The sequence below is a fragment of the Hypanus sabinus genome, chromosome 4 (genome assembly GCF_030144855.1).
Source record: "Hypanus sabinus isolate sHypSab1 chromosome 4, sHypSab1.hap1, whole genome shotgun sequence".
Taxonomy (NCBI): Eukaryota; Metazoa; Chordata; class Chondrichthyes; order Myliobatiformes; family Dasyatidae; genus Hypanus; species Hypanus sabinus.
The window spans coordinates 182,906,102-182,978,190 of record NC_082709.1 but is presented as its reverse complement, the minus strand read 5'-3'; the positions used below and the strand labels follow the sequence as shown (position 1 = coordinate 182,978,190).

Genomic DNA, 72,089 nt, shown 5'->3' with positions numbered 1-72,089 from the left:
TACATATGTTATGAATACAATAGATTTGAAATTGAGTTGATAACAAGATAACAATATCTTATTAAACTATCAGCGAGAAAGGATCATACAATATTAATAACACCATCCCGACTGTAAAGCCAGGTAACACCATCCTGACTGTAACGCCAGATAACACCATCCTGACTGTAATGCCAGATAACACCATCCTGACTGTAACGCCACGTAACACCATCCCGACTGTAATGCCAGATAACACAATCCCGATTGTAACGCCAACTAACACAATCCTGACTGTAACACCAGGTAACACCATCCCGACTGTAAAACCAGGTAACACCATCCTGACTGTAACGCCAGATAACACCATCACGACTGTAAAGCCAGGTAACACCATCCCGACTGTAACGCCAGATAACACCATCCTGACTGTAACGCCAGATAACACCATACTGACTGTAATGCCAAGTAACACCATCCCGACTGTAACGACAAGTAACACCATCCCGATTGTAACACTAGATAACACCATCCCTACTGTAACACCAAGTAACAACATCCCGACTGTAACGACAAGTAACCCCATCCCAACTGTAACACCAATAAACACCATCCCGACTGAAATGACAAGTAACACCATCCCAACTATAACGCCAAGTAACACCATCCCGACTGTAAAACCAAGTAACACCATCCCGACTGTAACGCCAGAAAACGCCATCCCGACTGTAAAGCCAGATAACACCATCCCGACTGTAAAGCCAGATAACACCATACCCACTGTAACGCCAAGTAACACCATCCCGACTGTAAAGCCAGATAACACCATCCCGACTGTAACGATAAGTAACACCATCCCGACTGTAATGCCAGAAAACACCATCCCGACTGTAAAGCCAGATAACACCATCCTGACTGTAAAGCCAGATAACACAACCCGACTGTAATGCCAGATAACACCACCCTACTGTAACGCCAGATAACACGAGCATGACTGTAAAGCCAGGTAACACCAGCCCGACTGTAACACCAATTAACACCATACCGACTGTAATGCCAGTTAACACCATCTCAACTGTAACGCTTGATAACACCATCCCGACTGTAACGCCAGGTAACACCATCCCAACTGTAACACCAAGTAACACCATCCCGACTGTAACTCCAAGTAACACCATCCCGACTGTAAAGCCAGGTAACACCATCCTGACTGTAAAGCCAGATAACACCATCCTAACTGTAAAGCCAGATAACACCATCCCGACTGTAAAACCAGATAACACCGTCCCGACTGTAACGCCAAGTAACACCGTCCTGACTGTAAAGCCAGATAACACAATCCCGACTGTAACGCCAGATAACACCATCCCGACTGTAAAACCATTTAACACCATCCCGACTATAACACCAAATAACACCATCCAGACTGTAAAGCCAGATAACACCATCCCTACAGTAACGCCAAGTAACACCATCCCGACTGTAAAGCCAGGTAACACCATCCCGACTGTAAAGCCAAGTAACACCATCCTGACTGTAAAGCCAGATAACACAACCCGACTGTAATGCCAGATAACACCACCCTACTGTAACGCCAGATAACACGATCATGACTGTAAAGCCAGGTAACACCATCCCGACTGTAACACCAATTAACACCATACCGACTGTAATGCCAGTTAACACCATCTCAACTGTAACGCTTGATAACACCATCCCGACTGTAACGCCAGGTAACACCATCCAGACTGTAACACCAAGTAACACCATCCCGACTGTAAAACCAGGTAACACCATCCCGACTGTAACACCAAGTAACACCATCCCGACTGTAATGCCAGATAACACCATCCCGACTGTAAAGCCAGATAACACCATCCCGACTGTAACACCAAGTAACACCATCCCGACTGTAACTCCAAGTAACACCATCCTGACTGTAAAGCCAGATAACACCAACCCGACTGTAACGCCAAGTAACACCATCCTGACTGTAACGCAAAGTAACACGATCCCGACTGTAACGCCAGATAACACCATCCCGACTGTCAAGCCAGATAGCACCATCCTGACTGTAACGCCAAGTAACACCATCCCGACTGTAATGACATGTAACACCATCCCGACTGTAACGCCAGATAACACCATCCCGACTGTAACACCAAGTAACACCATCCCGACCTTAAAGCCAGGTAACACCATCCTTTCTTTCTTTTTCAATCTTTTTATTAATTTTTTGAAAAAAACATAACATAATATTATATTACATATGTTATGAATACAATAGATTTGAAATTGAGTTGATAACAAGATAACAATATCTTATTAAACTATCAGCGAGAAAGGATCATACAATATTAATAACACCATCCCGACTGTATCGCCAAGTAACACCATCCCGACTGTAAAGCCAGGTAACACCATCCTGACTGTAACGCCAGATAACACCATCCTGACTGTAATGCCAGATAACACCATCCTGACTGTAACGCCACGTAACACCATCCCGACTGTAATGCCAGATAACACCATCCCGATTGTAACGCCAACTAACACCATCCTGACTGTAACACCAGGTAACACCATCCCGACTGTAAAACCAGGTAACACCATCCTGACTGTAACGCCAGATAACACCATCACGACTGTAAAGCCAGGTAACACCATCCCGACTGTAACGCCAGATAACACCATCCTGACTGTAACGCCAGATAACACCATACTGACTGTAATGCCAAGTAACACCATCCCGACTGTAACGACAAGTAACACCATCCCGATTGTAACACTAGATAACACCATCCCTACTGTAACACCAAGTAACAACATCCCGACTGTAACGACAAGTAACCCCATCCCAACTGTAACACCAATAAACACCATCCCGACTGAAATGACAAGTAACACCATCCCAACTATAACGCCAAGTAACACCATCCCGACTGTAAAACCAAGTAACACCATCCCGACTGTAACGCCAGAAAACGCCATCCCGACTGTAAAGCCAGATAACACCATCCCGACTGTAAAGCCAGATAACACCATACCCACTGTAACGCCAAGTAACACCATCCCGACTGTAAAGCCAGATAACACCATCCCGACTGTAACGATAAGTAACACCATCCCGACTGTAATGCCAGAAAACACCATCCCGACTGTAAAGCCAGGTAACACCATCCTGACTGTAAAGCCAGATAACACCATCCTGACTGTAAAGCCAGATAACACAACCCGACTGTAATGCCAGATAACACCACCCTACTGTAACGCCAGATAACACGAGCATGACTGTAAAGCCAGGTAACACCAGCCCGACTGTAACACCAATTAACACCATACCGACTGTAATGCCAGTTAACACCATCTCAACTGTAACGCTTGATAACACCATCCCGACTGTAACGCCAGGTAACACCATCCCAACTGTAACACCAAGTAACACCATCCCGACTGTAACTCCAAGTAACACCATCCCGACTGTAAAGCCAGGTAACACCATCCTGACTGTAAAGCCAGATAACACCATCCTAACTGTAAAGCCAGATAACACCATCCCGACTGTAAAACCAGATAACACCGTCCCGACTGTAACGCCAAGTAACACCCTCCTGACTGTAAAGCCAGATAACACAATCCCGACTGTAACGCCAGATAACACCATCCCGACTGTAAAACCATTTAACACCATCCCGACTATAACACCAAATAACACCATCCAGACTGTAAAGCCAGATAACACCATCCCTACAGTAACGCCAAGTAACACCATCCCGACTGTAAAGCCAGGTAACACCATCCCGACTGTAAAGCCAAGTAACACCATCCTGACTGTAAAGCCAGATAACACAACCCGACTGTAATGCCAGATAACACCACCCTACTGTAACGCCAGATAACACGATCATGACTGTAAAGCCAGGTAACACCATCCCGACTGTAACACCAATTAACACCATACCGACTGTAATGCCAGTTAACACCATCTCAACTGTAACGCTTGATAACACCATCCCGACTGTAACGCCAGGTAACACCATCCAGACTGTAACACCAAGTAACACCATCCCGACTGTAAAACCAGGTAACACCATCCCGACTGTAACACCAAGTAACACCATCCCGACTGTAATGCCAGATAACACCATCCCGACTGTAAAGCCAGATAACACCATCCCGACTGTAACACCAAGTAACACCATCCCGACTGTAACTCCAAGTAACACCATCCTGACTGTAAAGCCAGATAACACCAACCCGACTGTAACGCCAAGTAACACCATCCTGACTGTAACGCAAAGTAACACGATCCCGACTGTAACGCCAGATAACACCATCCCGACTGTCAAGCCAGATAGCACCATCCTGACTGTAACGCCAAGTAACACCATCCCGACTGTAATGACATGTAACACCATCCCGACTGTAACGCCAGATAACACCATCCCGACTGTAACACCAAGTAACACCATCCCGACCTTAAAGCCAGGTAACACCATCCTTTCTTTCTTTTTCAATCTTTTTATTAATTTTTTGAAAAAAACATAACATAATATTATATTACATATGTTATGAATACAATAGATTTGAAATTGAGTTGATAACAAGATAACAATATCTTATTAAACTATCAGCGAGAAAGGATCATACAATATTAATAACACCATCCCGACTGTATCGCCAAGTAACACCATCCCGACTGTAAAGCCAGGTAACACCATCCCGACTGTAACGATAAGTAACACCATCCCGACTGTAATGCCAGAAAACACCATCCCGACTGTAAAGCCAGGTAACACCATCCTGACTGTAAAGCCAGATAACACCATCCTGACTGTAAAGCCAGATAACACATCCCGACTGTAATGCCAGATAACACCACCCTACTGTAACGCCAGATAACACGAGCATGACTGTAAAGCCAGGTAACACCAGCCCGACTGTAACACCAATTAACACCATACCGACTGTAATGCCAGTTAACACCATCTCAACTGTAACGCTTGATAACACCATCCCGACTGTAACGCCAGGTAACACCATCCCAACTGTAACACCAAGTAACACCATCCCGACTGTAACTCCAAGTAACACCATCCCGACTGTAAAGCCAGGTAACACCATCCTGACTGTAAAGCCAGATAACACCATCCTAACTGTAAAGCCAGATAACACCATCCCGACTGTAAAACCAGATAACACCGTCCCGACTGTAACGCCAAGTAACACCCTCCTGACTGTAAAGCCAGATAACACAATCCCGACTGTAACGCCAGATAACACCATCCCGACTGTAAAACCATTTAACACCATCCCGACTATAACACCAAATAACACCATCCAGACTGTAAAGCCAGATAACACCATCCCTACAGTAACGCCAAGTAACACCATCCCGACTGTAAAGCCAGGTAACACCATCCCGACTGTAAAGCCAAGTAACACCATCCTGACTGTAAAGCCAGATAACACAACCCGACTGTAATGCCAGATAACACCACCCTACTGTAACGCCAGATAACACGATCATGACTGTAAAGCCAGGTAACACCATCCCGACTGTAACACCAATTAACACCATACCGACTGTAATGCCAGTTAACACCATCTCAACTGTAACGCTTGATAACACCATCCCGACTGTAACGCCAGGTAACACCATCCAGACTGTAACACCAAGTAACACCATCCCGACTGTAAAACCAGGTAACACCATCCCGACTGTAACACCAAGTAACACCATCCCGACTGTAATGCCAGATAACACCATCCCGACTGTAAAGCCAGATAACACCATCCCGACTGTAACACCAAGTAACACCATCCCGACTGTAACTCCAAGTAACACCATCCTGACTGTAAAGCCAGATAACACCAACCCGACTGTAACGCCAAGTAACACCATCCTGACTGTAACGCAAAGTAACACGATCCCGACTGTAACGCCAGATAACACCATCCCGACTGTCAAGCCAGATAGCACCATCCTGACTGTAACGCCAAGTAACACCATCCCGACTGTAATGACATGTAACACCATCCCGACTGTAACGCCAGATAACACCATCCCGACTGTAACACCAAGTAACACCATCCCGACCTTAAAGCCAGGTAACACCATCCTTTCTTTCTTTTTCAATCTTTTTATTAATTTTTTGAAAAAAACATAACATAATATTATATTACATATGTTATGAATACAATAGATTTGAAATTGAGTTGATAACAAGATAACAATATCTTATTAAACTATCAGCGAGAAAGGATCATACAATATTAATAACACCATCCCGACTGTATCGCCAAGTAACACCATCCCGACTGTAAAGCCAGGTAACACCATCCTGACTGTAACGCCAGATAACACCATCCTGACTGTAATGCCAGATAACACCATCCCGATTGTAACGCCAACTAACACCATCCTGACTGTAACACCAGGTAACACCATCCCGACTGTAAAACCAGGTAACTCCATCCTGACTGTAACGCCAGATAACACCATCACGACTGTAAAGCCAGGTAACACCATCCCGACTGTAACGCCAGATAACACCATCCTGACTGTAACGCCAGATAACACCATACTGACTGTAATGCCAAGTAACACCATCCCGACTGTAACGACAAGTAACACCATCCCGATTGTAACACTAGATAACACCATCCCTACTGTAACACCAAGTAACAACATCCCGACTGTAACGACAAGTAACCCCATCCCAACTGTAACACCAATAAACACCATCCCGACTGTAATGACAAGTAACACCATCCCAACTATAACGCCAAGTAACACCATCCCGACTGTAAAACCAAGTAACACCATCCCGACTGTAACGCCAGAAAACGCCATCCCGACTGTAAAGCCAGATAACACCATCCCGACTGTAAAGCCAGATAACACCATACCCACTGTAACGCCAAGTAACACCATCCCGACTGTAAAGCCAGATAACACCATCCCGACTGTAACGACAAGTAACACCATCCCGACTGTAATGCCAGAAAACACCATCCCGACTGTAAAGCCAGGTAACACCATCCTGACTGTAAAGCCAGATAACACCATCCTGACTGTAACACCAAGTAACGCCATCCCGGCTGTAAAACCAGGTAACACCATCCTAACTGTAAAGCCAGATAACACAATCCCGACTGTAACGCCAGATAACACCATCCCGACTGTAACGCCAAGTAACACCATCCCGACTGTAAAACTAGGTAACACCATCCCAGCCGTAATGCCAGATAACAACATCACGACTGTAATGCCAAGTAACACCATCCCGACTGTAATGACAAGTAACACCATCCCGACTGTAACGCTAGATAATACCATCCCTACTGTAACACCAAGTAACACCATCCTGACTGTAAAGCCAGATAACACAACCCGACTGTAATGGCAGATAACACCACCCTACTGTAATGCCAGATAACACGATCATGACTGTAAGGCCAGGTAACACCATCTCAACTGTAACGCTTGATAACACCATCCCGACTGTAACGCCAGGTAATACCATCCCGACTGTAACTCCAAGTAACACCATCCCGACTGTAAAACCAGATAACACCATCCCGACTGTAACGCCAAGTAACACCATCCCGACTGTAAAACCAGATAACACCATCCCGACTGTAACGCCAAGTAACACCATCCTGACTGTAAAACCAAGTAACACCATCCCGACTGTAAAGCCAGGTAACACCATCCCGACTGTAAAGCCAGATAACACCATCCCTACAGTAACGCCAAGTAACACCATCCTGACTGTAAAGCCAGATAACACAACCCGACTGTAATGCCAGATAACACCACCCTACTGTAACGCCAGATAACACGATCATGACTGTAAAACCAGGTAACACCATCCCGACTGTAACACCAATTAGCACCATCCCGACTGTAATGCCAGTTAACACCATCTCAACTGTAACGCTTGATAACACCATCCCGACTGTAACGCCAGGTAACACCATCCCAACTGTAACACCAAGTAACACCATCCCGACTGTAACTCCAAGTAACACCATCCCGACTGTAACTCCAAGTAACACCATCCCGACTGTAACGCCAGGTAACACCATCCCGACTGTAACTCCAAATAACACCATCCCGACTGTAACGCCAGATAACACCATCCCGACTGTAACACCAAGTAACACCATCCCGACTGTAAAGCCAGATAACACCATCCCGACTGTAACGCCAGATAACACCATCCCGACTGTAACACCGTAACACCATCCCGACTGTAAAGCCAGATAACACCATCCCGACTGTAACTCCATGTAACACCATCCTGACTGTAAAGCCAGATAACACCATCCCGACTGTAAAGCCAGATAACACCATCCTGACTGTAACTCCATGTAACACCATCCTGACTGTAAAGCCAGATAACACCATCCCGACTGTAAAGCCAGATAACACCATCCCGACTGTAACACCAAGTAACACCATCCCGACCTTAAAGCCAGGTAACACCATCCTTTCTTTCTTTTTCAATCTTTTTATTAATTTTTTGAAAAAAACATAACATAATATTATATTACATATGTTATGAATACAATAGATTTGAAATTGAGTTGATAACAAGATAACAATATCTTATTAAACTATCAGCGAAAAAGGATCATACAATATTAATAACACCATCCCGACTGTAACACCAACTAACACCATCCCGACTGTAAAGCCAGATAACACCATCCCGACTGTAACGCCAGATAACACCATCCCGACTGTAACACCAAGTAACACCATCCCGACTGTAAAGCCAGATAACACCATCCCGACTGTAACTCCATGTAACACCATCCTGACTGTAAAGCCAGATAACACCATCCCGACTGTAAAGCCAGATAACACCATCCCGACTGTAACACCAGGTAACACCATCCCGACTATAACGCAAAGTAACACGTTCCCGACTGTAACGCCAGATAACACCATCCCGACTGTCAAGCCAGATAGCACCATCCCGACTGTAACACCAAGTAACACCATCCCGACCTTAAAGCCAGGTAACACCATCCTTTCTTTCTTTTTCAATCTTTTTATTAATTTTTTGAAAAAAACATAACATAATAGTATATTACATATGTTATGAATACAATAGATGTGAAATTGAGTTGATAACAAGATAACAATATCTTATTAAACTAACAGCGAAAAAGGATCATACAATATTAATAACACCATCCCGACTGTATCGCCAAGTAACACCATCCCGACTGTAAAGCCAGGTAACACCATCCTGACTGTAACGCCAGATAACACCATCCTGACTGTAACGCCACGTAACACCATCCCGACTGTAACACCAGGTAACACCATCCCGACTGTAATGCCAGGTAACACCATCCTGACTGTAACGCCAGATAACACCATCACGACTGTATAGCCAGGTAACACCATCCCGACTGTAACGCCAGATAACATCATCCTGACTGTAACGCCAGATAACACCATACTGACTGTAATGCCAAGTAACACCATCCCGATTGTAACACTAGATAACACCATCCCTACTGTAACACCAAGTAACAACATCCCGACTGTAACGACAAGTAACCCCATCCCAACTGTAACACCAATAAACACCATCCCGACTGTAATGACAAGTAACACCATCCCGACTGTAACGCCAGATAGCACCATCCCGCCTGTAAAGCCAGGTAACAATATCCTGACTGTATCGCCAGATAACACCATCCTGATTGTAAAGCCAGATAACACCATCCCGACTGTAAAGTCAGGTAACACCATCCTGACTGTAAAGCCAGATAACACCATCCCGACTGTAACGCCAGATAACACCATCCCGACTGTAAAACCAAGTAACACCATCCCGACTGTAAAGCCTGGTAACACCATCCTGACTGTAACGCCAGATAACACCATCCCGACTGTAAAACCAGGTAACACCATCCCGACTGTAACGCCAAGTAACACCATCCCAACTGTAAAACCAGGTAACACCATCCCAACTGTAATGCCAGATAACACCATCCCGACTGTAACGCCAGATATCACCATCCTGACTGTAACGCCAGGTAACACCATCCCGACTGTAACGCCAAGTAACACCATCCTGACTGTAACGCCAAGTAACGCCATCCCGACTGCAAAGCCAGATCACACCATCCCGACTGTAACGCCAAGTAACACCATCTTGACTGTAAAGCCAGGTAACACCATCCCGACTGTAAAGCCAGGTAACACCATCCCGACTGTAATGCCAGGTAACACCATCCCGACTGTAAAGCCAGGTAACACCATCCCGACTGTAACGCCAAGTAACACCATCCTGACTGTAACGCCAAGTAACGCCATCCCGACTGCAAAGCCAGATCACACCATCCCGACTGTAACGCCAAGTAACACCATCCTGACTGTAACGCCAGGTAACACCATCCCGACTGTAATGCCAGGTAACACCATCCCAACTGTAAAACCAGGTAACACCATCCCAACTGTAATGCCAGATAACACCATCCCGACTGTAACGCCAGATAACACCATCCTGACTGTAACGCCAGGTAACACCATCCCGACTGTAACGCCAAGTAACACCATCCTGACTGTAACGCCAAGTAACACCATCCCGACTGTAAAGCCAGATAACACCATCCCGACTGTAACGACAAGTAACACCATCCCGACTGTAATGCCAGAAAACACCATCCCGACTGTAAAGCCAGGTAACACCATCCTGACTGTAAAGCCAGATAACACCATCCTGACTGTAACACCAAGTAACGCCATCCCGGCTGTAAAACCAGGTAACACCATCCTAACTGTAAAGCCAGATAATACAATCCCGACTGTAACGCCAGATAACACCATCCCGACTGTAACGCCAAGTAACACCATCCCGACTGTAAAACTAGGTAACACCATCCCAGCCGTAATGCCAGATAACAACATCACGACTGTAATGCCAAGTAACACCATCCCGACTGTAATGACAAGTAACACCATCCCGACTGTAACGCTAGATAATACCATCCCTACTGTAACACCAAGTAACACCATCCTGACTGTAAAGCCAGATAACACAACCCGACTGTAATGCCAGATAACACCACCCTACTGTAATGCCAGATAACACGATCATGACTGTAAGGCCAGGTAACACCATCTCAACTGTAACGCTTGATAACACCATCCCGACTGTAACGCCAGGTAACACCATCCCGACTGTAACGCCAAGTAACACCATCCCGACTGTAAAACCAGATAACACCATCCCGACTGTAACGCCAAGTAACACCATCCCGACTGTAAAACCAGATAACACCATCCCGACTGTAACGCCAAGTAACACCATCCTGACTGTAAAACCAAGTAACACCATCCCGACTGTAAAGCCAGGTAACACCATCCCGACTGTAAAGCCAAGTAACACCATCCTGACTGTAAAGCCAGATAACACAACCCGACTGTAATGCCAGATAACACCACCCTACTGTAACGCCAGATAACACGATCATGACTGTAAAACCAGGTAACACCATCCCGACTGTAACACCAATTAGCACCATCCCGACTGTAATGCCAGTTAACACCATCTCAACTGTAACGCTTGATAACACCATCCCGACTGTAACGCCAGGTAACACCATCCCAACTGTAACACCAAGTAACACCATCCCGACTGTAACTCCAAGTAACACCATCCCGACTGTAACTCCAAGTAACACCATTCCGACTGTAACGCCAGGTAACACCATCCCGACTGTAACTCCAAGTAACACCATCCCGACTGTAACGCCAGATAACACCATCCCGACTGTAACACCAAGTAACACCATCCCGACTGTAAAGCCAGATAACACCATCCCGACTGTAACGCCAGATAACACCATCCCGACTGTAACACCGTAACACCATCCCGACTGTAAAGCCAGATAACACCATCCCGACTGTAACTCCATGTAACACCATCCTGACTGTAAAGCCAGATAACACCATCCCGACTGTAAAGCCAGATAACACCATCCCGACTGTAACACCAAGTAACACCATCCCGACCTTAAAGCCAGGTAACACCATCCTTTCTTTCTTTTTCAATCTTTTTATTAATTTTTTGAAAAAAACATAACATAATATTATATTACATATGTTATGAATACAATAGATTTGAAATTGAGTTGATAACAAGATAACAATATCTTATTAAACTATCAGCGAAAAAGGATCATACAATATTAATAACACCATCCCGACTGTAACACCAACTAACACCATCCCGACTGTAAAGCCAGATAACACCATCCCGACTGTAACGCCAGATAACACCATCCCGACTGTAACACCAAGTAACACCATCCCGACTGTAAAGCCAGATAACACCATCCCGACTGTAACTCCATGTAACACCATCCTGACTGTAAAGCCAGATAACACCATCCCGACTGTAAAGCCAGATAACACCATCCCGACTGTAACACCAGGTAACACCATCCCGACTGTAACTCCAAGTAACACCATCCCGACTATAACGCAAAGTAACACGTTCCCGACTGTAACGCCAGATAACACCATCCCGACTGTCAAGCCAGATAGCACCATCCCGACTGTAACACCAAGTAACACCATCCCGACCTTAAAGCCAGGTAACACCATCCTTTCTTTCTTTTTCAATCTTTTTATTAATTTTTTGAAAAAAACATAACATAATAGTATATTACATATGTTATGAATACAATAGATTTGAAATTGAGTTGATAACAAGATAACAATATCTTATTAAACTATCAGCGAAAAAGGATCATACAATATTAATAACACCATCCCGACTGTATCGCCAAGTAACACCATCCCGACTGTAAAGCCAGGTAACACCATCCTGACTGTAACGCCAGATAAAACCATCCTGACTGTAACGCCACGTAACACCATCCCGACTGTAACACCAGGTAACACCATCCCGACTGTAATGCCAGGTAACTCCATCCTGACTGTAACGCCAGATAACACCATCACGACTGTATAGCCAGGTAACACCATCCCGACTGTAACGCCAGATAACATCATCCTGACTGTAACGCCAGATAACACCATACTGACTGTAATGCCAAGTAACACCATCCCGATTGTAACACTAGATAACACCATCCCTACTGTAACACCAAGTAACAACATCCCGACTGTAACGACAAGTAACCCCATCCCAACTGTAACACCAATAAACACCATCCCGACTGTAATGACAAGTAACACCATCCCGACTGTAACGCCAGATAGCACCATCCCGCCTGTAAAGCCAGGTAACAATATCCTGACTGTATCGCCAGATAACACCATCCTGATTGTAAAGCCAGATAACACCATCCCGACTGTAAAGTCAGGTAACACCATCCTGACTGTAAAGCCAGATAACACCATCCCGACTGTAACGCCAGATAACACCATCCCGACTGTAAAACCAAGTAACACCATCCCGACTGTAAAGCCTGGTAACACCATCCTGACTGTAACGCCAGATAACACCATCCCGACTGTAAAACCAGGTAACACCATCCCGACTGTAACGCCAAGTAACACCATCCTGACTGTAAAACCAGGTAACACCATCCCAACTGTAAAACCAGGTAACACCATCCCAACTGTAATGCCAGATAACACCATCCCGACTGTAACGCCAGATAACACCATCCTGACTGTAACGCCAGGTAACACCATCCCGACTGTAACGCCAAGTAACACCATCCTGACTGTAACGCCAAGTAACGCCATCCCGACTGCAAAGCCAGATCACACCATCCCGACTGTAACGCCAAGTAACACCATCTTGACTGTAAAGCCAGGTAACACCATCCCGACTGTAAAGCCAGGTAACACCATCCCGACTGTAATGCCAGGTAACACCATCCCGACTGTAAAGCCAGGTAACACCATCCCGACTGTAACGCCAAGTAACACCATCCTGACTGTAACGCCAAGTAACGCCATCCCGACTGCAAAGCCAGATCACACCATCCCGACTGTAACGCCAAGTAACACCATCCTGACTGTAACGCCAGGTAACACCATCCCGACTGTAATGCCAGGTAACACCATCCCAACTGTAAAACCAGGTAACACCATCCTGACTGTAACGCCAGATAACACCATCCTGACTGTAACGCCAGGTAACACCATCCCGACTGTAATGCCAGGTAACACCATCCCAACTGTAAAACCAGGTAACACCATCCCGACTGTAAAGTATGGTGGAGGTAGCATCATGCTCTGAGGATGCTTTTCAGCAGTAGGCACTGGAAATCTGGTCAGGATTGATGGGAAGATGAATGCTGATAAATACAAAGAGATCCTGGGTAAAAAACTTGTTCGCCTCTGCCAGGAACGTGGGAGGAAATTTGTCTTTCAGTGGAACAACAACCTGAAGCACACTGCCAGGTCAACTTAGGAGCAGCTTCAGATGAAAAAAAATGTCCTTAAGTGGACTAGTCAGAGTCCTGACCATATCCCAGTTTGAACATCTCTGGCAAGGCCTGAAGATTGCTGTCGACCGCCTCTCCCCAACTAACCTGGCATTTTTTGAGCAATTTTGTAAGGAGGAATGGGCAAATCTTGATCCATCACGTTATACAAAGCTTATCCAAAAAGACTACTGACTCTAACAGTTACGAGAGATGGTTAAACTAAGTACCGAACAAAGGGGGATGAATACTTTTGAAGTGCTGACTTTCCTGTTTTTGTACTTTTTGTTTTTCATGCTTTACTGTTTTCACTGTTGTTTGGGCTCTGCCGTGAAAAACGGAGCATGTGATTCACAAATAAAAATTCTCAGTTAAGTTGATCAAAATCCCTGGTTGTGATACTCATTTATGTGAACAAAGGGTTGAAGATGAATATTTTTACAGCATAGTATACGTCCAGATTGTGAGCAGTGCTTTTCAAATAAATGGCCTCAACATCTCAACCCTACATTAATAGTACAGGTCCAGCAAGAGTCATTCCATAATGAGGAAGCATTGAAACTTCTCTGGTTTAACCTCCTATGCTTCAGATTATGAATTGAATAGCCCCCCCACCCCATAATCTCCCATCCATGTACTTATCCAAATTTCCCTTCAATGTTGAAATCGAACCCACGTCCATGACTTCTACTGGAAGCACTTTCCACACGTCTGAGTGAACAACTTCCCTCTCATGTTCCCCTTAAACATTTCATGTTTTTACCCTTAGCCCATGACCTCTAGTCCCACCCAACCCAACAGCGACAGCTCCTCAGTAGAGATCGTTAAGAGCATCAAATTTCTTGGTGTTCTCCTGGCAGAGAATCTCACCTGGTCCCTCAACACCAGCTCCATAGCAAAGAAAGCACAGCAGCATCTCTATTTTTCACGAAGGCTGAGGAAAGTCCATCTCCCACCCCACCCCCCATCCTCATCATATTCTACAGGGGTTGTACTGAGAGCATCCTGAGCAGCTGCATCACTGCCTGGTTTGGAAATTGCACCATCTCAGATCGCAAGACCATGCAGTGGATAGTGAGGTCAGCTGAGAAGATCATCAGGGGCTCTCTTCCCACTATTATGGACATCTACACTACATGCTGCATCCGCGAAGGGAACAGCATTATGAAGGACACCACACACCCCTCATACAATCTCTTCTTCCTCCTGCCGTCTGGGAAAGGCACTGAAACATTCAGGCTCTAACGACCAGACTATGTAACAGTTTCTTCCCCAAGCCATCAGACTGCTCAATACCCAGAGCCTGGACTGACACCTTAATGCCCTATTGTCCTGTTTGTTATTTATTGTAATGCTTGCACTGTTTTGTGCACTTTATGCAGTCCTGGGTAGGTCTGTAGTCTAGTGTAGCTTTCTCTGTGTTGTTTTTACATAGTTCTGTCTAGTTTTTGTACTGTGTCATGTAGCACCATGGTCCTGAAAAAACAATGTCTCATTTTTACTATGTACTGTACCAGCAGTTATGGTTGAAATGACAATATAAATGACTTGACTTGGCTTGACCTGTAAAGCCTGCTTGCATTTACCCTATCTATCCCTTTAATAATTTTGTTTACCTCTATCAAATCTCCCTTCGTGCTGCGATTCAGCCATTCCTTATAATTCAGGTCCTCAAGTCCTGGAAGCATCCTTGTAAATGATCTGTGCCCTCTTCCAATCTCATTGATATCAGTCCTGTAGGTTCATTCGTTCGTTATATGTTGTGTTGTATGACATGGCTGATCATGATCTTTCCATTACCACGAGTGATTTTGGCAAATTTTTCTGCAGAAGTCATTGAATCCTAGAGTCATAGAAATGTACAGCACAGAAACATTCGGCCCATCTAGTCCATGCTGAAGCTATTTAAACTGCCTGCTCCTATCGACCTGCTCTGGGACCATAGCCCTCTATCCATATACCTAACCAAGTGGTTTGCCATTGCCCTCTACTGGGAAGAGTCTTTACCAGACAGATGACCCCAGCCATTATCAATACTCTTCAGAGATTCATTTCATTTTGCATTTCCCCCTCCCCCCACTACTTTCAAATCTCTTACTATCTTTCCCTTGAGTTAGTCCTGACGAAGGGTCTTGGCCCGAAATGTCAACAGCACTTCTCCCTATAGATGCTGCCTGGTCTGCTGCATTCTACCAGCATTTTGTGTGTGTTGTTGTTTGAATTTCCAGCATCTGCAGATTTCCTCGTGTTTGCTCTTCAGAGATTGTCTGCCTGGCATCAGTGGTCACGTAACCAGGACTTGTGATGTGCATCAGCTGCTCATATGACCTGCTCCCTGATCGGGCTTGGGGGGGTGGTGGTGCTAAGCAAGTGCTACACTTTGCCCAAGGGTGACCTACAGGCTAGCAGAGGGGAGAAGTTCCTTACACCTCTTTCGGTTGAGAAATATCTTTACCCCACCACCTATCCTGTAGGTAAGTAACCAAAACTGCACCCAGTACTCCCAATATGACCAAACCATTGTCTTAAACTTTAATGTGTGCTTTCACCTAGATAGGCATGACAGTGGTTAGTGTGATGTTACGACGTTTGTGTTTAGAGTTCAGTTCCAGCATCCTCTGTCACTACGTTTGTACATCCTTTCCAAGTGTTTCCTCTGGGTGCTCCAGTTTCCTCCCACAGTCAAAGGCTACATCCACACTAGACCGGATAACTTTGAAAATGCCGGTTTCACGTAAAAACAATAGGCGTCCACACTATACGTTTTTTGAAAATATCTCTATCCAGGAGATTCTGGCGAATCTCCTGCTGCTGCGCAGGCGCAGGACACATCTACCGAAAACAAGCGACATGTTTGGTGTCGAATCTCGCTGTGAAAGTGCGCGTTTGTGTAGTTACAGACTAGAAGAACTTAAAACAATGGACAGCTGTTGGCCTTCGCGCAGGAGAACTTAAAACTAAAAAAAACAAATACTGGAGCGTACGGCGGCAACCAACAAGGAGTTCACGGACAGATTGACCCGGCTGATGACGAACATTGAAAAACTGACTAACTCTGTTGCATTAATAAAGTACCTTGTTAAATGTATAAAACATGTCTGCATCAGTGTTCTCTTGTATTTCCATACAATGTTACATCAGGCTGTTACACGTCTATTGTCAGAGAAGTACTTGCATAAGTAGGTAAACCACCTTCATACAAGCAAGGACCAAAAACAGGGCAAAGTGAGTACAGTGTTATTATTTATTCATTAAGTTATGGGTCAAAGTATTTGGTGAGTACATTTTTAACTCTTCTGGCTTCAGCCTCTTTGCTGTCTGTTCTGAAATTGTTAGGTTGCGTTCAAGAAAACAATGAAATAGCGCCCTGCTGTCTGATAGCGTTTTCAGAAGTCTCCAGTTACCCCATCCACACTGATCTGCCCAAGTAGCACTTTCAAAAATATCCACCTTGGAAAGTGTTTCTGAAAAGCTCCGGTTTCAGGAGACGAAAACGCCGTTTTAGTGTGGATGGAGGGTAAAAACGAAGAGAAAAAGCTTCAGTTATGGATTTATCCGGCGTAGTGTGGATGTAGCCAAAGACAGTCATTTAGTAGGTTAATTAGTCACTGTAAATTGTGCTGTGATTAGGCTGTGCGGCTTAGTTGAATGAAAGAGCCAAAAGGGCCTTTTCCGTGTTGTATCTCTAAACAAATAAATAATTTTTCCTTTGGTGTCTTCATTACCTCTAGGTCACAAAACTTCTTGCATAAACAAAACTCACTGGTTTGACCTTTGATAGCTTCTGTTATCACTAAGCAAAATCTACTCATGCAGAATTTTAAAGGTGGTTTTGGAAATATGCTCTTTTTGCGGTATAAACCATATGGTGTCTGAACTTCAGAAGGTGCCACCGTTCTTCTGACTTGCTACATCCGGCTAATGGCTTAATTTGACGACGTTACAGAAGTAAGATTTAACTGGTGGATAATAATAGATTCCAGTTTTATCCACTAAGGAAAGCTGCCTTGATTGAGTACATGTTTTGCGAAAGAACATAACATGGTGCTGGTCCTTTGCCTCATAATGTGGTGTCAACAGTTGAACTGTGGACTGTATGGGAGCATAGAGGTTAGCACAACACTGCTACAGTGCCAGCGATTGGGCTCATTTCCTGCTGTCTTGCTCCACATTCCAAAAGCACATTAATTGGGCAGTGCAGGCTCATTTGTCTGGAAGGGCCTGTTAATGTGCTGTACCCTTAAAATAAAATAAAATAACTCTAACTCTTCCTTCCCACAGGGCCTTCTATTTTTCTAACATTTGTGTGCCAATCTAAGAGTTTCTTAAATGTCCATAATGGATCTGCATCTCACCTGGCAAGATAATTCATGCACTCATCACTCACTGTGAAAAAAAAACCTTACCTCTGATATCTCCCCCACCTCCCCACCGCATACTTCCAAGATTTAAAGATACAAAGTGCATTTATTATCGAAGATTGTATAAATTATACAACCTTGAGATTTGCTTGCTTACGGGCCGTCGCAAAGCAAAGGACCCAAAAGAACGCAATTAAAGATATAAGACCAACCCCCGGTACACACAGAAAAAGAGAAAATCAAAAACAAATCGGGCAAACAGTGGAAGCAAGCAACAACAACAGCATTCCGAATCAAATTGGGTCCTCGGGTTCAAAACCCCACAGCAGCCTGGAGTAGGCCAATCTACCCGGGCTGGCAGGTAAATTGTCTGAACAGCGGATTGCACCTCACATTAGGACTTGGGCTCTGCTGTGGCAAATCACTCCGGGTCTGGATGCACCACCCAGCCAAACACTCTGGACCCAGAGTTCACTGCAATCACCAATCACTTGAAAACCTCCTAGTATTAGCTATTTCAGAAAAAAAGGGGAGGAAAGAGCTATCAGGCTTGTGAACAGAGCAGAATAAGGTGCTGCAAAACAGAATAAAGGTAACCAAGTGTCCACCTTGTCATACAAGAAGTCCTTTCATGAGTCTAATAACAGTGGAATACATTTCAGTCTATGTTTTGATGTGCATATGATATTAAATGTATCTGAAACTGAATCCATCGATCAAATTTATTCCCCTCAACAACGTGTCCCGCTCCAGGGGATCAGCCCCTGGCTTCTCCGTGTGTCCTACGCAGCTCAAGTCTAACACAATCCATCCTGCACTTTAGCCTCAACTGCCACCTGACAGCTGCGTGTTAACGTGCAACACCATCCCCCAGCCGCGATCTAATCAGTGTGGTGTTCAGCAGGGGGTACAAGCTGAAGACAAACAGCCACAAGTAGGCTGAGTTGGAACCAGTGTGGTTTAGAGTCACGTTGCAACTTCAAGTAAATGTTGACGAGGCAGGACTCTGGTCTTCTGTCCCAGAGGTGAGAGTTTCAGTGTTTGCTCAAGTGCTCCCCCTAGTGGCTACTCAGGGAGGTACACCGCTGAAATCCACAGTGGGTATGAGGAGAACAGAAGGTGGTAAGAGTGGAGCCAGAATAGCGAAAGAGGGGTGGGTATAGTTACCAGTGGGTAGAGAAAGTGATGCTTGTATTATCAGGTTGGAGGATGCACAGTCAGATGGTGAGGCAGAGTGGCGTAGTGGTTAGGAACTACTTAGGAAGTTAGGAAAAGGGGAAGTACAACGAGATCTAGGTGTCCTTGTTCATCAGTCACTGAAAGTAAGCATGCAGGTACAGCAGGCAGCGAAGAAAGCTAATGGCATGTTGGCCTTCATAACAAGGGGGATTGAGCATAGGAGCAAAGAGGTCCTTCTGCAGTTGTACAGGTCCCTGGTGAGACCACACCTGGAGGATTGTGTTCAGTTTTGGTCTCCAAATTTGAGGAAGGACATTCTTGCTATTGAGGGAGTGCAGCGTAGGTTCACAAGGTTAATTCCCGGGATGGCGGGACTGTCACATGTTGAAAGAATGGAGCGACTGGGCTTGTATACACTGGAATTTAGAAGGATGGGAGGGGATCTGATTGAAACATATAAGATTATTAAGGGATTGGACACGCTGGAGGCAGGAAACATGTTCCTGATGTTGGAGGAGTCTGGAACCAGAGGTCACAGTTTAAGAATAAGGGGTAGGCCATTTAGAACGGAGTTGAGGAAAAACTTTTTCACCCAGAGGGTTGTGGATCTGTGGAATGCTCTGCCTCAGAAGGCAGTGGAGGCCAATTCTCTGGATGCTTTCAAGAAAGAGTTAGATAGAGCTCTTAAAGATAGTGGAGTCAAGGGATATGGGGAGAAGGCAGGAACAGGGTACTGATTGTGGATGATCATCCGTGATCTCATTGAATGGTGGTGCTGGCTAGAAGGGCTGAATGGCTTACTCCTGCACCTATTGTCTATTAGCGAGTGCAGGTTCAATTCCCGCCACTGCCTGCAAGGAGCTTGTATAGTTTGTGGCCGAGTGGGTCTTCCAGGTGCTCCAGCTTCCTCCCACAGTCCAAAGACGTTCCATTTGTAGGTTAGTTGGTCATTGTAAATTGAATTGAATTGAATTGACTTTATTATTTACATCCTTCATATACATGAGTAAAAATCTTTACACGACGTCTCCGTCTAAATGCGCAAAGTGCAATTTATAGTAATTTATAAGATACATGTACAATAGGAGAGACAATATAACATAGAAATAAAGTTGTGTCAGCATGAATTAATCAGTCTGATGGCCTGGTGGAAGAAGCTGTCCCGGAGCCTGTTGGTCCTGGCTTTTATGCTGCGGTACAGTTTCCCGGATGGTCGCAGCTGGAACAGTTTGTGGTTGGGGTGACTTAGGTCCCCAGTGATCATTCAGGCCCTTTTTTTCACACCTGTCTTTGTGAATGTCCAGAATCATGGGAATTTCAAAACTACAGATGCACTGGGCTGTCCACACCACTCTCTGCAGAATCCTGTGATTGAGGAAGGTACAGTTCCCTACCAGGCAGTGATGCTCTCAGTTGTGCCCCTGTAGAAAGTTCTTAGGATTTGGGGGCCCATACCAAACTTACTCAACCGTCTGAGGTGAAAGAGGCGTTGTTGTGCCTTTTTCACCACACAGCTGGTGTGTACAGACCACATGAGATCCTCAGTGATGTTTATGCCAAGGAACTCAAAGCTGTTCACCCTCTCAACCCCAGATCTATTGATGTTAATAGGCACAAGCCTGTCTCCATTCCTCCTGTAGTCCACAACTAGCTCCTTTATATTTGTGACACTGAGGGAGAGGTTGTTTTCTTGACACCACTGTGTCAGAGAGATGACTTCTTCCCTGTAGGCCACCTCATTATTATCTGAGATAAGGCCAATCGATGTCGTGTTGTCGGTAAATTTGATTAGCAGATTAGAATTGTGGATGATGACTCAGTGATGCACCATCATTAACTCTCAGAGACGTGAGTTGAGTTAAGGTAGGCTTTTATTGACTGGAAGAAAGCACAAGCAGCAAGTGACCACCACACAGTGTCCTGGAGACTGAGGAAAGGGCTGTGCCTCCAATCGCCTTTATACCGGGGTCAGTGCGAGGAGCCACAGGAGCAGTCAGCGGGGCCCGTATCCAGACAGGTATATGTAGTTCACCACACACAGTCATGGGTATACAGAGAATAAAGGAGGGGTTTAGGACACCTGTGTTGCAGGTCAGAGGGGCAGAGGTGAGGGAGCCCTACCACCTGCAGGTGATCTGATAAGAAGTCCAGGATCCAGCTACACAAGACAGGGTGAAGGCCAAGATCTCTGAGTTTCTTCTTGAGCCTGGAGGGAATTATGATGTTGAATGCTGAACTGTAGTCCGAGACAGCATTCTCACATAAGCATCGTTCCTCTCCAGATATGCAAGGACGGTGTGTAGAGCAGTGGCTATTGTGTCGTCTGTCGATAGGTTGTGTCGGTAGGCGAATTGCAGGGGATCCAGTCTGGGTGGTAGCAAGCTGCAGATGTAATCCTTGATGGATGTTTTGAAGCAGGAGGGCACTCCACACTGAGAGAGGGAGAGATTAAAAATGCCTGCAAGCACATCTGCCGGTCCTGCTGCGCGCACTCTGAGTACCTGCTCTGGGATGCCGTCCGTCCGGAAAGTCGGATGACTCCTGGGTCTCTCTGGAATCTCATCTATATCTATGGGGTCTACCAGGACTCCACAGGGTCTTCTCTGTCTCCCTGGAGTCCCCTGTGCCTCTCTGAGGTCTCTTGTGTCACTATGAGATGTACTTCTCGTTGCTGCTGAAGTACAGGCAGAAGCTGAAACAAGAGGTGGCCATAATTAAAACTGTTGGTCCGACCAATCGGTCTCCATGCTACGGGACTGCATTGGTGATGTTGACTGGAATGCCTTCCATCACGAGGATTTCTCCGAGTTCACGGAACTAATAACTTGCATGACCCCACACCAGTCACGACCCCTTTTGTCATTGGGCACAGTCTAGAATTCATTCATTCACTTGTTACTCGCATGATCACGATTGTTCTTGGCAAACTTTTCCACAGAAGTGGTTTGACATTGCCTTCTTCTGGGCAGTGTCATTACAAGATGGGTGACCGCAGCCATTATCAATACTCCTCAGAGATCGTCTGCCTGGTGTCAGTGGTCACATAACCGGGACTTGTGATCTGCACCGGCTGCTCGTACCACTTGCTTCACAAGAACCTGATTTGGAAGCTAAGCAGGTGCTAAACAGTGCTCAAAGGCGACTTGCAGGCTAGCAGAGGGCAGGAGTGCCTTTCATCTCCATTAGTAGAGACGTTTTTCCACTTCACCAAGATAGTCTCTAATTAGTTACCTTAATTATTTAATTTAGACAAATGTGTTGCAATCTAGTAAAACTACAGCAGGATATATCGAGTAAAATGCAGTTGGACCCTCACCATTTAGGCCATGCTCACTTTTCACTAGCCAGAATCCTTCCTTAATGCTTCAGCTAAAACTCCCTTTGTTGTTTCGTACAGTCAAGAACCTGAGGGCTAAGGCAACCACGGGAAAACATATGTTCTATAATCCACACGATTCCTACTCAGCCAGTACTGTGCAAAAGTCTTAGGCACTATAGATTTTTATATGGTATCAGATGGTACGGACTCCACAGAGCCTTGATCTCAACATCACCAAGGCTGTCTGCGATTACCCAGAGAGACAGGAGCAAGCAAGACAGCCGAAGTCTGCAGAACTCTGACAAGTTCTCCAAGATGCTTGGTGGTGTGTATATAATATTTCAGTTATATTTGAGTAATCTTGTATATATATATATTGCTTGATTGAGAAACAGAATCAGATTTAATATCACCGGCATATGTTGTGATACAACAGCAGTACAACAAAATAAACGATAAATAAATATCAACATATATGTCTATTAAATAGTTAAGTTAAAATAAGTAGTGCCAAATAACAGGAATAAAAAAGTAGTGAGGTAGCTGCTCATGGGTTCAATGTCTATTTAGAAACTGGATGGCGGAAGAGAAGAGGCTGTCCCTGAATTGTTGAGTGTGTTATGTCCAGCCCAATGATAACAGTGTGAAGAGAGTATGTCCTGGGTGATGGGATCCTTAGTAATGGACACCGCCTTCCTGAGGCACTGCTCCTTGAAGATGTCTTGGATATTACAGAGGCTGGTACCCATGATAGAGCTGACTAATTTTACAAGTTTCTGCAGCTTAAAAGAAACACTTGAAAATGCAAATCATTTGAAGTTCCAAAACATAATGCTTGGAACAACCTACAAACAAATTTTCTTATTGAAAGCATCTTCACTTTACAGATTTTCCTACATGTGCCTAAGACTTTTGCACAGTACTGTATCGAGTTACAGTCAGGTACGTCTGGAGCAAGGATGTAGTCAGGATTCGACAGGAAGCATCTGCAGGAAACATTCAATGAGATAAAAGGGCAAACTTTATGGAAAATCACAAAACATGCAACTCCTCCGTAATCCAACTGGACAAATTAAAAGACGGTGTCCATCATTAAGGACCCCCCATCATCGAGGTCATGCTCTCTTCTTATTACAACCATCAGGGAACCTGAAAGCACACACTCAAAACTTTAGGAACAATTTCTTCCCCTCTGCCAACAGATTTCTGAATGGTTAATGAAGCAATTTATCAGTTAATGAACATTACTTCAGTAGTTTTGCTCTGTTTTTGCACACTTATTTGATTTTGACATATATTTCTTATTGTAATGTATTGTATTTTAATGCATTGCACTGTACCGCTGTCTCAAAACAACAATTTTCATGACATGTGTCAGTGATAATAAACCTGATTCTGATTCTGAAGGGTACACTGTAAAAGCAGCCCCCAGATAATGTAAGTGTAATGTTCCTGAGAACTGTGCCTCAGCCAATTTCTCTGTAAGTCAGAAACATCTGTGTTTCCTTTGATAAACAATACAACATTACTTCAGGTACACTTGCTATGAATTGGTAAATTGGTTTATTATTATTACCTATGGCAATGTACAGTGAAAAGCTTGTCTTGCATACTGTTCACACAGATTAATTCATTACACAGTACATTGAGGTAGAACAAGGTAAAACAATAAGAGAGGAAAACAAAATGTCCAAAGAACAAAATACCCAGAGCCTGGACTGACACCAACTTACTGCTCTCTACTGTGCCTATTGTCTTGTTTATTATTTATTGTAATACCTGCACTGTTTTGTGCACTCTATGCAGTCCTGGGTAGGTCTGTAGTCAAGTGTAGTTTTTGTGTTGCTTTACGTAGTTCAGTGTAGTTTTTGGTATTGTTTCATGTAGCACCATGGTCCTGAAAAACGTTCTCTCGTTTTTACTGTGTACTGTACCAGCAGTTATGGTCGAAATGACAATAAAAATGACGACTTGACTATGAACTGGTCCTCTCCACAGCTGCACTGTTTCAGTCCCCATCAGACGGTGGCGCTACTGCTGGTTGACAACGGCGGCCACAATTAAGTGATATCTTGCCCCGCTGGCACCCGCGATCGTCGATGAATCCTCTCTGCTCCTCCCCTGGCGCCATGCACGCCGGTAATCGTAGTCCATAATTGACGAAACCGTGTAGGAACGGGACGGGGAATCCGGAATAATAGACTACAGTTCCCATCGAGCCGTGCGGCGTGCAGCTAAGGGATTGTCATCGTTGTGAGGAGAGTTGTGGCGAGCCGACACCATGGCCGGGGCAATGGCAATCCTGGGTGAGTGGCCGATCTGCATGTCCGTCTGTGGTTCGAGGGAATGAGAGAGCGGCGTCCGGGTTCCCGGCTGCGGAGGGTTCCCGCTAGCCGGCCGGTTTGTCGGGAATGAGGACCCGGAACCGGCCTGTATCCCGGAGGTTGGCGGTGGCCCCGAACCCGTCTCCTATCCTGGGCGGGGAATCCCGAACCCTGCCCGTATGCTGGGGCTGGGGCTGGGGAGAGTGGTATTTTCTCATTTCCAGTCGAGGGGTCTTCCTGCTTCTCATTCGTGGTAACGCAGCTTCCTGCCGGAGAACCCCATCTTCCCTTCACAGTTGCCACAGTTCAGGCCATAAGCTGTCGCTAGTTAAATTATAACAACTATAATACAAGCTACACAAGCACCATGAGGTAATTAATTATGTGTTTAGCAGCCCGTACCAGACACACACATAACCTCTGAGTGTCGAGAATGGGGGATTAGGGATCGTGTGCAGGCAGAAGCAGTTTGACCTGTCGTTTGAGTGTCCAACATCTTCAGATTTCCTCGTGTTGAAATGTCGGTCCACGGTCTCCTCTTCTGCCACGATGAGGGCACAATCAAGGTTGGCGGAGCAACACCTCATGTTCGGTTTAGGCAGCCTCCAATCGATTTCCCCAACTTCCGGCATTTTTTCCTCCTTCCCCTTACCTCTTCACTTGTTATCACCTCTCCCCGGTGTCCCTCCTCCCCTTTCTCCCCATGGTCCTGTCAGGTTCCCTTTCCGGCTCTTTAACTTTTCCACCCGTCAATTCCCAGCTTACTTCACCCCCCATCCACCAGCTTCACCTATCACCTTTCAGCACGTAGTCTTTCCCCTCGCCCAACTTTTTATTCTAGCGTCTCCCCCTTCCTTTCCAGTCCTGACGAAGGGTCTCGGCCCAAAACATCGACTGTTTATTCCTTTCCATAGAAGCTGTCTGACCTGTTGAGTTCCTGACGTATTTTGTGTGTGTTACTTGAGGTTTAGTTTAATTTGGCATCATCGCCTGTGCAGACTCTGTGGGCAGAAAGGACTATTCTTTTGCTGTGCTGCTCTGTGTATAGAAACACAGGAACAGGGCAGTGTTGTGCCAAACCAGCTAAAAAGCAAATCAAAAACACCCAAACACTAATCTCTCCTACCTACAGTCATTTTCCTCACATTCATGTGCCTGTCTCAGTGTGTCTTAAATCCCTCTAATGTGTTTGTTTCTACCACCATACCAGGCAGCGCCTCCACCACTCTCTGAGTAAAATAACTTACCCCTCCCATCCCCTTTGAACCTACCCCCTCTCACCTCTGGTATTACATCCTACTGGGGGGGGTTTCGGGGGGAGGGGTGAGAGTGTGCGTATGAAAGAGAGAGAGAATGGATGAATGTCTCAGCTCCACAACACTTTGTCAGAGCTGGTCAGAGTTAGTCAGTTGATGGCATTACATGTTGGTGTTGGAAGCATGTCAACACTTGTGGGATGTCCCCAGCACATCCTCAAGTTGTGTTGGTTGTCGGCACAAATGAGACATTTCACTGTTTTGACATACATGTGATAAATAAAGCTGTTCCAAATTAACTTAATCTGGTAGAGTCTGGTTTGTCATCAGGAAGAAAGTACAGCAGCTTCAAGTCCCACACCACCAGATTCAGGAACAACCTCTCTGTCAACTTCTCCCATTCCAGCACTTTCTTATTTTTGCTCTTTTTCAACTACTCATTTATGTTTTATGTATGTATATTTCTTACTGTAATTGATGACTTTGATTATGAATTGCAATGCACAACTGCTGTAAAGCACCATATTTCACAACAGCTGCCAGTGATGTTAAACCTGATTCTGATCATTGCACAAAGGAATTGCCCCTTTTTTTTAAAATACCCTCTTAAACCCATTACACTGGTTGTATTTGGTACCTGCACCTACACAATGATCTCACCTTCTACACACAAACAGGTTTTTCACCATTATCCACTATTATGGCTGCAGACTTGTACTCCCTTAACTTTCTCAAGATCAGAATCACTTTATTGCCAGCATGTGAAACATACCAGAATTGATTACAGTTCAGTGCCAAGCATGAAACACAGGACAATACCATAACAGACAACACAACAGCAACCAACAATTTACAAGTACAAACAGCCATGAGCAATCAACAATTAACAGAACAGTCACATGTGCAAACATTAATAATCTAACTTTAATAAATGTGAGCATATGCACAAACTCAATAATTATCAACAGAGCCATGAAAGCAGGAAAGACCAGTTAATGGATGTGGTGCAGGGACAGTCTTGTACTTTCTCGAAACAATCCCTCTCCAGAACACCATCTTGTCCTACAGACCTACATTTTATTTTAGCATTTGCCAAGGAGGAATTGCATTACAGGAACATGGACATTGTGGTTCAAATAACATCGTGCTTGTTTGCCTTGTGTGGTTTTGTGCATTATGCTTGTCTATAATATTTATATTGATTAATATCCTGTTCCTTCTGGTTATAATATTTCATATTTCCTTCCAACATGGAACCTTTGCAAGTCTATCAAGTTTTCGACAGGGAGTGGCACGGTAGCTTCACTGTTAACGTTGTCGCTCTACATGCCATCTGTAAGATTGGGGTTCGATTCCTGCTGCTGAATGTAAGGAATTTGTACGTTTTCCCCATGACCCCTCCGGTTTCCTCCCCCTCCGGTTTCCTCACACATATGAGTTGGAGTTTGTGAGCCGTGGGCAAACTATGTTGGCGACATTTACAGGCTGCGCAATACAGTCATCTATCATTTGATTGGACGCAAATGGCGCATTTATGTCTTGATGTACATGTGACAAATTAAGCTAATCTAATCGAATCTAATCTGTGCCTGTGCAGAACACTCATTTCCCTACCAGTTATGTATTTTTAAAATTTATTCATTGAGGCACAGTGTGGAATAGTTCCTTGCGGCCTTTCAAGCCACGCCACCCAGCGATCCCCAATTGAACCCTGGCCTAATCACAGGACAGTTTCAATGAGAATTTACCTCCAACCAATGCGTCTTTGGACTGTGGCAGGAAACCAGAGCACCTCGAGAAAACCTACACGGTCGGGAGAAGAACGTACAAGCCCCTTGCACAAATATCCTACTTCCCATCGAGTTCCATCAGATTTTCCAATCCCCGAGTTTTCTTGTCCTCACCACCCTTTGCATAACCACGTTTCATTTGAATATCCTAAAAGCAGTCGATATTTGCCACTTAACCCACCAATCAGATCCAAGACCAAACAGTAGCAAATCCATGTGTTGGCCGGGGGATGTGCAAACTCCACACAGACAGCACCAGAGGTTGATTGAAACCGGGTCGCTGGAGCTATACAGCTGTGGCTGGATTCTGCTCTACAGTTCTGCCCTTGAATATAGATAGCAACATAGACATGGAGTTCAAGTTCAAGTTTATTGTCATCTGACTGTACATAAATGCAACCAGATGAAACAATGTTTAGCTGGACCTCTGTGCATCCACAAAGTATATATAAAACACCCAGCACATACAACTAAATATTACCATAAATGTTAATGAAATATTATTCAAAATGCATATAGAGTATAGCACAGGTAAACAGTAAAGTAAGCAGCTTGCTGTCCTAGTGACCAGACCTCGGTGGTGACAGGGTATTCATTAGTCTCACGGCATGAGGGAAGAAGCTGTTACCCAGTCTGACAGTCCTAGTCCTGATGCTCCTGTACTTCCTTCCTAAGAGGGAAAATAATTTTCCCCCTGTGGGGTCAAATAAATTATAGGGTGAGTGGAAGGGATTCTGAACAAGCAATGGGCCCTTTGTATACAATGCTTCTGGTAAATGTCACATTTTGGAGGGGAGTGGTTGGAGGCAGGGATATCTACTGCACAGAAACCAGGCAAGTGGTTGCTTCTTGTGTGGAAACCTGTCTGTGATGTGCACACAGTACAGTTGTTAGACAGTAGCAGTACTGTTAAGACATTATAGTGCGTGTTTATCTCTAGAGATCTATCGCTCAGGTTTTTAATAATAAACTATAGAACATTACTCAGACATTGGCATTTATGTGTATTAGAAATCTGTCCATTGTTCTCTAGTAGTTATATTGTATTGAACTGTTTGGATTCTTCACATTTGAAATACATTATCCAAATATACACCTATAAAACAGTTAATTGATACCATTGGATCCTGATGCTTTTATGATCGAAAGGTTCTTTAGAAGACTAGAATGAAGCATAAAACGTGTTGCTTATGTTTTATATAAATTCCTCCAGCAGCTTGTGTGTATTGTTCTGGATTTCCATTATCTGCAGAATGTCTTGTGCTTATGATAATTTTCTGCCTTTGTAACAATTAAATAAAACAAACAAGAAAGAGGAGCTGAGACGGCAAAGGAATGAAAAACGAAGAAAAAAGCAGCCGTGGTCATGTCATACTCATTCTAGAGATCAAAATTCCTGTGATAATGGTGGTTGTCCGTTATCTCTGACGATGACAGGAAGCCTCTGTGAGAGGCTTTTTTAAAGTGGACAAGCTGTTGCACTGGCACAGTTCCACTCTCTTGACCTCAGAAGTCTGAGTCCAAGGACGAAGTCTGAGTAGGACGAAGGGTCTTCCTTGGTTGCAGCGGTTGACCATGGCACCTTCTATGCCTTGTCCTGCCCTTCCCTATCCACGGAGTGTTGCAGAACTGCCCTCCTGACCTTGGGATCTCACTGGAGATCTTATCTGCCCAGTCTGCTAGAATTAACTTTCCTTGGTGGATATGCATGTTCCTACCAGTTGATCACAATTAGCCTGTAAAGCAGCCAGATTCAACTACTGAGACACTTGCTCTGGAAAACTAAGAAATCTCTCAAAATACAGAAGCAACTGTCTGTAATTACTGGAAGATTCACCGAACAATTACATGTATATAGATGATTATATAAAAATACAAACAAACATAGGAAAGTTGAATTACAAAAATACCAATTCTACACCCCAATCCAATGATACCTTTACTTACGTGTAGACTGAGGAATGATATTTATATATACATTTTTGCAGATTATTTTAAATGTGCTCTCAGTGAACATTTTATTAGGTACAGAATGGAACCTGATGTGGTCTTCTGCAGCTGTAGCCCATCCACTTCAAGGTTTGATGAGCTTTGCATTCAGATGCTCCTTTACACAGCATTGTTGTAATGTGTGTTTGAGTTACTGAACCAGTCTCTCTATTCACCAAACATTTTCATTGGCAAGGTGTTTTTGTGCAGAGCACTGCGGCTCACTGTATTTTTTTTTACTTTGTTTACACACCATTCTCTGTGAACTCTGAGACTGTTGTGCGTTTGGGAGAAAAAAAAATCAATCCCAGGAGGTTAGCAGTTTCTGAGATACTCAGACCACCCTGTCTGGCACCAACAATCATTCCACAATTAAAGTCACATAGATGACATATCTTCCCCATTCTGATGTTTCCTGAACAACAACTGAACCTCTTTTCCATGTCTGCATGCTTCTGTTCATTGAGTGGCAATCCAATGATTGGCTGATGAGATATTTGCATTAACGAACAGTTGTACAGGTGAGCATAATAAAGTGGCCACTGAGAACCTGTGCTACCTGTGTTTGAGTGCAGGATCTATCAGTGGCAATGAGTCTAATTCTGTGATCTTCACCTGCTTAAGTCGTGCGCTCGTCATCTTTGAGTGCTGAAGGTGACTCCGTAAAGAGATGGATGTGGTGACTGTTGAATTAGTTCCAGAGGAAACAGAAAATTGAACGGAATATAAACACCCCTTAAAATAGTAACTTTGAAAGTTTGGTTTTGTTGACCCAGGTTCTGTGTGAGTTAGTTACTGGAGATTATGGATAAATAATCTTATGTGTATAGATCCTTCACTCCCAGTACCCATGATAACAGAGCGAATTAGAAGTATTTTTTTTCCAGATGCCATTCAGAGTGTTTAGTGCAAAGGCGTGTTTTGATGACGGGCATTAGTTAAGTAAATGAACATTTGCAGTAATCAAAGTTGAACAAAACAGTGCGGAATATAAAAGTGTTACTCAAGGGCGTGACCTTCTTCACCGTATATAGTATATAGCAGCAGTGGAGGGGGGATTAGTTAGAGGTATACATAATGATGAGAGGTGTAGTTAAGGTAAACGTAAGCAGGCTTTTTCCACTTGAGGTTGGGTGGGACTACATCGGTTAAGGGTGAAGCTGAAATGTTTCGGGGCACCATGAGGGGAAGCTTCTCTCAGAGGGTCGTGAGAGTATGGAATGAGCTGCCAGTGCTGGTGGTTTATGGAGCTCGATTTCACCTTTTAAAAGAAGTTTGGATAGGTACATGGATGGAAGGGGTATGGAGAGTGAGGTCTGGGTACAGGTCGATGGGATCAGATTATTTAAATAGTTCAGCACAGACCAGATGGGCCTAAGGGCCTGTTTCTGTGCTGCAATTTTCTGTGACTTTGTCTCTATTTATTGAGATACAGTGCAGAACAGGCTCCCTGGCCCTTCAAGTCGTACCACCTGGCAATCCTCCATTGTAAACCTCACCTGTTCATGGGATATTTTACAATAATGAATCAACCTACCAACCGGTACGTCTTTGGACTGTGGGAGGAAACGGGAGCACTTAGAGGAAACTCGCTGTCACAGGGAGAATGTACAAACTACTTACAGGCAGCAGAGGGAATTGAACCCAGGTCGCTAGTACTGTCAAGCGTTCTACTAACCATGCTTTACAGTCCAGTGCACACGAGATGCTGCAAGAACTCAGCAAACAAAAAAGCGTGTATGAAAACGAATAAACCGTCGACATTTTGAGCCGAGTCACTTCATCAAGACTAATGAAAGATCGACTGTTTATTCACTTCCATACACGCTGAGTTCCTCCAGCATTTTGTGTGTGTTGCTCTGGATTTCCAGTATTTACAGAATCTTGTGTTTCCATTTAGAATCAGAATGAGGTCTATTGTCATGTACATATGTTGTGAAATTTGTTGTTTTGTGGCAGCAATACTATGCAAAGCATAAAAAATTATAAATTACAATAAGAATATACAGAAAATACATAGTGAGATAGTGTTTATGAATTCATGGTCGTTCAGAAATCTGATGGCAAAGGCAAGAAGCTTGCTCATTTATTTACAGGTGCCATGTGGTAACAAGCCCTTCTGGTTCAATGATCCCGCGCTGCCCAGTTGCACCTTTATGACCAATTAACCTACTAACCTGTACGTCTTTGGAATATGTGAGGAAACCAGACTGGTAAAAACCGGTTATACTGGTAAAAACCTGTTAAAACTGGTTTTTACCCATAAAAACTGTTTAAAACCAGCTTATACTGGTTAAAATTGGTTTATACTGGTTTTAAAAGTGGTTAAAACAGGATAAGGCTGGTTTATACTGGTTAAAACTGGTTTAAACCAGTTTATACTGGTAAAAACTGGTTTAAAGCATACGTACACAATGCTGGAAGCACTCAGCAGGTCAGGCAGCATCTGTGAGAAAAGAGTAGCCAATGTTTCGGGCCGAGACCAACTGGTTTAAACAGGTTTATAGTGATTAAAACCGGTCATCTGGTTTATACTGGTTAAAACCGGTTTATACTGGTAAAAGCCGGTTAAAACCAGTTTATGCTGGTTAAAACCAGTTAACCAGTTTATACTAGTAAAAACCAGTTACAACCGGTTTATATTGGTAAAAAAAACGGTCAAAACTGGTTTATACTGGTTACAACACACACAAAATTCTGGTAGAACACAGCAGGCTAGAGAAGCGATGTCGATGTTTCGGGCCGAGACCCTTCGTCAGGACTAACCAAAAGGAAAGATAGTAAGAGATTTGCAATTAGTGGGGGGAGGGGGAAATGCGAAATGATGGGAGGAGACTGGAGGGAGTGGGATGAAGCTAAGAGCTGGAAAGGTGATTGGCGAAAGTCATCTTGACAATAGAGAAGGCCATGGATAGACATGTCAGAATGGGAATGGGACGTGGAATTAAAACGTGCGGCCACTGGGAGATCCTGCTTTCTCTGGCAGACAGAGCGTACATGTTCAGCGAAACGGTCTCCCAGTCTACATCGGGTCTCACCAATATATAAAAGGCCACACCAGGAGCACAGGACGCAGTATACCACACCAGCCGACTCACAGGTGAAGTGTTGCCTCACCTGGAAGGACTGTTTGGGGCCCTGAATGGTGGTGAGGGAGGAAGTGTAAGGGCGGGTGTAGCACTTGTTCCGTTTACAAGGATAAGTGCCAGGAGGGAGATCGGTGGGAAGGAATGGGGGGGGATGAGTGTTCAAGGGAGTCGCGTAGGGAGCGATCCCTGCAAAAAGCAGAAAGAAGGTGGGAGGGAAAAATGTGTTTGGTAATGGGATCCTGTTGGAGGTGGTGGAAGTTACTGAGAATTATACGTTGGACCTGGAGGCTGGTGGGGTGGTAGGTAAGACAAGGGGAACCCTATCCAGAGTGGGGTGGCGGGTGCTTGGGGTGAGGGCAGATGTGCGGGAAATGGGAGAGATGAGTTTGAGAGCAGAGTTGATGGTGGACGAAGGGAAGCCGCTTTGCTTAAAAGAGGAAGACATCTCCTTCATCCCGGAAGTGTTGCACAAGGACTCGTAAGTCCCACTGCACCTCTGATGCTTGAATTTTCTCCCCATTTAGATAATAGTTCACACTATTGTTCCTTTTACCAAAATACATTATCCAGGACCATGCCAGAATCAAGTGATTCTTGAAAGATCATGACCAATGCATCTGTTATCTCTTCAGCAACCTGTCTCAGGACTCTGTGATGTCGTCCATCTGGTCCAGGTGACTTATCTACCTTAAGACCTTTGAGTTTGCCTCACAGCTTTGTAATAGCAATGGCACTCACTCCTGCTCCCTGATACTCTCAGACCTCTGACACACTGCTAGTGTCTTCCATAATGAACGCTGATGCAAAGTACCCATTAAGTTCATCTGCCATTTCATTTTCCAGTGGTCCCATATTAACTCTCATCTCCTTTTTACTCTTTATATAACTGAAAAAAACTTCTAGTATCCTGCTTTTTATTAATTGGCTGGTTTACCCACATGTTCTATCTTTACCTTTTGTTGGATTTTAAAAGCTTCTCAATCATCCAACTTCCCATTCACTTTTACTATGTTATTTATATGCCCTTTCCTTGGCTTTTATGCAGTTCTCAACTTCCCTTGTCAGCCGTGGTTGCCTACCTTGCCATTTGTGAATTTCTTCTGTGGGACTTGTCTATCCTGCACCTTGTGAACTATTCTCAGAAACTTCATCCATCTCTGCTCTGCCGTCATCTCCGCCAGTATCCCCCTCCAATCCCCCTGGGCAAGCTCCTCTTTCATGCCTCTGTAATTCCCTTTATTCCATTGCAATACTGATACACGTGACTTATGCTTCTACCTGCCTCCTACTGGTTCCTTTACATAAAGCTCCCTAATATGATCTGGGTTATTACACAACATTCAATCTAAGATAACCCTTTCCCGAGTAGGCTCAAGAACAGGCTGCTCTTTATAGACATTCAACAAATTCCCTCTCTTGTGATCTGACAACAACCAGATTTTCCCATCCCCTTGCATATTGGAGTCCCCTATTACAATTGTGTCATTACCCTTATTACATACCTTTTCCAGCTCCCTTTGTAATTTCAACCCCACACCTTGGCTACTATTTGGAGGCCTGTATGTAATTCCCATAATGGATTTTTTTACCCTTGCAGTTTCTTAACTCCACCCACAAAGATTCAACATTCTGTGACCCTATGTCACCTCTTTCTGAAGGTCTAATTCCATCTCTTACCAATAGAGCCACACAGTTGCCTATGCCTTTCTGCATGTTCTTTCGTTACAAAGTACGGTCGGCCCTCCTTATCTGCAGATTCTGCATACGCGAATTCAACCGACCATGAATCGCGAAAACCCGAAAATGCTCTTCTGGCACTTGTTCGAGCATGTACAGACTTTTTTTTCTTGTCATTATTCCCTAAACAATGCAGTGTAACAACCATTTTACAGAGCATTTACATTGTATTAGGTATTATAAGTAATCTAGAGATGATTTAAGGTATATAGGAGGATACTATATCATGGGTTATCGTGCATCGGGATTGAAAAAATCCGAAGTTCTCTTACTAAGTAAGTTGGAACAGGTACATCCGGTATTATTTAGCGTCAGTTAGTCAAACATTTGTCTTAGTATAAAGTATATATTTTACCTTTCTATGTAAATAAAACACTTAAGAATGTATGTTTCAGCACCGGGCTCGGGAAGTTCCCGAGTTCGATCTAGTGACAGATCACTCCCGGGTGCGCTCTCAACTGTGCCGGGTTGATGTGGAGGATCAAAACCCCAAAACCCAATAATTAAACCGCTGTGTTGCTTAATAGTAATTGTAGCTTTCATCGGGACAGAGCCTTTCTCCTTTAAAATTGTTCCGATAGTTGACTGACGTGGCCTAACGCTGTCATAATAGTTGGGAATGGACCCAAATGCAGGACACAGACACTGAAGTTCTAGGAACAGGACAGGACCGTTCGCAGACTAGGCTAGGGAAGCAGGACTGGGACGAGGGACTGGGAACAAGGAGCCTCAGCATGGACTCCGAGCCCAAGACTGTACCAGGATCCAGAACCTGGGTCTTGACTCGGGCTCGGACCCCAAACCAGGCGAAGACGTGAGGAGGTCTGGGTTCTGGGGCCTTGAGGCTAGAGGCTTGAGGCTGGGGTCTTGAGGCTTGAAGCTGTGGTCTTGAGGCTTGCATAACTCGGAGGCTGGAGCTTGGAGGCCGGTTAGGAAATGTACATCAACATAAAGAGCCGGGACTTATCCTTCGACAAGCTGGGACTCCTCTTTAATAAGACATTAACATGAGACTGGGTAGTACATAGACGAGCCGGGACTTCTCCTTCGACGAGCTGGGACTCAACTTTCACTCCACACCAAGGTGGGGCAGGTCCATCCGTCGGGTAATGGCAGAACGGCCTGACTTACCCGACGGAGACAAGACAAGACAGATTACCCCCGCAGGGCAACGGCAGAACGGCCTGACTTACCCGACGGAGACAAGACAAGACAGATTACCCCCGCAGGGCAAGGGCAGAATGGCCTGACTTACCCGACGGAGACAAGACAAGACAGATTCCCCCCGCAGGGCAACGGCAGAACGGCCTGACTTACCCGACAGAGACAAGACAAGACAGATTAGGAAGAGGATAGGAAGAGACAAACACTGAAGAATGATAGACAGTTCCATTTCTGCATCAGGACTGTTCCGAGTCGCAGTTATGGCGAGCAACCTTGGCTGGCTACGGAAACAACCGGATCCCTTCAGCCACCCAGCTGACCCGGGAAATGGACAAATCCGTACCGCAATGACCACTTTGACTACTGCCAGCAAGGCTCCAAGAAGTAATGTTTCTCCAACATGACCTAAAGATGGCAAGTGGCTGCTCTAGCCTTCCACCAGCCGTTTGCTCCCAGGGAATCTTGACAAGATGACCCCCCCCAACCCACACTCAATCCCAGGGCCACTTATATTCCCAGTCCCAAGATGAGCATCAGGTGTTTATGGTTAAGTCCTACCGAAACAAGGGACAGCCGGAGGAGCCAGAGTCCACGGACTGGACCGTGACAAACGCTTTTCCAATGACCGATGGTGTTTCACCTCTTTCCAATCGCTTTATTATTTCCACTTTATTTTCAATCGTGATCGTAATTATTTTTGTGAACAGAAACACTACGCATTCAGAGCTCTGGTGCCGGGTCCTAATGTCCACCGCACTGAGACAGGTTAAATAAGGTCTGGGGTTTGGCTGGGTCCTAAGGTCCACTGGATTGAGACAGGTTGAATAAGGGACTTAAGCATCCACGAATTTTGCTATCCGTGAGGGGTCCTGGAACCAATCCCCCGTGGATAAGGAGGGCCGACTGTATACCGTTTGATGTTAAGCTCCCAACTATGGTCTTCTTTCAGCCACGAATCTGTGATGCCCACAACGTCATTGCGACCAAACTCTTAATTTCATCATGAGTTTTTCTTTCAATTACAGTGAGAAATATATAATAAAATTAAATAAGTAATTTGAAAAGTAGTGAGGTCATGTTCAAAGGTTCATGGACCATTCGGAAATCTGATGGTGGAGAGGAAGAAGCTGTTCCTGAAACACTGAGTGTGTGCCTTCAAACTCCTGTACCTCCTCACTGATGGTAAAAATGAGAAGAGAGTGTGTCCTGGGTAGTGTGGCCATTAATGATGAATGCCGCCAATTCAGGCATCACCTTTTGAAGTTGTCCTCAAAGCTGTGAAGGCTCGTGCCCATGATGGGGCTGGTGCAGTTTGTAACCCTCTGCTGTTTTTTCCGATCCTGTATAGCAGCCCTTTCATACTAGTTAGAAGGCTGTTCATGGTATCTCTGTAGAAATTTGCTAGAGTCTTTAGTGACATATTAAATCTTCTCAAACTCCAAATGAAATATAGCTGCTGAAGTGCCTTATTTGCAATTGTATTAATATGTTGGGCCTAGGATAGATCTTCAGAGATGCTGACAACTTTTCCACTGCGCGACTCCTCAGTGAGGACTGGTGTGTCTTTCCTTGACTTTCCATTCAAGTGAATGTTTTTATCTCATCATCTTATTCCCATTGCACAAGTTCAAGGTTTAATTGACATTCAACCATGCATGGTGTTCCTCTGGGGCTAAGGTGCAAACCACAGTACCAACTATCACACACAATACATGTAGTTATGACAGCAGGAAAACATAATAGCCAGCAAAAATTATATATAGCATGTCCCTTAAGTATCATGGCCTGTATATTGATGGTGTAATATCTTTGTACATATAATATTAGCTCTAATATTTGTGTATCATCAATATCATTTATTGACAACTTTACAGGAATGTTCAAAGTGTTTTAACACAGTTTTCAACTAACACACACAGTGATAGGAGGACTTTAAACTGCGGTCCTTCCTAATAGAGCATTTTCTATGGCTATATCCAGTCTTAGCAATTGGCTTAATGTGTAGTGCTGAATCTTAGAGTGTGCCAGTTTGCAGTACTCAGTTGTGAACATCCTGTACTGGAACACCACTGAGCTTTAGACAGTCCAGATGGCACCTTTCACTGATAATTTACTTCATTCTGTGACCCTGAATAACCAGCAGAGTCCTATGTGATTAATCTGTTAAAGAGTCATAAAGTAGTTCAGCATGGATACACGCCCTTTGGCCCATTGAGTCCATACTGACCAGGTGCTCACCCAAATAGTCCCAATTTCCTTTATCCCTGTGTACGTGTACACACACAGACACCATTCTGCCGTTGTTGGAAATCCAGAGAAATACACAAAGTGCTGGAGGAACTCAGTAAGTCATGGAGTGAGGAATGAGCTGTGATTGCGAGTGGTGCATGTGAGCTCGATTTCAACATTTCTTATAAGTTTGGATAGATACTTGGATGGTGGGAATATGGAGGGCTATGGTCCCAATGCAAGTTGATGGGAGTTGGCAGTTTACATGGTTTCAGCATGGACTAGATAGGCTGAAGAGCCTGTTTCAATGCTGCGCTTTTCTCTGACCCTGCCAGGCCAGGATCTTTATTCAAAACTGATGAAGGGCCTTGGCCTGAAACGTTGACTGTTTATTCCTTTCCATTGATGCTGCTTGACTTGAGTTCCTTCAGCATTTTGTGTGAGTTGCTCTGGATTTCCAGCATCTGCAGAACCTTTTTTTTTGCCAGTGGTTCTAGAGATGGTGTTCCCAACCTCAGTTAATGGTAGTTACTTTTGAGTCATACTGATTAAGGACACCAAATTTATTTCCCTACAGTACATTTGTGTGTTATGTGGCTTTTTGAGACAATCAAAACATTTCCAGCTCAATTTTATTTAAAAACTTTATTCCACAATTGTTTTTTTAATTAAATGCCTGCTGTATTGGGATTCTAGTTCATCTGCAGGTGATTAATCCAGGCCCTTGTAATCTCCAATTTTATTGTTGTCATCGGTTCATGCGCACATTGTATAAATGTGTCAAAAATTGGCTTTTAGCAGCACAATACATGATAAGATGGTTGATAGGAAATTAAAACAACTTTTATGCATGAAAGGTGTTGTCTTTGTGAAATGATCTATCGGAAGAACTGTTTTAGGAAGGTGCACCTACAATTTTCAAAAAGTCATTTGGATGGGTGCATGGGTTGGTGAGGTTTAGGAAGTTATGAAGCATACACATGGACAGGTGGGGTTCACTTGGATAAGGCATCTTGGTTGGCATGGACCACTTGGGCTGAAAGGTCTTTTGCCATGCTGTATCCCACTGAGTCTATTCTCTCTCTTTTGCCCATTATGCCGCCGGTGTTTACGCAGCAATGAAGGTTTCCATCTCTGGCGATGTTCACAGCATCCTTCGTCGTGAAAAGTAGCTTCAAATTCTGACTCTATGCTGAGGCCATACATAAATATAAACTTTCTTAAAAGTTTTTTTCCCTCAGGCAGCTAATCTGATCAACTATTCAGACTAGCCCTCACCTCTCCACCCCCATCAATGCACTGTAAACACTTTGAACCACTTCTTGTAATGCTGTTAACATTGTAAATTAACATTATTCATGTATTTATACATATTCATTCCATATAATTACTTTAATCTCTAATCTTTTAAATAATTCTTTATCCTTTATAACCGTTGAATTTTTTTGTTGTTGCATGTCACACCCTGACCAACACCACAGCCAATTCTGAGTATATGTATATAGTGAATAAAGTTGATCATTGACTAACATAAATTATTTGTGAGAATGATCCCAGGAATGAAAGTTAATGCATGAGGAGCATTTGATGTCAGTTGGCCTGTACTCACTGGAGTTTAGAAGAATAAGGTAGGGTGGGGGATATCTCACTGAAACATAAGACACAGAATAGTACAGCATAAGAACAGAACCTTCGGCCCACAATGTTTTGCTGAACCAATTAAATTAGTGATCAAGTGGCCAACTAAAATAGTCTCTCCTCCTGTTCATGTGCCTATCTAGACATCTCTTAAAAATCCCTAATGTATCTGCCTCTATCACCAGAACAGGCATTGGTACCCACCAATGTCGTATATTGAAAGGCCTAGATAGACTTGATGTAGAGAGGATGTTCCCCATAAAGGGGGAGTCTAGGACCTGAGGGCACAGCCTCAGGCTATCAAGACATTCCTTTAGAACAGAGATGAAACATTTGTTTAGCCAGAGGATGATGAATATGTGGAATTCATTTCCATGGATATCAGTGGAGGCCAAACATTTGGTATATTTAATGTGGAAGTTGATGAGTTCTTAATTAGTAAGGACATCAAAGGTTTGGATGGCAGGTGGAAATGCACCTCTACCAAAGGAGGTGCAAAGTACTCCTTCCCCTCCTGCTAGCCATCAGGTCACCCTTGGGCAAGATGTAGCACCTGCTTAGCTCCCCCGCCCCCACCAATCAGGGTCATCTGAAGCTATGGGAGCAGGTGGTGGATGGTCTATTGAGCAGTCAGTGTACATCACACGTCTTGGTTACGTGACCACTGATGCCAGGCAGACAGTCTTTGAAGAGTATTGACAATGGCTGGTGTCATCCTTCTAGTAAAAACACTGCCCAGAAGGTGGCAACGGCCAACCACTTTCTTAGAAAACTTTGCCAAGAACACTCATGACACATGGTAATGATGATCAAAGGTCATGGGGGAGAAAGGAGAATGTGGTTGTGATGGATAATAAATCAGCCATGGTAGAATAGCAGAGAAGACCTGATGGGCAGAATGGCCTAAGTCTGATAGTTTGCCTTATTGAATAAACAAAGCACTATTGCAAGATTTGTTACAGTAATGTAACCACTGGACTATTGTATTGTTATGTTTCCACAGGCTCTTCAATCCTGGCCCTCCTGTTGGCTGGATACCTGGCACAGCAGTACCTTCCCCCTCCCAAACCGAAAGTGATCGGTGTAGATCTGGGCACCACATACTGCTCTGTCGGTGTGTTCCAGCCCGGCACTGGAAAGGTGGAGGTGATTGCCGACAAAGTTGGGCGAAGGAGTTTGCCAAGTGTGGTGTCGTTCACTGACAGAGGGATATTGGTGGGGTATGATGCTCAGGATCTGGGTGACACCAATCCGCTCAACACTGTGTATGACGCCAAGCGCTTTGTAGGAAAGCGCTTCACACCAGAAGAGCTGAGAGATGAAAGCAGCCGGTACCAGTTCAAGGTAATGACCAAGCTGTTTTGTTCACTATTTTCATTTAGAAATACCCCTTTAGAACAGAGATAAGGAGGAATTCTTTTAGCCAGAGAGTGGTGAATCTGTAGCATTCATTGCCACAGGTATCTGTGGAGGCCATGTTAAAGGGTATATTTACAGCAGAGATTGATAGGTTCTTAATTAGTCATGGCATCAAAGGTGATAGGAAGAGGGAGGAGAATGGGGTTGAGAGAAGTAATAAATCAGCCCTATCTAATGGTGGAACAGGCTCGATGTGCCAAATGGCCTGATACTGCTCCTAACTTTTGTGGTCTTAGAATCTTAGAATATGGAAACTGTCTCTTTGGTCCAACTGGTCCATGCCAACTATGAGGAAAGATTGAAAAGGGACCAGAGGGGCGCGCAGGCTCGCCTCTCTAGCAGCAGAGGAATCCCATAAGCGATCAGAAGGCAGCTAGCAAGCATTTACCCTCTGCATTCGCCTAGAAGTTTCAATCTCCTTCGTCACTTTAATCAGCGAGTAATGGAAGCTTTAGTCAACAAAATGGAGCTGGAAATTAACTCCAAATGACACAGCCAAACGATCTCCAAGCTGTAAATTGCAGGCTTCCAACAGTTCCAGAAAAACGCTTGAGATGAGAAACAGATGTAAAAGATATAAAAGAAGTGAAATAAATAAGTAATAAAAGGTGAAATAAACTTCCGGTAATGTCCCCTCTTCTTTACCATTCCCCTTTTCCCCCTCTCACCATATCTCCTTACCTGCCCATTGCCTCCCTCTGGTGCTCCTCCCCTTTTTCCTTCCTCCATGGCCTTCTGTCTTCTCCTATTAGATTCCCCCCTTCTCCAGCCCTGTATCTCTTTTGCCAATCAACTTCCCAGCTCTTTACTTCATCAACCCCCCCTCCCCATTTCACCTAGCACCTTGTGTTTCTGCCTTCCCTCCCCCCACCTTCTAATCCCAACTCCTCATCTTTTTTTCTCCAGTCCTGAAGAAGGGTCTCAGCCCGAAACATTAACTTACTTTTTTCCATAGATGCTGCCTGGGGCAGTGAGTTGCCTCTTAGCTAATGAAATTTAACATAGAAAACTGAAGTGATTTATCTTGAAAGCATGAGTTTAGAAATGACAATATAATTAGTGCAATTCTGAAAATAGACAATAGACAGTAGGTGCAGGAGTAGGCCATTCGGCCAGCACCACCATTCACTGTGATCATGGCTGATCACACACAATCAGTACCCCGTTCCTGCCCTCTCCCCATATCCCTTGACCCCGCTATCTATAAGAGCTCTATCTAACTCTCTCTTGACTGCATCCAGAGACTTGGCCTCCACTGCCTTCTGAGGCAGAGCATTCCACATATCCTCCACTCCCTGAGTGAAAAAGTTTTTCTGCATCTCTGTTCTGAATGGCCTACCTCTTATTCTTAAACTGTTCTGGACTCACCCATCAGCGGGAATATGCTTCCTGCCTCCAACGTGTCCAATCCCTTAATAATCTTATATGTTTCAATCAGCTCCCCCTCATCCTTCTAAATTCCAGTGTATACAAGCCCCGTCGCTCCAATCTTTCAACATATGACAGTCCCGCCATTCTGGGAATTAACCTTGTGAACCTACACTGCACTCCCTCAATAGCAAAGACTGTTGGAACAGAGAACATCTGTGAATTCTTAACACAAAAGGTTCAGCAGATGCTGGAAATCCAGAGCAACACACACAAGGTGCTGGAGGAACTCAGCAGGTCATGAAGCACCTAGGAAAATGAATAAACAGTCATTTTTTCAGAGTCTTCCATCTCAAAATGAGTCATTGAGTCCCTCAATCAAAGCTGTAAAATCTTGTGGTATCTGGAAAAACTTCATTAAATTTTTTATAAGTAATAATACATTGTATTCCTGGTTTTATAAATGGACAGATTGAGTGCAATTCAAAAATGTTTTCAAATTAATGGTTAGACTCAATTGGGTGATTGCTTACAGTTCTGGATATCAGTTCATGAATCCTGATGAAGGGTCTCAGCCTGAAATGTCTGTTCATTCCCTCCATGTCCTGCCTGATATGCTGAACTCCTCCAGCTTTCTGTGTGTGTTGCTCGAGATTTCCAGCATCTGCAGTCTCATGTCTCCATTGATGAAAGTCAGAAGGTTTGAAGGTACAAGTAAAGTTTCTGAGCAAAAAGGTCACAGATTTAATGCCTTTGGCATACATCCCATTGAGGATGAAAGGAAATTTTATTTGACAATTGAGTTGCGTAATGGAATTTCTAAGTTACTATGTCAAAGGAAATATTATTAATAAAAAAGAATAAATATTAAAGAACGTATAAGAGCACAGCAATAGCAACACTTCTTAACTCGCATTCCTTATAATGGGTTCCCAACCTGAGTTCCACAGACCCCTCGATTAATGGTAGAAGTCTATTGCATAAAAAAGATTGGCAACACCTGCCTTATAATGTAACTAAGAAACCTCATGCAGCCTCTGTCTCCATTTGTGGAGCTTGTGTTTTACTGGTGGGTTCAAAGATTCGAAGTATATTATCAAATTATGCATGCAGTATACAACCCTGAAAATTGTCTTTCCACAGATAGTCACGAAACAAAGAAGAAAATCATGGAACCCATTCAAAGAAAAACAATAATCCCATTCCCACGCACATAAAAACAAATGGTGAATGGCTTAAAAAACTAATAACATAGAACATATATAACACAAAATCGAGAGTCCAGGCATATTCAGTTCAGTTTAGTGCTGTGTTGTTCATTATCTGCAGGCTGCCCCAATTAAAAAGCGCCAGTAATAGCCACAAATAAGGAGCGAGCAGAAACGTATCATAATGTGAACTACAGAGTCCAATCCACAAACTGCGTCAATTAAACCTTGCCGAAGACCCAGGGCCCCACTACAATCTTCTGGCAACATCAAGCGAAAGGGGGAGAGAGGTCTCTTGTTGGTGGGTGAAACTATTGTTGTACAACATTGGTGGCCAGTGCTGCTGGATGCAAACTTTTCTAAGTGGTGGTTGGACATCTGAATTTGGAATCCAGCACATAGTGATTTACACTCAGTAGCCTCTTTACAAAGTATACCTACACACTGTTTGTTAATGTAAATAGCTAAACCAATCATGTGGCAGCAACTCAATGTATAAAAGCATGCAGAAATGGTCAAGAGGTTCAGTTGTTGTTCAGACCAAACATCAGACTGAGGAAGAAATATGATCTAAGTGTCTTTGACCATGGAATGATTGTTGATGTCGGATGGAGTAATTTGAGTATCTCAGGAACTGCTGATTTCTTGGGATTTTCACACACAGCAGTCTCTAGTGTTTACAGAGAATGGTGTGAAAAACACAAAAACATCGAGTGAGTGGCAGTTCCATGGGCAAAGGTGCCTTGTTAGTGGGAGAAGTCAGAGGTGAATGGCCAGATTGATTCAAGCTGACAGGAAGATGACTAACTCAAATAACCACATGTTACAACAGTGGTGTGCAGAAGAGCTTCTCTGAATGATGCAGCTCTATAAAACTCTGGTTAGGTCACACTTGGAGTACTGTGTCCAGATCTGGTTGCCTCACTATAGGAAGGATGTGGAAGCACTAGAAAGGGTACAGAGGAGATTTACTAGCATGCTGCCTGGTTTAAAGAGTATGCATTATGATCAGAGATTAAGGGAGCTAGGGCTTTACTCTTTATAAACATATAACAATTCCAGCACGGAAACAGGCCATCTCGGCCCTTCTAGTCCATGCTGAATGCTTACTCTCACCTAGACCCACTGACCTGCACTCAGCCCATAACCCTCCATTCCTTTCCTGTCCATATACCTATCCAATTTTACTTTAAATGACAATACCGAACCTGACTCTACCACTTCTACTGGAAGCTCATTCCACACAGCTACCAGTCCTGACTAAAGAAATTCCACCTCATGTTACCTCTAAACTTTTGCCCCTAACTCTCAACTCATGTCCACTTGTTTGAATCTCCCCTACTTTCAATGGAAAAAGCCTATCCACATAAACTCTTATCTATCCCCCTCATAATTTTAAATACCTCTATCAAGTCCCCCCTCAACCTTCTATGCTCCAAAGAATAAAGGCCGAACTTGTTCAGCCTTTCCCTGTAACTTAGGTGCTGAAACCCAGGTAACTTTCTAGTAAATCTTCTCTGTACTCTCTATTTTGTTGACATGTTTCCTATAATTTGGTGACAAGAACTGTACACAACACTCCAAATTTGGCCTCACCAATGCCTTGTACAATTTTAACATTACATCCCAACTCCTATACTCAATGCTCTGATTTATAAAGGCCAGCATACCAAAAGCTTTCTTCACCACCCTGTCCACATGAGATTCCACTTTCAGGGAACTATGCACCATTATTCCTAGATCACTCTGTTCTACTGCATTACTCAATGCCCTACATTTACCATGTATGTCCTATTTGGATTATTCCTACCAAAATGCAGGACCTCACACTTATCAGCATTAAACACCATCTGCCATCGTTCAGCCCACTCTTCTAACTGGCCTAAATCTCTCTGCAAGCTTTGAAAACCTACTTCATTATCCACAACGCCACCTACCTTAGTATCATCTGCATACTTACTAATCCAATTTAACACCCCATCAACCAGATCATTAATGTATATGACAAACAACATTGGACCCAGTACAGATCCCTGAGGCACACCACTAGTCACCAGCCTCCAACCTGACTAACAGTAATCCAGCACTACTCTCTGGCATCTCCCATCCAGCCACTGTTGAATCCATTTTACTACTTCAATATTAATACCTAACAATTGAGCCTTCCTAACTAACCTTCCGTGCAGAACCATGTTAAAGGCCTTACTGAAGTCCATACAGACAACATCCACTACTTCACCCTCGTCAACTTGCCTCATAACCTCTTCAAAAAATTCAATAAGATTTGTCAAACATGAACTTCCACGCACAAATCCATGCTGACTGTTCCTAATCAGACCCTGTCTATCCAGATAATTATATATATCATCTCTAAGAATACTTTCCATTAATTTACCCACCACTGACGTCAAACTGACAAGCCTGTAATTGCTAGGTTTACTCTCAGAACCCTTTTTAAACAATGGAACCGCATGAGCAATACGTCAATCTCCGGCATCATCGCTGTTTCTAATGACATTTGGAATATTTCTGTCAGAGCTCCTGCTATTTCTGCACTAACTTCCCTCAAGGTCCGAGGGAATATCCTGTCAGGACCTGGAGATTTATCCACTTTTATATTCCTTAACAGCGCTAGTACTTCCTCCTCTTTCATCGTCATAGTTTCCATAACTTCCCTAATTGTTTCCCTTACCTTACACAATTCAATATCCTTCTCCTTAGTGAATACCAAAGAAAAGAAATTGTTCAAAATCTGCCCCATCTCTTTCGGCTCCACACATAGCTGTCCACTCTGATTCTCTAAGGGACCAATTTTATCCCTCACTATTCTTTTGCTATTAATATAACTGTAGAAAACCTTCGGATTTATTTTCACCTTACTTGCCAAAGCAACCTCGTATCTTCTTTTAGCTTTTCTAATTTCTTTCTTAAGATTCTTCTTACATTCTTTATATTCCTTGAGCACCTCACTTACTCCATGCTGCCTATATTTATTGTAGATCTCTCTCTTTTTCCTAACTAAGTTTCCAATATCCCTTGAAAACCATGGCTCTCTCAAACTTTTAGCCTTTCCTTTTAACCTAACAGGGATATAAAGATTCTGTATCCTCAAAATTTCAGCTTTAAATGACCTCCATTTCTCTATTATATCCTTCCCATAAAACAAATTGTCCCAATCCGCTCCTTCTAAATCCTTTCGCATTTCCTCAAAGTTAGCCTTTCTCCAATCAAAAATCTCAACCCTGGGTCCAGTCCTATCCTTCTCCATAATTATATTGAAACTAATGGCATTGTGATTACTGGACTCAAAGTGCTTCCCAACACATACCTCGTGTCACCTGACCTATCTCATTCCCTAACAGGAGATCCAAAACTACCCCTAGTAGGTACCTCTATGTATTGCTGCAAAAAACTATCCTGCACACATTTTACAAACTCCAAACCATCCATCCCATTTACAGTATGGGCTTCCCAGTATATGTGTGAAAAATTAAAATCTCCCACAATCACAACCCTGTGCTTACTACAAATATCTGCTATCTCCTTACAAATTTGCTCCTCCAATTCTCGCTCCCCATTAAGTGGTATATAATACACTGTGGCGACCCATTTCCTGGCACATCCGAACCGGCTCACAATTAGATAGCCTACGGGGGTTTGCGAGCACAGAGCTTTGGAGCCGCTGCGCCACGGGGGGCAGGTCGAGAGAGGCTTAAAAGTGAGGCTGAGGATTTCGAATAAAGTTTTTCCTTCGACTGCAGTTACCGACTCCGTGTCGTAATTTTAGCGCTGCGTGTAGCACACCGCTACAATTGGTGACCCCGACGATCCAAATGATTTTTGGACCAGAAATGACCGTCGCCGCCTCTGTTCATGCGGTTTCGTTGAAACTGCCGGGTTTCTGGACACAGCGCCCGAACCTATGGTTCCAGCAAGCCGAAGCCCAATTCCACGTTCGCCAGATCACCTCAGAAGACACCCGCTACTACTACGTGGTGAGCTCCCTCGACCAGGACACAGCGGCCCAGGTCGCGGAGTTCGTACAGTCGCCCCCGGCAGACAGCAAGTACACGGAATTCGAAGCCTTGCTCCTCAGGACTTTAGGACTCTCACGGCGCAAGCGCGCTGCCCGTTTACTGCACCTGGAAGGCTTGGGCGACAGACCTCCATCGGCTTTAATGAATGAGATGTTGTCTCTCGCCGACGGACACACACCCTGCCTCATGTTTGAGCAGGCATTCCTGGAGCAGCTGCCCGAAGACATATGCCTGCTGCTGTCCGACGCGGATTTCAGTGACCCCCGGAAGGTGGCAGCCCGGGCGGACTTGCTGTAGAACGCCAAAAAGGTGAGCGGGGCGTCCATCGCACAGATCTCCCAGCTATGCTCCCAGCAGCAAACCAGTCCAGGCCTGGCCGCAGAGCCCGCCAACCCCCGGCCCAATGAACACTGGTGCTTCTACCACCGGCGGTGGGGCGCGGAAGCCCGCCGTTGTCGCCCGCCCTGTAAGTTCCCGGGAAACGCCAGGGCCAGCCGCCGCTGATGGCTACGGCGGCTGGCCATCGGGATAGCCTCCTGTATGTGTGGGATAGAAGGTCGGGACGCCGGTTTTTGGTCGATACTGGGGCTGAGATCAGAGTTTTACCTCCGACGAGTTACGACACCCGCAGCAGGGCACCGGGTCCCCCCCTGAGGGCCGTGAATGGCAGCACAGTAAGGACCTATGGCACCCGTCAGGTGCAGCTACAGTTCGGCTCCAGCCAGTTCACGTGGAACTTCACACTGGCCGCCGTAGCCCAACCGCTTCTGGGTGCGGATTTTTTGCGGGCTCACAGCCTACTGGTCGACCTGCCCAGGAAGAGACTGGTACACACCGAAACCTTTCAGACGTTCTCCCTGGGTGCAGCCCAGTTGCCAGCCCCTCACCTCGGCTCCATCACGCTGTCCAACAACGACTTCACCAGGGTCCTGGCGGATTTCCCATCGGTTCTGGCACCGCAGTTCACAGCGGCCATGCCCAGGCATGGCGTACAGCACCACATCCCGACCCAGGGACCACCCCTCCACGCCCGCGCTCAGCGGCTTCCCCCGGACAAGCTCTGACTGGCGAAAGAGGAGTTCCAGAGGATGGAGGAATTGGGGATCTTCCGGCGGTCCGACAGCCCATGGGCCTCCCCCCTGCACATGGTGCCCAAAGCGATGGGAGGCTGGAGACCGTGCGGCGAACACCGCAGGCTGAATGAGGCTACCACACCGGACCGCTACCCTGTGCCGCACATTCAGGACTTTGCAGCAAACCTGCACGGCACACGGATCTTCTCCAAGGTAGACCTCGTTCGAGGGTACCATCAAATCCCGATGCATCCTGACGACGTCCCCAAAACAGCTCTCATCACCCCGTTTGGCCTTTTCGAGTTCCTCCGCATGCCATTCGGCCTGAAGAATGCCGCACAGACGTTCCAGCGGTTAATGGACACGGTGGGACGGGACCTGGACTTCGCGTTCATCTATTTGGATGACATCCTCATAGCCAGCTGCAGTCGTCAGGAGCATCTGTCCCACCTCCGTCAACTCTGCGCCCGACTGAGTGAGTACGGTCTTACAATCAACCCCGCCAAATGCCAGTTCGGACTCGATACCATTGACTTCCTGGGCCATAGGATTACTAAAGATGGGGCAACCCCTCTGCCCGCTAAGGTAGCTGCGGTCCGCCACTTTCCCCGACCCACCACGATCAAAGGCCTTCAGGAATTCGTAGGTATGGTCAATTTCTACCGCCGCTTCCTCCCTTCCGCTGCCCGGATCATGCGCCCCCTGTTCGCCCTGATGTCGGGTCCAAGCAAGGACATTACCTAGGATGAGGAGTCCGCCGCCGCTTTCGTTCAAACGAAGGAAGCTTTGGCTAACGCCGCGATGCTAGTACATCCCAGAATGGACGCCCCTACCGCCCTCACAGTGGACGCATCTAACACGGCAGTCGGTGGGGTGCTGGAGCAACTCATCGCAGGTCGCTGGCAACCCCTGGCATTTTTCAGCAAACACCTGCGCCACCCGAGCTCAAGTACAGTGCTTTCGACCGGGAACTGTTGGCGCTCTACCTGGCAATCCGGCATTTCAGGTACTTCCTAGAAGGTCGGCCCTTCACCGCGTTCACGGACCACAAACCGCTTACCTTTGCGTTTACGAAAGCGTCTGACCCCTGGTCATCCCGCCAGCAACGCCACCTGTCCTACATCTCTGAATACACGACGGATGTCCGGCACGTCTCGGGTAAGGACAATGTCGTGGCGGATGCGCTCTCTCGCCCTACCGTTCATGCCCTTTCCCAAGGGGTAGACTTTGAGGCACTGGCAGAGGCGCAGCAGGCGGATGAGGAGATTCCGAGTTACAGAACCGCAGTCTCCGGTTTGCAGCTCCAGGACCTCCCCGTGGGCCTGGGTGAGAGGATCCTACTCTGTAACGTCGCCACCGGCCAGCCCCGTCCCGTCGTCCCGACAGCCTGGCGGCGCCGTGTTTTCAACTCCATTCATAACTTGGCACATCCCTCCATCCGGACAACTGTCCGGATGGTTTCCAGCAGGTTCGTTTGGCACGGACTCCGCAAACAGTTCAGTGAATGGGCCAAAACGTGCATGCACTGCCAGACGGCCAAGGTGCAGCGGCACACCAAAGCCCCACCGCAGCAGTTCCATCCCGCCCACCAGCGTTTCGACCACATTCATGTGGATATCGTGGGCCCCTTGCCAGTGTCGCGCGGAGCGCGGCACCTCCTGACTATCGTGGACCGGTTCACAAGATGGCCAGAGGCGGTCCCGCTCACCGACACCACCTCCGAATCTTGCGCCCGAGCCCTGATTGCCACCTGGATATCTTGCTTTGGTGTACCGGCCCACATTACCTCCGACAGAGGCGCCCAGTTCACTTCCAGCCTGTGGTCAGCTATGGCCAGCCTTTTGGGGACTCAGCTGCACCACACCACTGCCTACCACCCACAGTCGAACGGGCTAGTGGAGCGTTTCCACCGTCACCTGAAGTCGGCCCTCATGGCCCGCCTGCGAGGAGCCAACTGGGCGGACGAGCTTCCCTGGGTCCTACTCGGCATCCGCACAGCGCCCAAGGATGACCTGCACGCCTCGTCGGCCAAGTTGGTATATGGCACGCCCCTGTTCGTCCCCGGGGAGTTCCTACCAGCCCCACGGGGGCAAGAGGAAGATCCCGCAGCAGTCCTGGGCAGACTACGCGAGAAGCTCGGTAACCTGGCCCCCATACCCACTTCACAGCACGGGTGGCACCCGACCTGCGTACCCAAAGACGTACAGAACTGTAAGTTTGTGTTTGTACGAAGGGGCGGGCATCGGCCACCGCTGCAGCGACCATACAAGGGGACGTTTATGGTGCTCCGGAACAACGGGTCCACGTTCGTGCTGGACGTTGTGGGGAAAGAGGAGGTTTTCACGGTGGACCGCCTCAAACCGGCCCATGTGGACCTGGCGCAACCGGCCGAGTTTCCGGCACCTCGGCGCAGAGGCCGACCTCCCAAGCAGGTTCTGGCCCAGACTGTGGACATTGGGGGGTGTATCGCCGGTTCTGGGGGGGGGTTATGTGGCGACCCATTTCCTGGCACATCTTAACCGGCTCACAATTAGATAGCCTACGGGGGTTTGCAAGCACAGAGCTTTGGAGCCGCTGCGCCACGGGGGGCAGGTCGAGAGAGGCTTAAAAGTGAGGCTGAGGATTTTGAATAAAGTTTTTCCTTCGACTGCAGTTACCGACTCCGTGTCGTAATTTTAGCGCTGCGTGTAGCACACCGCTACAACACCACTATAAGTGTTACTACACCCTTCCCATTCCTCAATTCCACCCAAATAATCTCCCTAGATAAGCCCTGTAATCTATCCTGCCAGAGTACTGCTGTAATATTTTCTCTGACAAGTAACACAACAACACCCCCTGTTGTCCCTCTGATTCTATCACACCTGAAGCAACAAAATCCAGGAATATTTAGTTGCCAGTCACACCCCTCCTGCAACCATGTTTCACTAATAGCTACAACATCATATTTCGAGGTATCAATCCATGCTCTAAGCTCATCCACCTTTCTTACAATGCTCCTAGCATTAAAAGAAATGCATATAAGAAATTCTCCACCTCTTCCTCTCTGTTTATCTCTAACAGTACAAAGAATTTTACTGTCTTTTTCTTCCTTCTCCCACACATCTGTTCCTACACTCTGGTTCCTCTCCCCCCTCATCTAGTTTAAATCCAATGGAGCCTCTCTAGCAAACCTACCTGAAAGAATATTTGTCCCCCTCCAGTTCAGATGTAAACCGTCCTGCCGGAACAGGTCCCACCTTCCCTGGAAAACTGCCCAATTATCTATAAATCTGAAGCCCTCCCTCCTGCACCATGTTTTCATCCACGTGTTGATCTGCACTATCTTACTATTTCTAAACCCACCTGCACGTGGCACTGGTAGCAATCCTGAGATTGCTATCCTGGAGGTCCTGCCCTTTAACTTTGCATCTTGCTCCCTAAACTCACCTTTCAGGACCTCCTCACTCTTCCTACCCATGTCATTGGTCCTTACATGGACCACGACATCCGGCTGCTCACCCTCCCCCTTGAGAATACTGAGAACTCGATCCGGGATATCGCGGACCCTGGCACCAGACAGGCAACAGATCATACGGGATTCCCGATTTCTTCCACAGAACTCCCTATCTGTCCCCCTAACTATTGAATCCCCTATCACTACTGCTCTCCTCTTTTCCCTCCTTCCCCTCTGAGCTGAGGGTCCAGTCTCAGTGCCAGAGACACAACCACTGCAACTTGTCCCTGGTTGGTCGACCCCACCAACGGTATCCAAAATGGTATACTTATTGTTGATGGAAACAGGCACAGGGGTGCTTTGCTCTTCCTGTCTTTTCCTCTTCCCTCTCTTGACAGTCACCCAACTACCTGTCTCCTGACTCTTAGGGGTGACTATCTCCCTGAAACTCCTGTCTATTTCTGCCTCCCGAATGATCGGAAGTTCATCCAGCTCCAGCTCCAGTTCCCTAACTCGGTTTGTCAGGAGCTGCAGCTGGATGCACCTTTTACAGGTGTAGTCATCAGGGACAGTTGTACTCACTCTGACTTCCCACATGCTGCAAACGGAGCACTCGACTGCCTTAACTGCTGCCTCCATTACCTACTCCTAATCTAATTAGATTAATTAAAGGAGCGTACCCGGCCTTGCCTCACCTGGAGTGAAGCTCGTCCTCAGCCCCTGCTCGCTATTTAAATTCTCCTGCTGATCTCAGAGGCCGACTTTCACGCGCTTGTGCAGTCGTGCCCCATTCAAACCTCGCCTCTGCATGTTCTTGCCGAAGCCTGATTGAACCCACTCTGCCTCAGTCCACTCCAACGATGGCCGCTGTATATGGCAGTCTTTCTTTTTAAACCTTTGGTGCGCTACGTCACGCGCCTGTGCAGTCTAGCCTCTTTGCCCCGGTCAGTTAAAAAAAACAGCTTCTCTCCGAGCTTCTTTTACCTCTTCCCTTTCTGCCTTTTGCTTTGACTTTGGAGAGAAAGGGGATGAGAGGAGACATGATAGAGATATACAAGGTATTAAGAGGAATAGATAGAGTGAACAGACAGCACCTCTTCCCCAGGGCGCCACTGCTGAATACAAGAGGACATGGCTTTAAAGGGGAGGGAAGTTCAGGGGGGATATTAGAGGAAGGTTTTTTACTCAGAGTGTGGTTGGTGCATGGAATGCACTGCCTGAGTCAGTGGTGGAGGCAGATACACTAGTGAAGTTTAAGAGAATACTAGACAGGTATATGGAAGAATTTAAGGTGGGGGGGTTTATGGGAGGCAGGGTTTAAGGGTTGTCACAACATTGTGGGCCAAAGGGCCTGTACTATGCTGTACTACTCTATGTTCTATGAATGCACAACACGTTGAAACTTGAAGTGGATGGGCTACAGAGAAGATCACACCAGGTTCAGCTCCTGTGCCTAATAAAGTGTCCATTGAATGATATTTTTTGTTTTAGGTTTTACATAACAATGGAGATGCAGAGTTTTCCATCTCTGTAAACGAGTCATTCCGTGTCACACCTGAGTACATTGGTTCCCTGTTGCTGTTGGAGTTGAAGAAGTTGGCAGAAGAGCATGTGGGGTTGCCTGTCAGTAAGGCTGTCATTTCAGTGCCGGCTGACTTTGATGAGAGACAGAGGAACTACACAGTGAAAGCAGCACAGATGGCAGGTAAGTGTAGGTCCTTTTGCAAGGTGCCAACTTGTTGAGTTGTTTCCACCTTTCCCAGTGTTATTTTTCCCGTGTTTGTCAATGTGTTCATTTTGAACTTAGAACTAATAGTGTCCATTGTGTTATGTTGGTAAAGTGACATTATTTGATGTAATTGTTATTTGCGCAGTTTGTTGTCTTTTTGCACATTGGTTGTCTTTCAATCTTTGTTTTTGTATAGTTTTGCATAAATTCTATTGTATTTTATTTTCCTGCAAATGTCTGTAAGAAAATGCATCTCAATGTATTTTATGGGAGCATATACATGCTTTGATAACCTTTACTTGGCATTGACTATAGGCATTTTAATTTTCTCCATTTGCTCCCAGCAACTTTATCAGTTTTGCACCATCACACCTGGTATCAGTAGCATGGAGTTCTGCTGACTAGTGTAATGAGTCTGGCCATTTTGTTTTGCAGGGTTGGATGTCCTCCGGGTCATTAGTGAGCCGACGGCGGCAGCCATGGCCTACGGGCTGCACAAAGCGGATGTTTTCAACGTGTTAGTGGTGGATTTGGGGGGTGGCACCTTGGACGTGTCACTGCTGAACAAACAGGGAGGGATGTTCCTGACCAGAGCCATGGCAGGTAAAGGAATTCCCATGTACCATCCTGTATATTCTCCCCATGACCATGCAGGTTTCCTCAGGATGCTCCAGTTTCCTCCTCCGCTCTCAGAAGAAAGTCACATGAGTTAGGATTAGTAAGTTGCGGGCATGCTACGTTGGCTCTGGAGGCAAGACGACTCTTCTGGTCTGCCCCCAGCACATCCTCACTCTTGGTCGCTTTTCACTGTATGCTTCAATGTACATGTGACAAATAAAGCTAATCTTTAAAAATCTTTTATCTTTAAAGCTCAAAATCGGAATCAGAAATAGGATCAGGCTTATTGTTGTTTTGCGGCATCAGTACAGTTCAAGACATATTTATTACTATATGTTACAATAAAAAAATTAATGAATAGTGCAAAAGATGAATAGTGAAGTGGTGTTCATGGACCATTCAACCAATCAGAATCCTTCGTAGAACTTAGCAATAGTGTATCGTGACACACCATATCTCCTCAAACTCCTTATGGAGTATAAGAAATGCAAGAGAATACTTAAGAAAGAAATTAGGACTGCTGAAAGAAGCTGTGAAATTGCTCTAGCAGACAAAGTGAAGGAGAATCTTAAAGGATTCTACAAATGTGTTAAGAGCAAAAGAATTGTAAGGGACAAATTTGGTCCATTGGAAGATCAGAATGGTAATCCATGTGTGAAGCCAAAAGAGATAGGGGAGATCTTAAATAAATATTTTGTATCTGTAGTTACTCAAGAGATGAACACAGAGTCTATAGAAGTGAGGCAAAGCGGCTTCAACTTCATGGACCGTATACAGATTACAAAGGAGGAGATGTTTGCTATTCTGAGACATCAGTGTGGATAATTCCATAGGGGGCTGACAAGTTGTTCCTTTGGACCCGATGGGAACCAAGTGCAGAAATTGCTGGGGCCTTAGCAGGGATATTTAAATCATCCTTAGTGATGGGAGAGGTAGCGGAGGATTGGACGATAGCCAATGTTTTTCCACTGTTTAAAAAAGACACTAAACAGGAACCAGAAAATTGTAGGCAGGTGAGTCTGACATCAGTTGTGAGAAAGTTATTGGAAGATATTCCAAGGGACTAGATATAGAAGTACTTGGATAGACATGGACTGATTGAGGATAGTCAGCATGACTTTGTGTGTGGGAGGTTGTGTCTAATCAATCTTATTCTTCAAGGAAGCTACCAGGAAAGTGAATGAAGGCAAGGCAGTTGATGTTGTCTACATGGACTTTAGCAAGGCATTTGACAAGATCCCACATGGAAGGAAGGTCAAAAAAGATCAGTTGCTCAGCATTCAAGATGAGTTAGTAAATTGGATTAGACAGTGGCTTTGTTGAAGAAACCAGAAAGTGGTAGTAGATTGTTGCCTCTCTGACTGGAGACCTGTGACTAGTTGTGCGCCAGAGAGATTGGTGCTGAGTCTTGTTGTTTGTCATCTATATCTATGATCTGGATGATGATGTGGTTAACTGGATCAGCAAATTTGTGGATGACTTCAAGATTAAGCTTGTAATGGACAGTGAGGAAGGCCATCATGGCTTGCAGAGGGATCTGCATTAACTGGAAAAATGGGCTGAAAAATGGCAGATGGAATTTAATGCAGACAATGCGAGGTATTGTACTTCGGTAGGGCAATCCACAGTGAACGAATGGTAGGGCACTGAGGAGTGTGGTAGAACAAAGGGATTTGGGAATACATAGAAACATAGAAAACCTACAGCACAATACAGGCCCTTCGACCCATGATGCTGTGCCGAACATGTACTTACTTTAGAAGTAACCCAGGGTTACCCATAGCCCTCTATTTTTCTAAGCTCCATGTACCTATCCAGGAGACTCTTAAAAGACCCTTTCGTATCCGCCTCCACCACCATTGCCCATTCCACGCACTCACCACTCTCTGTGTGGAAAAACTTATCCTTGACGTCTCCTCTGTACCTACTTCCAAGCACCTTAAAACTGTGCTTTCTCGTGCTAGCCGTTTCAGCCCTGGGAAAAAGCCTCTGACTATCCACTCGATCAATACCTCTCGTTGTTTTATACACTTCTATCAGGTTATCTCTCATCCTCCATCGCTCCAAGGAAAAAAGTCTGAGTACACTTAACCTATCCTCATAAGGCATGCTCCCCAATCCAGGCAACATCCTTGTAAATCTCCTCTGTAGCCTTTCTGTGATTTCCGCATCCTTCCTATCGTGAAGTGACCAGAACTGAGCACAATACTCCAATTGGGGTCTGACTAGGGTCCTGTATAGCTGCAACATTACCTATCGGCTCTTAAACTCAATCCCATGGTTGATGAAGGCCAATGCACTGTATGGTTTCTTAACCACAGAGTCAATCTGAACAGCAGCTTTGAGTGTCCTATGGACTCGGACCCCAAGATCCCTCTGATCCTCCACATTGCCAAGAGTCTTACCGTTAATACTATATTCTGCCATCATATTTGACCTACCAAAATGAACCACCTCACATTTATCTGGATTGAACTCCATCTGCCACTTCTCAGCCCAGTTTTGCATCCTATCAGTGTCCCGCTGTAACCTCTGACAGCCCTCCACATTCTCCACAACACCCCCAACCTTTGTGTCATCAGCAAATTTACTAACCCATCCCTCCACTTCTTCATCCAGGTCACTTATAAAAATCACGAAGAGCAGGGGTCCCAGAACAGATCCCTGAGGCACAACACTAGTGACAGACCTACATGCAGAATGTGACCAGTCTACAACCACTCTTTGCCTTCTGTGGGCAAACAAGTTCTGGATCCACAAAGCAATGTCCCCTTGGATCCCATGCCTCCTTACTTTCTCAATAAGCCTTGCATGAGGTATCTTATCAAATGCCTTGCTGAAATCCATATACACTACATCTACTGCTCTACCTTCATCAATGTGTTTAATCACATCCTCAAAAATACAGGTCCATAATTCTTTGACAGCGACATCACAGGCAGCTAGGGTTGTAAAGAAAGCTTTTGGCACATTAGCCTTCATAAATCAAAATATTGAGTATAGGAGATGGGATTTTATGCTGAAGCTGTATAAGGCTTTGTTGAGGCTTAATTTGGAGTATTGTGTGTCGTTTTGGTCACCTATCTACAGGAAAGATGTGAGTAAGGTTGAAAGAGTACAGTGAAAATTTACAAGGATGTTGCCAAGTCTGGATTATAAGGAAAGATTGAATAGTTTGGACTGTATTACTTAGAATGTAGAAGATTGAGAGGAGATTTGATGGAGGCATAGAAAATTGAGGGTATAGATGAGGTAAATGCTAACAGGCTTTTTGCACTGAGATCGGGTGGGACTAGAGCCAGAGGTCATGGGTTAAGGGTGAAAGGTGAAAAGTTTAAGCAGAGCATGAAGGGAAAATTCTTCACTGAGATAGTCACGAGAGTGAAATGAGCTGCCAGCAAAAGTGGTTGTATGCAAGTTTGATTTCAACTTTTAAGAGAAGTCTGGATAGGTACATGGATGGTAGAGGTATGGAGAGCTATGGCCCTGGTGCAGGTCAATGGGAGCAGGCAGTTTAAATGGTTTTGGCATGGACTAGATGGGCTGAAGGGCCTGTTTCTGTGCTGCACTTCTGATGACTTCTATGACTCCTCATGAAGTATAGCCGCTGGCATGCCTTCTTCATAATTACATCAATAATTTGGGCCCAGGATAGATCCTCTGAGATGTTGATGTCCAGGAATTCAAAGCTATTCTCCCTTTCCACTACTGACCCCTCAGTGAGGTCATGTGTGTGTGTGTTCTCCTGACTTCCCCTTCCTGAAGTCCACAATCAATTCCTTCGTCTTGCTGATACTGAGTGCAAGGTTGTTGTTGCACAGTGCTCAGCCAGCTGATCTATCTCATTCCTGTACACCACTTTTTGAAGTTTTGCTGCCTCTGGCCATTTTTATTTTTTTTCTGCTGTTGACTACTGAGGTAAGACATCACTTATTGACTTGTTGATAAGATCAGCATTTAATGCCCATCCCTAATTGCTACGGAGAATCCTCCCTCGAGAACTGCAGCATTGTGATTGTTGAGTATGGTGGCATTTGGCTGTGAATTCCAGCATATATATATAACAATTACAGCACGGAAACAGGCCATCTTGGCCCTTCTACTCCATGCCGAACACTTACTCTCACCTAGTCATTTAGATACAGTGACTGGAAATAAGAAAGCGAGTTTCTGAAAATTAAAACAAAAATGCTGATGCTGTAAATCTGAAATAAAAACAAAAAATGTGGGAGAAACTCAGCAGGTCAGGCTCCATGTGGGAAGAGAACCAGATTGAGGACCCTGTTATGAAAGAGAGATCTGAGGGGCAACTTCCTCATGCAGAGGATGACACATGTATGGGATGAGCTTCTGGTGGAAGTAGTTAAGGCAGGTACAATAATAACATTCAAAAGACATTTAGACAGGTATACCGATAGGAAAGAGGGATATGGGCAAAACGTGGACTAATAGGACTAGTTTAGATGGCCATCTTGGTCTCTGAGGAAGTTTTGGGCTGAAGGTCCAATTTATAGAACATAAAGCAGTACAGCACAGGAACAGGCCCTTTGTCCCACCATGCTGGGCAAAACCAATTAAATCAGCCATCAAATGGCAACTAATCCCTTCTGTCTACACATTATCCTTATCTTCCCATTTTTCTCACATTCGTGTGCCTGTCTAAATGTCTCTTGAAGTTCACCAAATGTACTTGCTTCTTCCAGCACTCCAGACAGCACATTCTAAGCACCCACCACTTTTTAAAAAAAATACTTGCCCTCACATCTCCTTTGAAATTACCTCCTCTCACTTTAATGCATGCCCTCTTATGTTGGATATTTCAACCTTGGGAAAAAGATACTGCATCTGTGCTTCTCATAATCTTATAAACCCTTATCTCCCCTCAGCCTATGCTGCTCCAGAGAAAACAACACAAGTTTGTCCAACCTCTCCTTACAGCACACATCCTCTAATCCAGGCAACATCCTGGTAAACCTCTTTTGCCCCCCCCTCCAAAGCCTCAATATCCTTTGTACATTTCTTTTGCTGTGTGACTGTATGATTCTAATCTTGTGTGGTTTATTGGCACAGGGAATAACCAATTGGGAGGCCAAGATTTCAACCAACGGCTATTGAAGTATCTGTTTAATCAGATCTACCAGCGGTTCGGGGCTCTGCCCTCCAACCAGCGAGATGTGCATCACCTGCGCCAAGCTGTGGAAGCAGTCAAGCTGAACCTGACCCTTGCTGACTCTGCACTTGTTCGCATCCCACTCTCACTGCCAGATCGAGGGCAATCCGGTAAAACGGAGTGGGGTGGTCGAGGAGAAGCCAAAGGTGGCAACCAGGTGATGTTCGAAGAATCAGTAACCAGAGACCTCTTTGAGGAGCTCAACCAAGACCTTTTTGAGAAGATCCTGGATCCTGTGAAGGAGGTGCTCTCTAGTGGCCACCTCGACCGCTACGATGTGGACGAGATCGTGTTGGTCGGCGGCTCCACCCGCATCCCCCGGATACGGCAGGTCATACACGAGTTCTTCAGCAAAGAGCCCAATACCTCTGTGGATCCCGACCTGGCTGTCGTGATCGGCGTGGCCCTACAGGCTGGGATCATGGGTGGCTCCTGGCCACTGCAGGTCAGCGCCCTGGAGATTCCCAACAGGCATCTGAGGAAAACGAACTTCAGCTAGTCGATTCCTTTCCTCCCCACTTTCACGGTGAAGTTGCTCACAGAGGTTCGGCAGTCCTTTTATTTTTGTACACTGGAGGTGGTGAACACAGACGAAATGTTTACAGTTTACCATAATCTTCAAAGTTATCTCCATGCTTTCTGGCAAATCATCTTGAGATGGTTAGTCAATAATTTTAGAAGCTTTGCTCTATTGGCATTCTGCTGTTCCATCTTCATGTTGTAATGGTTCCTAATACTAGGACAGTTTTTGCTTGTTACATTGGGCAGATCACTAGATATTTACTGTTCACATCAATCTTTACATGCTCTGCTATTTCCTAGATATGGTTTAATATTTACCTCTCGATTCACTGACAACTCTGAGTGCTGCCATATTCAGTCCATTCAAGATGACTGTGGAAATTTTATGGTTTTGGGTCCACCTCCTTACAGCCTGTGCTCTTGGCTGATCTGGCCTAAACAGTGGTCACACCAATGGTCAGTGGGAGATGACTTCCTGCCTTTATTTACACTGCAGTGTCAGTGGATATTCAATGAAGATGAGATTGCTTTTATCTTGACAACACCTGTCTTATGTTGGACCCAAAGGAAAGTACGGGACATGTACACCAGGGACGGATAGTTCTTGCTGGCAGTGAACCGTGCTGATCTTTGGGGGATGCAGTTGGTGGAAAGAATCTTTGGAGTTTGGAAACTGACCAATAAATGGTCAGACAAGGTGAATGGTGAAGGAACTAAGAAATAAACTGAGTGCTTTAACCCAGGATATTTCATTATTTAAAATGACTTTCCTTTAGTTAAGTGGTGCACAAGGCAAAGAGTGAAGTATAAATTTATTAAATATATATTTATATGAAATTTTATACATAGAGAAATTTTATGAGCCAGATTTTTTTCCTTGATGGAACATGTGTTTAAAGATCATGAAACAATTAAATACTTGATTAAAATACTAAATAAAATAATATTCATTTGTTTCTAAATATTTCCCTGGGCTGACCTGCAAGGTTCAGTTCAGACAATCATACTCTGACCTTTCATCTTTTTTTCAAAAAAGAGAAAAAAATAATTAATTCTCAAAAGGTAAAAGGTACTGCCATCGTCAGTATTATTAACCCTTGAGAAGTTGGCAATCAGTTGCCCTCTTAAACCACTGTGGTTTGAGTTGAGTAGGGTGTTCCAAGGTTTTGCTTTGGTCTGTGAAGGAACAGCTGATGTATTTTCCTGTAGGGATGGTATGTGACTTATGGTTGCGTTCCCCTTGTGCATTGGTGGTCCATGTTGGAGAGAATGAATAGGTTGCCAGCTAGCTAATGTGAACATTTTGAGTGTTTACTTTCCATTCCTTCAGTAGCATTGCTGGACAGCCTTTTTAATTGCTACAAAACTTTCCATGGGCAATATTTCCCTTCAGTTTACCATGGGCTCTCCTGTGCTTGTGTTCTTCATATTGACCCATCAATCTTTTCCTTTGGCTTGATTCTCATTATGTGCTACTGATTCCTTCTAATCTGAGAGAATGCTGAAGGTACGGATGAGAGCAAACAGACATGTCGTTCTTCCAGGACCAGCAACATTACTATTAAGTCACTGGGCATCTCTTGCCAGTTGAGTCATGTCCAGAGACTTTCCTTTGTCCCTAATACTGATATGACCTGAAGCCATCTATTGTGTGAGATAATGTGTTGGCCAAGACATGATACATGAGTCTCAAATCTTCAAATGATTTGTAAGGCATTAGGTTAGAAATGTTTTGGATTTTGCTTTCAATGTGAAACTGGTTTACTGGTCAATTAATAAAAATGGATATGTGTGTAGCCTGTTGAGAAATATTTGGCCTTGAACTTTCTATTGTGTGTGGGAAGACTACTGTGTACCCAGGCAATTATTTTGCATAATTATTATCACTGTGATAGCCCTCTAACTTTGCAGTATAAAATCTGCACAATGCTGCTGTATATATTCCACATGAGATTCCTTTATATATATTTTACATCAACGTCTGATCCCATTCACTTCTATGTATCTAATTGTTTGCCTCGACCATTCCACACAGTTACAAATTCCACACTTCCATTTCTATTATTTATTTTTTTATTTTGTGTTACAGCGCGGAGTAGGCCCTTCAAGCCACGCTGCCCCATCACCCCCACAATCCCGACGAACCCTTTGCAATGACCAATTAACCTACTTGGTACATTTCTGGATCGTTAGAGGAACCTATGCATTCCATGGGGGAAGATGTACAGAGTCTGCTTACAGAATGATGTCAGAATTGAACTCTAAACTCCTGAACGCCTTGAGCTGCCATATTGTCACGCTAACACCTATGCTACCATGGCACTTTAAGAAGTTTCTGCCATATTGATTGTGTTTTCAGCACTGGGATATATGATTTTTACAAATGCTTTGATAGCTACAATCTAGAATAGTATCTTAGAGTCACAGAGCACTACAGTAGAAAACTACACCCTTCAGCCCATCTTGTCCATGCCTCACAGTTATTCTGCCTAATCCCATCATCCTACACCAGGACCATAGCCGTCCATACCCCTCCCATTCATGCATCTATCCAAACGTCTCTTAAATGTTGAAATCAAATTGCATCCTCCATTTATGCTGGCAGTTTGTTCCACATTTGCACCACCCTCTGAGTGAAAATGTTCCCCTTCAGGTTCCCCTTAAATATTTCACCTTTCATCCTTAACCTATCACCTCCAGTTCTAGTCTTATTCAACCTGATTGCGATTGCTCAATCTATACCCCTCATAATTTTGTATGCCTCTGTCATTTTTGGGAATCCATCTCTTGTGGAAATATTTACTTTCTCTGTACCAGTGATAATCAGCCACGACTGAAGTTATTTTGTTCACTAGTTTATTAGAAAACAACCAGGTATGGCGGTCCAAGATGACTTAAAAATATAGAACTTGTATAGTGAGTACTATGCTCCAAGCTTAACCATGTGTGGCATACTAGCCATCTTCCATTTCTAACACAGCATAGATGAGCATTTTCCTGTCTAATCTTTTCAATATTTTCTTGTTACATTTTGATCAGTCAACAGTGAGACTCCTTGTCAGTATTCTGATAATCAGAAACATTGCTTTGATCCACAAATTAATCAGCTCTGCACCCTTTAAAGGTTACTGGTACTCATCAGAATGGTTACTATTAGCCACCACATTCATCTTTTGAACAAATATATCAGTAAAGTCATCACCCTCTCCTCGCTTTTCTACAGAGGTTAATTGCATCAACAGGCCTCTGATCTCTCCTTAGAACATCAAACACTACAGCATAATACAGGCCTTTTGACCCACAGTCTTTAACCTACTCTAACAACAATCTAACCCTCCCTTCCATATTGCCCTCCATTTTTCTTTCATCCTTGATCCTATTTAAGAGACTCTTAAATATGTTCTGCCTCTACCACTACTGTTCCACACACCCACAACACCCTGTGTATATAAAAAAAAACAAACACACACACAACTTACCTCTGACATCCCCCCCCCCCCCGTAATCTTTCCTCCAATCACCTTAAACTTATGCCCCTCATATTAGCCATTATCCACAGGGATGAAGTTTCTGGCTGTCCACAATCTGTGCCTCCTACCATCTTGTATATCTCTTCGTTATAGAAAACATTACATTTGAGGATAGCAGGTTGTGTAAATCCTATTTAACATCGCCTTTCGCTGGTTCATGTACTCCCAAAGCTGCTTAAGAAGACATGAAGCGTGTCTTTTTCTAACTACTAGTTCTATTGACATACCAAACATTTTTAAAGTAAAGCAGTCACTTTCATATTCACAGAAATCTGCAGCATGAGTAAGGCCATTCAGCTCATTGTGTCCTTGTATATTCCCTGCTGTTCTTTCACGCAACCTTCCAAGTAGTTGTCAATTATATATTTGTATTTGCTTTCATTGCCCTTTCTGGCTGTATTCTGAATCACAGCAGTGCTATTCTCAATCTCTTTAATGATAATCCTTCAACTTTTCCTTCAGTTACCTTGTACAGGTAATCCCTGTGTTAGGATCCCCAAATACAGGCGAGCACCCATAGCAGTATTAAATTCCAAGTCGGGTCTGTCCTAGATACAGCAGCGTTAGTTTCCTCTCTCCATTTTACTAATTAGATCATAAGACATACAGGAGCAGTATTATGCCATTCAGCCCAGTGATCCTGCTCTGCCATTCTATCATGTCTGATTTGTTATCCTTATCAATCTCATTCTCCTTCCTTCTCCCTGCAACCTCTTTCTAAAGATTTCATTTCATTTCTAACCAACAGAGGCACCACACTCCCTCTGCCTACCTGCCTGACCTTTCTATACAATGTGTGTCCTTAGATGTTAAGCTTCAAACTATGATCTTTCAGCCATGACTCAGTGATACCCACATCGTACCTGCCAATCTCCAAATGTGCTACAAGATTATCTACCTTATTCTATATACTCTGTGTGTGTGTGTGCCTTTAACTCCTGGTCGAGTCATCGGGGTGCCATCATGACAAGGTTTTTTTGGTATGCTCATCATATGGCGTGTCTTGGGCATCTGAAACCTGGCGGAGCCCTTCCTCTCCAGGTGATTCTGTATATTGTGTACATTCAAATATAACTCTTTCAGTCTTGTATTCATAACCCTTTTAATTTTGCCCTATGGTACACTTAAATTCATTCCACTGACTGCGATTTTGTCCTTTCATGAGCCTGTTCTTCCTCACAGTCTCACTACATGCTGCATCTACTTGTATGCCAACTGCCCCATCCATAGCCCTATCACAGTTTCCCATCCCTGCCAAATTATTTACCCCCCCCCCAACAATTGTAGCAAACCTGCCCACAAGAATAGCCCCCCTTGTGTAACCAGTCTTTTTTGTACAGGTCTTACTTTCCCCAAAAGAAATCCCAATGATCCAGAAATCTGAAACCCTGTTCCCTGCACCATTTCCTCAGCCATGCATTCAGCTAGCAAATCATCCTATTCCTACCCTCACTGGCATGTGGCGCAGGCAGTAATCCAGAGATTACTACCCTGGAGGTTGCGCTTTTCAGCTTTCTACCTAACTCCGTATATTCTTTCACAAACTCATCCCATTTCCTACCCGTGTCATAGGTACCAATGTGTACCATGACTTCTGACTGCTCACCCTTTCTCTTTGCAATGCTGCAGACCTAACAATGGCTGCTCCAATAATTCTTTCTTGTCAGTTTTATGCGCTGTTGATGCCATTCCTCACAGCACATAGGTTACCCTATGGAATGATTTTTGAGTCATAAACTACAATTTATCGGTAACAATATTGCTTAACTTTGCCAGTAAGCAAAATGAGGAAAACCACCATATAGGCATGTGTAGAAACAGAACTTGTTCATTACCTCGTCAGGTTGACAGCAAAAAAAATCATATAATTTTGAATTCTTGTGTTAAATCTGTCAATAATCTTGAATTCTAGGTGATAAATTTCTCCTCTGTATCTTAAGTTTTGCATCCTAAATACAACTTAAAGTTTGTTGATGAAATATTACTTATACCGTTGTACTGACTCTATTTCTTCCCCTGCCTCTCATGCCCTCTACCCAATGAAAAGTAATCATTCTGACCATGTTATTGTCACAGCTTGTTCTGGTGATGTACTATGGGCTTTGTTTTGTTTCTCACTTGCAACTCAAGCCAATCCGTTGAGTAAGAGCCATCCTCTAGGAAGAGCTAGAGTTGAGTGTGAAGCTGTGTGTGTTGAGAATGACGAAGGTATGCCTGCGGAACAGGAGTTCCCAACCTTTTTTATGTCATGGACGAATACCATTAAGCAAGGGACCCATGGACCCAAGTAGGGAACCCCTGCTCTAGATCGTAGCATGGGCTAAGTCGCAAGAAAGGACGTGCAGGCTGAGAAATCATCCTTGCCTGCTTGCTTTAGACTTGTGAGACTTTTCTCCATTTTTACTCCGATTCCATGGGTATAGGGTCACTTTAGGCTTTCAAAGGTGGGAAATACAAGAAACTGTTTCCAACTTTGTGCTGCTCAGGATCCCTTGGAAAAGTGTACATCTTGTTTTGTTTTTATCCTGTGTTTTTTGTTAGTTTAGGGGTTTTTTTTTTGTAAAAATCTTTTTTCTTTGAATCTTTCTCATGTTTAGTTACTAAGAGATTGGGAGGCTTAGTTTACACATGTTACTTGGAGTCTGTTTATGAATTTTTTATAGGAAGCTAAAGGTTTAGTTATTGATTTGGTATTGAAAGTTCCAGCAGTATTCTGAAAGCTGACGTGCAGAGGGAACATTGTAGTGTACAACTTATTGTACAGCTTATGAACCTGCCATCATTCAATGTGTAACTCTGGAATGGAGAATAAACTAAATGTGCCTCAACTTGATTTTGGACTAGTGGCATTCTTCGTCATCTTACCATGCCTGTTTTCTCTTTCGTCAGATGATTTGGATTTGTAGAGCAAGTTCAGCCCTTTGTTTGAATATGTCCATCCAATGCAAATACATTTCCTTGCATTTGGCCCCTATCCTTCTAAACTTGTTTCTATTTTCTCAATGAGTTCACAGAGAATACTACTACATAATACAAGCCCTTTGCCCCACAATTTGGTGCCAATGCTTTATTCTACTCTAAGAATGATCTAACCTTTTCCTCCCATGGAACCCATTTTTCTATCATCCATGTATTAATCTAAGAACATCTTAAATGTCCACATTGTATCTACCTCTACTATCCCCCCCGGTAGGGTGTTCCACACACTCACCACTCTCTGTTAAACAAAAAAGAAAAAATGCTTCTGACATTCCTTTTGTATTTTTCTCCAATCACCTTGAAGTTATGCCCTCTCATATTTGCCATTTCTGCCTTGGAAAGAAGTCTCTGGTTGTTCACTCGATCTACAGTATGTCCCTTGTCATCTTGTACACCTCTACCTTGACAAGAATGAAGATGGTCAAAGACCATGATTGTTTACATCACACAACATGGCATATGATGATGATGACACCGGTATCAAGCCACCACTCATCCTCCTTCGCTCCAAAGAGAAAGGCCTTAGCTCACTCAACCTATCCTCATACAACACGTTCTCCACTCTAGATGATGTCCTGGTATATCTGCTCTGCACCATCTTTAAAGGTTCCACATCTATATAATGAGACAATCAGAATTGAACACAATATTTCAAGTATGGTCTAATGAGCCACTTAGGGAATTGCAACATTATTTGGTTGTTCTATGACCATATGCACATTGAACAAAGTTAAGACAAGGACAAGAAGAATCAAAACTCAAAACAGCCATGATTTACTCTAGAATTAGAAACGTTTACCATTATGGTATGCTCCATTGTCCTGCTGTTCAAATATCCTGATGGCTGAGCTTACAAAGTGAAATTATCACCTTTCTCATTTCAACACATTGAACCCCAGTTTCAACTTTCCATTTACAGGGCCCCCAGTTTACATGTTCCCCAGAACTTCTCATAGTGATAAGACTATTAATCAGTCCCCTGGAACAATAAGATGGACTCTTGATCTCACAGTCTACTTCATTATGGCCTTGCACCTTGTCTTCCTATACAGCACCTTCTCTGTGTTTGTAAAATTTTATTCTGCGTTAAGGTGAACAATGACTGATGTGATTAAATGATCCATATGGATGGCAAGCAAAACGAACATTTTCATGGTACCTCAGTACATGTGACAATAATAAATCAAATTGCTAATTTACTGTCTTTTATTATGAACATGAAATAAATATTGTAACAGCTCATGTACCTTGACAGTCAACATTACAGCCATTCCCAGCATTTGGAAGATCTGGTTTGTAGCACCACCAATAATAATTGGTCTGAAAAATCCCATAATTCACTGACCAGTTTGTTCCTGTGTTGTATCTGTCAAAACAAACTGCATTTGTTTGGAATGCGCTCTCATAGTTGGCCAGGCACACCCCTGTGATCAAAACAAAGATTTGACATGTGGCAACAAACGTTACACACCGTATGCATCACAATCCAGAGACAGTGAACGGGGAATTGTCATCAGAATCCAAATGGAGGAAACAAGTGGAAGAGATATCCCGGTGGACACCTTCATTCATTTAACTGGTCTCGCACACAAGGAAGTTGGAATAATCAATGTCGTTTTGTTCATGATCTCTGATGGACCTGACTTATGTTAGTGTACTACTCAAAGGTGCTCCAAAACAAACCTCACCATCCATCAAGGGTGATAAGACAGAAGGGGTTTAGGGCGGGTCTGAGGAGTAGCTTTTCCACCTAGAGGGTGCCTACTATCTGGAACACACTACAATACTTATGTTGGTTGTAGAGACAGAGACTCACAACGCAGGTTGATTGACAGGGTGGTGTAGAAGGCATTGGCACGCAGCCATCAAGGCAGTGAGTATAGTGTTACGTACCCTGTAACTAGGTCACTTACCAGCAAAGATAGAGAGGTCCATTGAAGTCTGGTGGTACTATTTTTAAAAGTCTTTATTTATGAAGGGGCACAAAATAAGATTAATACAAACATTCAGATAATATACATCGTCACTAATCAATCTAAAAGCGCGGGTCTAATAATAACCATCAATAACAAACAGCTCGATCGTTTGTCTAGGGCAGGGGTCGGCAACCCGCGGCTCTGGAGTCGCATGCGAATCTTTCATCTCTGTGCTGCGGCTCCCTGTGGTTTGTTAGTTTTTGAAATGTAATTTGAAATTTGAAGATTATGGTGATCTTGTACAATCTAAATAAAACATTGTGGCAACCCCATTTTCTGGCACATCCGAACCGGCTCACAATTAGCCACCGTTCCGGCTGAGGGAGATGGCCTACGGGGGTTTGTGAGTAGGTGTCTTTTGGAGCATCCGTGCCCACGGGGGGGCGGGTTGAGGGAGGCTTTGAAGCAAGGCTGTTTAGTTCGAATAAAGTTATCTTTGACTGCAGTGTCGTTATTTTAGCGCTGCGTGTAGCACACCACTACAACGTGTTTTTTATCGCTATTAATATACGTCACCACTGCCAATGCCTGACACCCGCCAGTGCGCGCTTTCTTTTAATTCTTCAATCCAAGGTAGGCTAACTATGGAGTAACCTTCAACCCAACGTCTTTTTTTCGGAGTTCAAAATGTTTTTGTTGCATGCAGAAATGTAATTTCGTTTTCTCTGCAGGAGTTCATCAATTTCATAAATGCAACACATTATAGTTTGTTTATACATAGCATAAAGGCAAAAAAAAACGTTGTATGCAGTGTTATTTCATTTTAAATGTCAAACGGGTTTTGTGGCTCCCAGTGTTTTCTTTTCTGTGGGAAATGGGTCCATATGGCTTTTTCAGTGGTAAAGGTTGCTGACCCCTGGTCTAGGGGATAATATATTGTCCGATGGAAATATAAAAGTCACTCAGTTCCTGCAGGCTTCAGCCTTTGGGGACCGCTGGGTTTTCCCTTGTTGGAGAGAGAGAGAGAGAGAGAGAGAGAGATTTGTGAGAAAAGAAACTTGCCCGGGTCTTTTATGAAGCAAATCCGTTGAATCAGGGGAGCCGGCTTCCCCATTGTTAGTTCAAGTACATTGGTTCTGTGGCACCGGCCACCAGCTCCCAAGCAAAAGGGGAACCGAACGCACGTGGCTTCCTTCCAATGGCTTCCCGCTACTACGGGATCATTAGCATTTCTTCTAGTGCGTCTGAAGGGGTTGTTCCCCCAGACCCTCTTTTATACTTCCTCACGGGGTCTCAGATGTCAATGAGGTTGGGATGATGCAATCTCTCTCTCAACCAGCCCACTTTGCCCGAGGGCTTGCACGTAGCATAGTCCCCAATCCACAAACGTGGTCTCCATGAGACAATGGTCAATGTCGCGTTATTTTGCATCGCTGGGGAACGAGGCATCCGGCTCGTCTCTCTCCCATTTCCTGGGTCTACTGACCGCCCCTCAACTAGTGCTCTTGCGATTCTCACAAAGGAGGGGGCTGCGGGCATAACAATAGAAGCTGGGATGTTAGGCTGCAACTGTACAACACTTTAAAGTTGTGTTTTGAATATTGTGGCTGCCCTGCTCTGTGAAAGTTACCATCAGGCTGGGAAGAGTGCACAGGGATTTACATGATGCTGGCACTGGAAGGACTGGGTTACATGGAGAGGTTGAGCAGGCTGGGAATTTATTTATTGGAGTGTAGGAGAATGAGAGGTGATATGAAGATGTATAAAGGTAAGGTGAATGTGCACGGTCACCTCCCCGGGTAGGGAAACAACATCTACAGGACATGGGTTCATGGTGAGAGGGAAGAGATTTAATAAGAACCTGAGGGGCAACTTGATTTAGCACAACACCGTGGGCTGAAGGGCCTGTTCCTGTACTGTACTGTCTTGTATTTTAACTGTTTCACCAGAGGGTGGTCAGTAATGGAATGAGCTGCCAGGGTGAGTATTTGAGGCAGGTATATTAAGAACATTTCAATAGATATCGCTAGGTACACATTTAATGTCAGAGAAATGTATACAATATACATCCTGAAATTCTTTTTCTTTGCAGACATCCATGAAAACAGAGGACTGCCTCAAAGAATGAATGACAGTTAAATGTTTGAACCCCACAGTCCCCCAACTCCCCCCTCCCACACATAAGCAGCAGCAAAGCAACGACCCCCCCGCCACCAGCAAAACAGCATTGGCACCTCCCACCGAGCACTCTAGTGCGCAGCAAAGCATCAATAAAGACACAGACTTGCAGTACCCAAAGACTACTGGTTCACCCAGTAATTCAACATACTACAGGTTCGCACTCTCCCTAATAAGAGAAAAAGAGGTGTCTTTGTTTCACAGCAAGAGGGGAGACAGAACAAAACAACTCGCCGATTTATAGTGTTAAAAGTCCATTACGTTGCGTTTTCCGAGCTCTGTGCCCAAAGAACTCGGGTCTCTGGGCACACAGCCAGCAGCCAGCTCGCTGCCTTTGATCTTCTGTGTACTCCCACGGTGCCTCAGGCTGTGGCACCTGCCTTGAATGTGCCCGCCTCCAGAGCTACGAAAAT

At 44.6% G+C, this 72,089-nt stretch overlaps 1 protein-coding gene across 1 annotated transcript; it reads left to right on the top strand.

Annotated features, from left to right (window-relative positions):
• Window positions 1-24,971: 24,971 nt before the first annotated feature.
• On the top strand, window positions 24,972-67,434 carry hspa13 (heat shock protein 70 family, member 13). The gene is made up of 5 exons (XM_059968961.1): window positions 24,972-25,583; window positions 41,497-41,837; window positions 54,526-54,739; window positions 55,199-55,366; window positions 60,452-67,434. Exons 1-5 carry the CDS (start codon window positions 25,559-25,561, stop codon window positions 61,048-61,050), a joined length of 1,347 nt encoding a protein of 448 aa, XP_059824944.1. The 5' UTR covers window positions 24,972-25,558; the 3' UTR covers window positions 61,051-67,434.
• Window positions 67,435-72,089: the final 4,655 nt, after the last annotated feature.

What these genes read in the sequence shown, in the direction of transcription:
- hspa13 (XM_059968961.1), top strand. Translation starts at nt 25,559, where the DNA reads ATGGCCGGGGCAATGGCAATCCTGG. An exon ending in CGGGGCAATGGCAATCCTGG is followed by an intron (nt 25,584 to 41,496) that starts GTGAGTGGCCGA and finishes ATGTTTCCACAG; the next exon opens with GCTCTTCAATCCTGGCCCTC. An exon ending in CCTGACCAGAGCCATGGCAG is followed by an intron (nt 55,367 to 60,451) that starts GTAAAGGAATTC and finishes TTATTGGCACAG; the next exon opens with GGAATAACCAATTGGGAGGC.